The sequence below is a fragment of the Nothobranchius furzeri genome, chromosome 7, assembly GCF_043380555.1.
Source record: "Nothobranchius furzeri strain GRZ-AD chromosome 7, NfurGRZ-RIMD1, whole genome shotgun sequence".
Taxonomy (NCBI): Eukaryota; Metazoa; Chordata; class Actinopteri; order Cyprinodontiformes; family Nothobranchiidae; genus Nothobranchius; species Nothobranchius furzeri.
In genome coordinates this window covers 78,771,623-78,843,112 of record NC_091747.1, presented here as the reverse complement: position 1 = coordinate 78,843,112, position 71,490 = coordinate 78,771,623, and the positions used below count along the sequence as shown (strand labels likewise).

The 71,490-nt window shown below is 44.1% G+C and overlaps 3 protein-coding genes across 8 annotated transcripts in view; 1 reads left to right on the top strand and 2 right to left on the bottom strand.

Annotated features, from left to right (window-relative positions):
- Positions 1–10,303, bottom strand: part of tbc1d1 (TBC1 (tre-2/USP6, BUB2, cdc16) domain family, member 1) — an 89,383-nt gene extending 79,080 nt beyond the window's left edge. For 2 of the 4 annotated variants that reach the window (XM_070553807.1, XM_070553810.1), the window contains exons 1-2: positions 10,190–10,303; positions 6,586–7,197 (exon numbers count right to left, since the gene is read on the bottom strand). In XM_070553807.1, the coding sequence (XP_070409908.1) occupies positions 6,586–7,158 (573 nt within the window). In that variant the 5' untranslated portion in view covers positions 7,159–7,197; positions 10,190–10,303. Of the gene's footprint in view, positions 1–6,585; positions 7,198–9,977; positions 10,008–10,189 lie in introns of those variants that run through there. The other 2 variants (XM_070553809.1, XM_070553808.1) reach the window with 2 other exon arrangements.
- A 1,395-nt stretch (positions 10,304–11,698) lies between these two features.
- On the bottom strand, positions 11,699–43,355 carry pgm2 (phosphoglucomutase 2). Its single transcript, XM_015954157.3, has 13 exons — positions 43,127–43,355; positions 42,422–42,589; positions 39,255–39,446; positions 38,736–38,819; positions 34,833–35,026; positions 34,545–34,734; positions 34,361–34,458; positions 33,977–34,157; positions 29,349–29,442; positions 22,719–22,848; positions 22,450–22,642; positions 13,026–13,159; positions 11,699–12,266 (listed from the first exon to the last, which is right to left on the bottom strand). The coding sequence occupies exons 1-13, from the start codon at positions 43,199–43,201 to the stop codon at positions 12,164–12,166; spliced, it is 1,836 nt and encodes a 611-aa protein (XP_015809643.1). The 5' UTR covers positions 43,202–43,355; the 3' UTR covers positions 11,699–12,163.
- An 11,564-nt stretch (positions 43,356–54,919) lies between these two features.
- Positions 54,920–63,054, top strand: LOC139070816 (DNA polymerase theta-like). Of its 3 annotated transcripts, none has more exons than XM_070553813.1 (17): positions 54,920–55,107; positions 55,220–55,322; positions 55,398–55,619; positions 55,701–55,873; positions 55,966–56,201; positions 56,902–57,078; positions 57,169–57,299; positions 57,370–57,526; positions 57,802–57,913; positions 57,999–58,200; positions 60,486–60,627; positions 60,942–61,088; positions 61,178–61,390; positions 61,968–62,110; positions 62,195–62,384; positions 62,504–62,646; positions 62,731–63,054. In XM_070553813.1, exons 1-17 carry the CDS (start codon positions 55,043–55,045, stop codon positions 62,926–62,928), a joined length of 2,754 nt encoding a protein of 917 aa, XP_070409914.1. In that variant the 5' UTR covers positions 54,920–55,042; the 3' UTR covers positions 62,929–63,054. The 3 variants fall into 3 exon arrangements, with proteins under 3 accessions (XP_070409914.1, XP_070409913.1, XP_070409912.1); XM_070553812.1 differs by having other exon boundaries at positions 55,398–55,873; positions 55,966–56,018; positions 56,088–56,201; XM_070553811.1 differs by having other exon boundaries at positions 55,398–55,873.
- Positions 63,055–71,490: the final 8,436 nt, after the last annotated feature.

The following is a 71,490-nucleotide window of genomic DNA, read 5'->3' as shown; positions in this document are numbered from 1 at the left end:
CTTTAGACATTTTTTTTTCCTTTTTTGATTATTTTTGTTTGAGTTAAGTTTTTATTTATCGCGAGTAATATCATCGCAATATTAATCACTGTTATCGCATATCGCAGGTTTTCCTAACATTGTGCAGCCCTAGACCCATGTAATTAACATGCTATCCTGTTTTTTAAATGTAAAAATAGCCTTAAACAACTGGTAAGATGATACATGTGTAAATGAAAATACTTTATTGATGTGACTATAAAATGTAACAACTTGTACTCTAGTTACACGTGGCAAACAATATTTTAACTCATTCGCTGCCAGTGTTTCTCAGTTTTTACTGTTTTTTTAAGTCACAGAACGTTGTGCGCTAGGATGATGTCAACGCCAAAACAACCAAAACTAAGCGAAGACTCACCTCTTACATCAGGAAGAATCTGCGCGTTTCGAGCGTTATCCGTTCTTTCATAATCCGTTGTTGAATTGTGATCGGCAGAAGCTTTTCCGGTTCGTGCCTCACTTTTTTACAGCAGCGGCCCAAAACGATCTCTAACACATGGATTTTCTGCTTCCTGATCACGTGACGTATGCAGATGAAGATCTGCTTTAGAGCTGAGATGTTTGTTCTCAGGGTGCGAGGGCTCGTTCCAACACCCACACAGTAAAAACATGCAAATGACGACTTTAGTCGTCAGTGGCAGTGAATGAGTTAAAAGACATACGCGACACGTTTTCCTTGGTGTGTAACATGAGTGCTAAATGTGTATTTGTGACAAATAGTTTACAGCGTTACTTTAGGGTCACCTTCACAGAAAGTTATGTCAACACACCAATTTCTGAACCTATTGGGATTCCCCTGTATGACTGAAAACTCTCACACTCTAGTTGAACAGCTTGTTATACGCATGTAAAAACCATGCTTCTTCCCATTTTCTCCTTCCAATTGACTGAAGTTTTCTGTGCTCAACATGCAGCTTCTCTTGTGACCCCTCTTTATTGTTGTCCTAAATACTGATCGCTCCTCTTCAGTGAGTTTAGGATTCATCACCTGTTTGTTTAGTTATCTGGGTGTGGCCTGAATTTACTGTAGTCTCAAATGGTGTGTGTGTGTGTGTGTGTGTGTGTGTGCGTGTGTGTGTCACAACAGGTGGTCATGCCTGACATAATGACATTTTCAACAGGGCCGAAGCTACAGCTGTAATAACAAACGCATGCATAACAACTCCACAACAAAACACATTGCAACAGGAAGTGGTCTCCATGGTAACATGGTTTCATATCCTGCCTGGATGATATGAACCTCACTAATGTTCTCTCAGCCAAGAAACCCCACAGACATACTGAAGTACAGATTATTTGCATGTGTTCATGTCTGCATCGGTACGTGCTCAGTTATATTTACAGTACACTCCACAGCACATGGAGGCCGAGAGTATTTTTAAAACGTGCAGGTATTTTGTTATCCGAATCCATCACCACGTCATGTGAGAAACAAGAAAAGCAATGAGGTTAAGGTCAAAACGACACTTGGATCTGGAACCAAACAAAATCAGAAGGCTAATACTCGTCATTGTCTTTGGGATGTAGGGATGATCTTGCATGTCTCTGACCCAGCTCAGACACCAGCAGCACCTCTGCTGCTCACAGGAGGACTCTTGGAAATGTCAGGTGGAGGATTAAATGTCAGCAGGGTGTTTTAATATAAACACTTTGAACTGTGTCAAATGCTAGAATAAAATCATGGATGGGATGCAGTGGTGCCAGAACCGGTTTGTCTCAGGATGTTGTGTTAAATTCTGATACCGTCTTATTGCTCAGCCAGCTTTAGGTCATCTATATAAATATAGAGAAGATTCTGCTGTACTGAACCCTGTCCTGTATTCTCATCTTCATCTGACCCGTAAAACCTCTTTCACACCATCTCATCATTTATAGCCTGAGGTTGTGTAGACGTGTTTATGACTCACACACAGTCATTACAATGAACTTAATTTTAATATCTGTTCTGCCCAAGGGGGGAAGAGTTTTCTAGAGCTCATGATCAGCAAGTCATTCATGTCAATTTTCAGACATTTAAAGACCTGGGGTCTCATTTACCAAACATTGCATATAGATTCCTTACTAAAACCTTACTCAAGCTCGGCAAAAAAAATGTACTTACGCCAAGTAGGTTTGTGATCTATCAAACATGGAGTACGCACAGCTGCACGCAATCTCCGCTTCATGAATCAGAAACTATCTAGAAAGGTTCTCAGCTGCATTTTAGTCACATCCCGCCCTCACCACGCCCACTTACTGCCATAAATAATCAATGCAAAGTGCCTTGTGGATCTCATGCGTATACATAAGCCAGCTGTTGCAGCGCTCCGCCAATGACATGGCGACCGTAGATCAAGGATGTGCAATTTCACAAGCAGAAGTTGAGGTACCTGTGGGTGAGGTGCAGAAATGAAAGGAAATGAAAGGAAGTGCTTTTACAAAACAAATGAGAGAATCCATGGACTGGCACAGTGTTGCTGAAGCCATGCGTTTACATGCAGCCAGTAACCCTTTTAAAACCCGAATATTCACAATAATCCGGTTCCGCAGGTCCATGTAAACACAGCAAAAAACCCGGATATGCTCAAAAACCCGGTTACTACACCTGGGGTAACCCTTTTCTAACCCGAATGTTTGGTCGTGTAAACGCATATCGGGATATCCCCATCAAAGCGTGTGTTCTGCGCATGCTCTGTTCGCAAGGAATCTTGGTCTTTTGAGTAGCGAGACGTCTTGTATGCGCCAGAACACCGGAAGTAAACAACAAGTTGGGAGCAACATGGCGAGTCGCGGCACAGCACCACACTTTTGGAGTGACGAGGAAATGGGCCATTCCCATCTGTACCTGGTCGGCCCCAGCCTGGCCCGGTTGATTCCACACATTAGGTATGCAAGGAATGCAGTCAGAGACATTTTCAGCTTCTAGGTAATCAGCATGATAATGAATTGAGCATGTGGGCTGATTCTACCCACCAGTAGAGGCTTGCTCTAACGGAAGGTGTGAATTTGCTGTCAGCAGTGGGTGTGTTGGCCCTGGTCAGCTTGACGCAGACCACCTCAAAAAGACGGCTGAAAAACAGTCTTGTTGCACCCTGAAAAAAAGGCAGGCCACCAAAGCCCCATTCCCACCTGTACCGGGTCGGCCCGGGCCGGGTAGCGTAGGTTGTTTACATATCTGGGTGGCCTGGAATTTTCCCGGGCCAACCAAGGCTCATTCTCGGCCCTCTTCCCAAGGGGTACTGCTTCAGGCCGACCAGGGCCAATACGCCCACTGCTGACAGCAAATTCACACCTTCCATTAGAGCAAGCCTCTGATTGGTGGGTAGAATCAGCCCATTCACACCTTCCATTAGAGCAAGCCTCTGATTGGTGGGTAGAATCAGCCCACATGGGCTTAAGGCAAGGATGTGTGGAATCAACCGGGCCAGGCTGGGGCCGACTGGGGCTACCCGGCCCGGGCCGACCCGGTACAGATGGGAATGGCCCACAAGATATGTAAGCAAGCTATGCTATCCGGGCCGGGCTGACCAGGTACAGATGGGAATGGCCCATAAAGCGCAAACAAACACGGTCACTCTCTTCCGAACTGGGAAACATGTTGTTGTTTTCACAGATACCGGAACAAGAAGAACCGGAAATGACACATATTGCGTCAGGACGTAGTCCATACGTCTTGACGCTACCCCAACGTCCGCATTTACATCGGGTTAAGCAAGTTAGAGGTAACTCTTTCTATTTATGCTTGTTAATGGTGTAGCGTTATTAAGATCCTATTGTCTGCCCTTAACAGCTGCCCCTTCACACAGTAACAATGTGCATGAATCGCCAAGGTCGGATGCTGGTTTCAGTATGTTTACATTCCAGGAGAAGAGACAGAAGAAGAGAAGAAGAACGCTTTCCATTAATTAATCAAAGTACTTTATTCGTGATAAAGCTAATCAAAGCATATGTTGATCATTAATAATCAGGCGAATGATCTGTGAAATAAAGATGTCATGAGTTATGTGTTTAATGAATAAACAGGACTGCACCAGACAGACTGATCTACATTGACATGGAAACGCATGACACATTGTTCTCAACCAGTCAGAACTTTCGTCTGTCGTAGAGAGAATCTGGGTTGTTTAATGAAGTTGTCCAATCCGGTTTACTAAGATTTATAAAAAACTAGGGGATATAAAACAAGGCAATGCCATTTTAAACTCCGTTCCATTTTAACCTCAGTTCTGTTCAGTTGGAGGTCCTAAGGAGTTCCATTGTCATCATTAAGAAAGGTGCAGCCTGGCCAGATGCACTTTCCTACTTTAAGCTGAGAACTGTCAAGCTGGAGATTTCCGTCGTTTGAACAACAAGACGACGTCCCTTCAAAATAAGAGCTGAACTCGCTGACGCCTGCCGCTACTACTGGGAGTCGACCCTCAGACGGGCTTTGTAGTGCTGCGACCACTGTTTCACCAGCTCCAGCACATCTGAAGGTCCGAGGACCTGGCATTTCCTGATCTAACACGGGAGGCTCCATACGGTACGTGGTTACGGCAAAATGGCTGCTCATGTCATCAGTTTCTGAAGCCTCGTGGTAGCCTAGTCATAACAACCAGATTCGCTACGCCAGCCTAGAGATCCTGAACACACACACACACACACCAACACGATAACATTCAGATCCATATGCATACATCACAGAGTTAGTCCTGGTAGATTGTAAGAATTTATAATTATAGAAATTAAAGATTCTTAAACGATCCCAACTCTCTTTTCATGTCTCTCAGTCAATACAGAGTGTTTAAGTAAACTCCTGATGATAAAAACAACCACTTCTGATTATAATATTTAGATCTAATTACAGTGTATAAATATACAAACTACAGATCACTACAACGGGTTATTCTGATCAACTCAGAAACCCGAATACCGACCTTAACCTGATCATAACCCAAATATTGGCTGCATGTAAATGTAGATCTGTGGCTGATATATAAAAAAAAAGGTCCAATCGGGATTCGATCTGTGGACTCCAAGGTGAAAGTCACGCGCGCTAACCTGTCAGACAAACGAAGATCTCCCTTGTCCAAGTAGCCAGGGCACATGATTAATCAGGTCACAGTGACAGGACACACACACACACACACACACACACACACACACACACACACACACACACACACACACGTATGATATTCTGTCTCAATCTGTCCCCCTGCCCGTATTCTGCGTGTGTGTGTGCGCATGTGGGGGGTCTTGTTCTGTGTGAAAACGAACAGTGGCGTGGCCAGATCTTTTAAAATGGGGCGGCCCAGGTAGTGCACTTCGTTGTGCGTGGGTGGCACCAATGGTTATGCTTTTTCTTTTTTACCCCAAGCTTTTCGTGGATAAGTCTATTTAAAGGAAATTCAGTAGGGTGGCCAATCAGATTCCAATGTTGGCATGTGCTACCCCAGGCCACCCCCTGGACACACCCCTGAAAATGAAGCAGTACAAGTCATAATGCTGCAGGATTTCATAACTGTATCTTCTCAGCAGCAGCACTGCAGGTGCTCTCCATGTCCAACATGTGTGTAAGCCAGGTCCTTAGTCAACTTAAAGTTGTGCACATTTTTCTGCCAAGTTTTCTTTGATAAATCCCAAAGTTTGCGTGGAAAGTTGCTTACGCAGTTTTCCGACCCCGTTTTGTGTGTAAGCAAGCTTGATAAATGAGGCCCCTCAGATTATTATACAAGATGTAGGTCAATGGTGTTAAAAGTTGAAAGAGGCTAAGAACACCTCTCATCTCCCAGGTAGTTTTCATAAAGATCCTTCTTAGTTTGGTACAGTAGCCGCTTTTCATCCCGAGGTCTACCATTAGTGGTTATGATTCACATACTGGTACTTTCTCTCTTTGCCAACACGAAGAGAGTTTAACAACCATCTACCCACACATGGCCTGATAAGGGAGCTCAAGGAGCCCTGAGCAGATCTTAAAAGAATAATAATCATAGATTTACAAAACAAGAGCAGGGTCTAAGAAGGAGACCCAAACTGTTTCCCCAAGCTGTGGAGGAAAGAAAATACACACGTCTGGTTGTTTTGTGTTATTTTAAGTTTTACTCTCTCCTCTCACACCCAGTCTCCATTAGCCGTGTTGGTTTCTTCAGTATGTCATCATCATTTCCTCAGTACCTGTTCCTCATCTACTCTGTTATTTATAGATTTACCATTGTTTATTCTTAACCCCTGAAGCTCAATGAAGTGGTTTATTTTCCACCTGCTGCTTCTCGCTCATTGAGCCTTACGTTTGGGTCCATTTAAACCACAAAGAATAACGGAGGAAAGTTCTACACTTCTTGTTCAGTCTCAAATAAAGATTCATTCTGAAACTGAACCATTGTTGATGTGCTGATTTTAAAAATAACAAATACATTAAATGTTTGGCATAATTTTCCTGGATTTTCACTAAAATACTCTATTCCAAAGAGAAATGAATACTTCAAATAATAAAAGAAAAGTGTCATTACCATGCTGCAAGCACATAAACAAGATGTTGAAGGTAATTTAGTGGATTTAATTCTAGGTTTTTGCATTTATGCCTACCTTGGTGCTGTCCAGGCACTGGAAGACATAACAGGCAGACCCGAGTGGGTCTCTCACCAGGCAGGCAAAGATGCTGGGCTCCTGGCTGTTGTGGATCAGCTTGGTAACTTGGTGAGGACGACATTCAAACAGTACGTTGTGTGTCAGAGGGTCCCAGAGACTTTGCTCTCCCATAGTGGACACGCACCGCACCGACGACATGGATACATAGAGAAGAACTGTCTTGTTACATGAAAGAGGATCCATCTGCACCCCTCCAGGACTCTGGTCCTTCTTCACACACCTGCAGATTTCGGCCACCACCCAGGGGAGCATTGACATGGTTGTCAGGTGGCTAACTGGTTGAAAACCAATCATCATCAGTCTATATCTGATCTCCCCCTCATCTTTCTGTCCCCTCCAGGTCGAGCTTCTCTCCCGAGCACCAGCACATTTCTCGACAGTCTGAGGGGAAGAGGTGAGATGGGAAAGGGATGGACAGGAGTGGTGGTTTGGGGTTAGATTACGCCTGGTTTTGTCAGCTCTCTGGACTTCACCTCTCTTTGGCTTCATTTCAAAAACCAGTCCCTCCATGGTTTCTGAGACCAGAAGAGATGTATGCCCCCAACCTACCTGTAACACACAAAATCAGCTCAAGGTCAATCAGGCAAAAACTAACTTTAATTATTAAAACTTAGAGTTAAAAAAAGATAAATCAATTTCTAGACCAAAATGTATTATAAACTTTTGACTCAAAGTAGCCACCTTTGGCAGATATAACAGCTGAACACACTCATAGTATTCTTTCTACAATAGAAATCAAATATTCTTCAGAAAGTTCTTCCCACATCTGTTGCAGAAGTTCCCATAAATGTGTGGCACTTGTAGGTTGCTTTGCTTTCACTCTTCTGTCCAGTTCTTCCCAAACCAGCTTGACGGGGTTTAAGTCTAGAGACTGTGCTGGCCACTCCATGTTTACAAACTTACTATCTTGTGCTTTTTTCCTGAGGTAGTTCTGGCGTAGCTTGGACGTATGTTTTGGGTCATTATCTTGCTGTAGGATGAACCCCTGACCAACTAGGCGCATACCAGAGGGTACTGCAAGGCGCTGGAGAATGCTGTGGTAGCCATTTTGGTTCGGGGTGCCTCGGACTCTGTAGAAGTCACCAACCCTGGATCCAGCAAAACAGCCCCAGACCATCACACTTCCTTCTCCATGTTTGACAGTTGATGCCACACACTGTGGAATCATCCTTTCACCTACTTGACGGCGTACAAAGATCCTGCGTGATGAACCGAAGATTTTAAATCTGGATTAATCAGTCCGTACCTTCTTCCAGTCTTCAGTAGTCCAATGGCTGTGTTTCATGGCCCAGGCAAGCCTCTTATTCTGACGTCTTAGCAGTGGCTTTCTTGCTGCAACTCGTCCTGTCACACCTGCAGCTCGAAGTCTTCTCTTCACAGTTGCAACTGAGACTTGCTCACTACGACCACTATGAAGCTGTGCTTGAAGCGGTTGTCCTGTGAGCCGCCTATCACGCAAGCTGTTAACGCTCAGAAACTTGTCTTCTGATGCAGTTGTAGCTTTGGGTCTGCCAGACCTCTTTCTGTCAGAGTATGCCCCAGTTTCTGAGTGCCTCTGATGGTGAAGGAAACTGGACTCACTGACACTTTGCCTTTCTTTGCAATTTCTCTGTAGAAAAGACCTGCATTTTTAAGTGTTACGATAGTCTGTCTCTCTTCCATTGTAATTGCTTTTTTTCCTCGCCATTTTTGTAGCAACACATCATCAGCAGTACAATACCATTCAGCTGATGCTCATAAGTGTACGGTATATTCCAACACTGCTTTTATGCAGACAGAGGGGGTTGGAAGTAATCCAGAGAAGTTGGAACACCTGTGGGAATTAGCAGCACCGGCTTTCAAGGCTTGATCAACCTCCATTGCTGCAGAACAGCTGTGTTCCCTGAAAAAAAGGCTTTTTGTATAATTCTGAAATGTACATTGCTTTTCAGTTTTGAGTAACCTTACCTATTTTTTAACCTCTGGCAGTTCACCACTTAACTTTGCAACATTTCTTGCTATTAATTGGACTTGAATGACTCAAACTGCAATAACTGAAAAAATGGGGCGTTCTAAAACTTTTAACCGGTAGTGTATACACACACACACACACACACACACACACACACACACACACACACACACACACACACACACACACACACACACACACACACACACACACACACACACACACCAAAATATATGGGGATATACATTGTAGGCCATTACTACTTACAATGTGTAACCATTTCCCAGCACACTAAATCAGCTGAGTGCCTTTTACAGCGTCAAGGACAAATACACATGACTGATATATTATAAGTAATATAAATACGCCTGCTGAGAAAAGAGCTCAGCTAACACCCATTCATTTAGATAAGGTTTGAACGGAACTGATAGGGCCTATGGTTAAAATCTGATGTTAGCCTAAATCTGGACAAGTGGGGGAGTACAGGGAGGTGGAGTGTACAGTCGGTAAAGACGGCTCTCCCTCTCCAACATGCCTCCATCTAAATAGGATAGATTATCTAGTTATCTCTGTAGTTATGCTGCTATAGGCTTAGACTGCTGGAGGACACACTGACCACTTTCCACACTCTACTGCTTTCTTCTACAGTCTGCTCTTTAACTGTATTATTTTCTGCTATTTCAGCTGTTAACTTTATTTTCTCTCTAAGTGTTTTTCTCCCCAGAAGAAGCTACAACGATGTTCTGCTGAGCTGTGGTGGCCTCATGGAGGGGGCCATCGTCTAGCACACTGCTGCTAACCACTTAAACATTCTCCTTCTCCTGATAATAACTTTTTGCTTTCCTTGACGTTGGATGTGCTACTATAGTTTACCCGTTTATTGTTAAAGTTTATCTCTCACCAAATAGAATATTTACTAAGACATCACAATAGAACTATAGACACATTATTGTGTGTGTGTGTGTGTTTGTGTGTGTGTGCGTGTGTGCTCTGTTTTCTCGATCCCCAGTGAGTCGTGGAGGATGGCTGCTTATACTGAGCCAGGATTCTCTGGTGGTTTCTTCCTGTTAAAATGGAGTTTTCCTCTCCACTGTCACTGCATGCTTGCTTAGTATGAGGATTGCTGTATACTTGATGCAATTTGCTGGGTTCCTTATATAGGAAACATTATTTCTGATTGGCTTAATGAACTGACCTGAATTGGAATGTTTATTATGTGATGTGCCTTGAGACGACTCTTGTCGCTATTTGGCGCTATATAAATAAACTTGAATTGAACTGACGTCATCAATATTGACGCGATATGACGTCTCCAGAGATAACCTGGATATAACATCTACTGATGACAGACACGAGAACAAAGCGGCTCCGTACTCACCTCCCGGTCGCTGACCTTGCATATTTAAAATGTCCAATTCAGTCTGCGGGGACACGCGGGTCAAACGGAAGTATTAAAGGAGCTAATGTCCTGTTGTTTAAGGTTGGAGCAGCAAAAGACAGCCCACAACACAAGCCGAACGCTTACGGTTTACTAAAGGAAAAGTGCGCAACGCAGAAGTTGCGCAGTGATTTCATCTCCGCCTGTCTTACCTGTTAGTCCCCTCCTGTCCAGGCTACACAAGACCTTTGCAGCTCTCCGTCTTTAACTCGGGTTAAATATAGCAGACAGGGCCAGTCAGACCTCCCTCTTCTGCATGGCATGCGCATGATGCCCGCGTGCGCTGCCGGAAGATGAAAGGGGGCCCATCTACACACCTGGTGACAATTAGTAACTACACTCACTTAGTTGTCAATTTTTACTTTATCACTCAAAGTTGTGGCAATTTTGAAGGAAAATCGTATTTTATTTGAAAATAAAAAGCTTATAAGCACAGTATTTCACTCCTCAGACACAGAGTGGTGTTAATGGCAGAATAAGCAGGTTTCGACTCAATTGAACCAAAAGAGAACAGTGGTTGTATGAAAGGCATTGCAGAATGTCTCCACCTCGTGGCGTTCTAAGACTTGAGGTTGACATTTCTCCGTAAATCTTGTTTCCCTTCCCATGGCACATATGTAAAGTGTGTAATGTGTACACTGCTGTTCTAAAGTGAGGTCATGAACAGGTCTGAATAGGGAATGTACCAAATGAATAGTATATGCACACACTGAGTCAGTAATATAATGGAAATGATGAATGTTTTCTTAGATTTTATACTTTTGCAGCAAATCCAGCCTGGCAGACATCAGGCATTCTGGCTGACAAGTGTTCATAGTAATCTGATGAGATATTACCCCGGAACATCTCAGAAGACTGGTCATTACGTTCAGGATTCTGCCAACTAGGGCTAATTAAGCCCCGCAACAGGATAACAACCCAAAAGACTCTACCAAAATGTTTTAGAAATATTTAAATACACCGTATTCTGTCTGTGCCAGAGTGGCCAGCTTAGTCTGCAGACGAGGTAAAATCCATAACTGTCAACCAGAATGACCGAGGTCTACCAGGCGTTTCTTACATTTTCTAATAAGACACATTTTATGCCTTATCCTATGAACATTTGCAGTTGATCCCAAACTCATATTTGGTTGTGTATACAGTATAATTGTTTATCTGCAAAAATAAATAAATAAATAAAACAATATTGTAAAATGTTGAAAGGTGTAGCACCCTCCAGCTAATGGATCAAAGTTTTAGCCCTCCGTCCTTCTCAGGATGAGTAATGTTTATGGTATTAGACACTGTTTAAAGCCCAATACTCTGTACTTATGGTGATAAAACCCATCCTAGGTTTCAATGCAGGTTTTGATTAGGAATGTTATTCATGATGCTTAATTTGATCTAATTAAACATTCTCTACACGTCTAACAAGTATATTTGGGGGCATATGTATTTGTTTGGTACTTAAAACTTGTATATTGTCAATAGCATATAGTATAGGTTTCTTGTATGTTTTTAAAGCATTTATATAAATTATGAAGATTAGTGGGTATGGCTGAAGCCTTTTTGGATGGAAATAGAAGATAAGATCAGTATTTTATATAACATTTGTCTGATCTCGAGAAGGACTGAAGGTCAAAACTGTGATCAAGTCCAGTGCAACACTTTAGAAAGATGCCTTAAAGGTTTAGGAGCAGTTTTACTACGCCAAGTACCATCTGATACAGTGTTTGTTACTCTACACCACACGCACAGTGTTAAACTGGAATGCATTTGGTTATACAGATGTCATATAAAGCAGTGAGTTTACCTCATGACTATCTGGAAACAGGAATGACTGTGGCAAAATAATTTACAGCTGTGGTCAAATTTTGAGAACAAAGTGCATCAAATTTAAATATTCTGCTAAATACAATCAAATAAATTTTTCATTACAAGCCTCAAAACAGACGAATAGCAACACAAATTCAAAGCTGAAGACACATGTTGCCACACAGGGTCATTTGTTGTATTAACTGGTCTAAATACCCCCTAAAAAGGAATTTAAAACTGGCAAAAGTGTCACTGAAATTAAAAGTCTAGATCATCTCTGAAGTAATTAAGACACATTAAGTGCAGGTCATAGACACTGGTCCTCATTTGCCCTACTCTTGTTTGGGCTGAAGCTTGTTCTTTATAGGCTCAAAGAAGTCGTCAATGATGGCGTCAACCAGGTCATCCAGCTCCTTCTTCAGATGTGTCACATCACTGGTTAACACCAAAGTAAAGATATAAAAGTCAGGACATAATTACTGTATATTAGTGTTAGAATTCATTCTTGTCCATCTTCTTTCGGACCATGGGTCCCAGGAAGAACGAAAAAATGAATGCAAGTCAATGGGGCTAAAAAGGCTATTTTCTAATCATGTTCCATGGATTTCAAAAATTATGTCCATGAATTTTAAAGACACATTCAGATGCTAAGAATGTGCACATTTTCGAATGGGAGCTAAAGTTATTTTAGATTTTGTGTGAAAAAACGTCCAGGACTACAATTGCGCCCCACCAAATTGATGTCATCAAACCAGCCACAGAGAAGAACCGAGGACAAACAGCTGTAAGTTCAGCAAGCTTCCAGTCGCTCCCTCAGGAGGAAACAAGCACCATAAATCTCGCCATGTGATAAGTAGCAGCTACGCTAGGGGAGACGAGATTCTGTGATGATGATACACAACGTGCTGAAGACTGATTAGTAATCATTGGAATTACAAATTTTTCCAAGCTGATAAATCTTAAAGTACGTGATCGACATGGTCAAAAAACACTCTTTTCATTTCAAGTGAAGTACAACATCTATGCGACCCAGAGCGTAGGGCAAAGCAGATTAGAAAATGGCTCTTTTAGCATCTTTGACTTGCATTCATTTTTTCGTTCTTCCAAGGACCCATGAGCCAACCGAAAAGGGAGGAGACTTGGGCTCCCTATAGGTGCTGTATGAACCACTCTCTTGCCTCTACAGTAACCCACCTGTTTCCAGGAGCTGCACAGAGCTCTGTGTAGTATTTGATTTTTGGTTCAGTGCCACTGGTCCTCATTGTGGCTACACCCCCATTGGAGAAGCTGAAGGTGATCATCTGACTGGAATTGGAGGTGGGAAGAACCTGTATGAGTAAAAGGAGGAAAATTGACAAAAAGATAGAAGTTTTATAAAACTGTGAAGCAGGGGCCTCATTTATCAGGCTTGCTTACGCACAAAACGGGGTCGGAAAACTGCGTAAGCAACTTTCCACGCAAACTTTGGGATTTATGAAAGAAAATTTAGCGGAAAAATGTGCGCAACTTTAAATTGACTAAGGACCTGGCTTACACACATTTTGGACATGGAGAGCACCTGCAGTGCTGCTGCTGAGAAGGATAATATTATGAAATCCTGCAGCATTATCAGTTGTACCGCTTCGTTTTCACACAGAACAAGACCCCCCACGCGCACACACATGCATGCACTCTCACACACATGCGTGCACACACACACACACACACACACACACAGCCTGAAGCGCAGAATACGGAATGCAGAATATCAGCAGGGGGATAGATTGAGACAGAATGTCATGCGTCTGTGACAGTGTGTGTGTCCTGTCACTGTGACCCGATTGATCATGCGCCCTGGCGAGTTGAACAGGAGAGATCTCCGTTTGGCTGACTGGTTAGCGCACGTGACTTTCAGCTGGGAATCTGGGAATCGAATCCCGATTGGACCATTTTTTTTGTAGCCGCCACAGATCTCTGAAGAATTCACAACATTGACGGCTTCAGCAACGCTGGGCCACTCCGTGGATTTTCTCTTATTTGTTTTGCAAAAGCACTTCCTTTCATTTCTCCCTCACCCACAGGTATCTCAACTTCTGCTTGTGAAATTGCGCTTCCTTGATCTTCCGTGATCTACGGTCGCCATGTCATTGGCGGAGCGCTGCAACAGCCAGCTTATGTATATGCATGAGATCCACAAGGCACTTTGCATTGACTATTTATGGCAGTAAGTGGGCGTGGTGAGGGCGGGATGTGACTAAAAAGCAGTTGAGAACCTTTCTAGATAGTTTCTGATTTATGAAGCGGAGATTGCGTGCAGCTGTGCGTACTCCATGTTTGATAGATCACAAACCTACTTGGCGTAAGCACTTTTTTTTTTTGCTGAGTTTAAGTACGGTTTTATGTTTTTGTATTTAGCAGACACTTTTGTCCAAAGCGACTTACAAGTGATAATCGGCATGTTGCCCTTAAGGCTAACAACAACAATTACAACAACAATTTGACATCAGTCATGGAGAGTAGGGAACAAGGAGTGGACAGTAGAGAGGGGGGGACGGGTGCAGGGAGGGAGCTAGTTAAGAAGATGCTCTCTGAAGAGCAGGGTCTTCAGGAGTTTCTTGAAAATTGAAAAGAAAGCCCCTGTTCTGGTAGTGCTTGGAAGGTCATTCCACATTTGTGGAATGATGCATGAGAAGAGTCTGGATTGTCCTGAGCGTGGTGTAGGCACTGCTAGCCGACGACCCTGTGATGACCGGAGCGGCCGGGCTGAGACGTAAGCCTTTGCAAGAGGATTCAGGTAGATGGGAGCGTACCATCTCGGACTTTGTATGCTAGTGTTAGCAATTTGAATTTGATGCGTAGCCAGTGGAGCTCAATGAACAGAGGGGTGACGTGTGCTCTTTTTGGCTGATTGAAGACCAGACGTGCCGCTACGTTCTGGACCATTTGAAGAGGTCTCACAGTACAGGCTGGAAGACCAGTTAGAAGGGCATTGCAGTAATCGAGGCGGGAGATGACAGTAGGTTGCACCAGGAGCTGGGTGGCATGTTGTGTTAGGTATGGTCTGATCTTTCGTATGTTATACAGCGCAAAGCGGCATGAACGAGCAACAGAGGCAACATGATCTTTAAAGGTCAGGTGTTCATCAATCACAACACCCAGATTTCGAACAGCCTTTGAAGGAGCCAGAGATAGGAAGTCATTTTGGATTGAGATATTGTGCTGTATGGATGGTTTTGCTGGGATGACAAGTAGTTCAGTTTTAGAGAGGTTGAATTGGAGATGGTGGGATTTCATCCATTTTGATATGTCAGAGAGACAGTCTGATATTCGTGCAGACAGTGTGGTCGTCCGGTGGAAATGACAGATAGAGCTGGGTGTCGTCTGCATAGCATTGGTAGGAGAAGCCATGTGATCGAATGATCTCACCCAGTGAGGTGGTGTATATGGCAAAGAGAAGAGGTCCTAGTACAGAGCCCTGGGGGACTCCTGTGGCAAGATGGTGCACGGTAGAGGATTGTCCAAGACAGGGGTCGGCAACCTTTCCCAATCAAAGAGCCATTATTACCCATTTCCCACAGTAAAGAAAACACTGGGAGCCGCAGCAGCCGCAGCGTTGTGGGCAGGGCCTACCCTCTGACAGCAGAGAGCTGCTTTAACCGATCACAACAGGTGACGGCAACCATTACCAGTCACTCATGTACCTCAAAGTTATCTTTCAACAGAAGATAATTAATAAAACAGTTTGTATAAAATTGATCCAAAAGTTGTAGCCCGTCTGTGCTACAATATTTCGATTTTTTTCACCCTGCTAGTGGTTTTAATAGTTGAGCAGGTGACGCTTTTTGAGGCATCACACATAACTGTTCAGAATACAAATACAGGCTCTGTCTCGTTCGACTGTTGTAATTCAACTTTGTACTGAACTAAACTTTGCATTAAACATTGTTGAAAAGGTAATTAGTTTTTGTTTCGTTTACATTGACGGAGATAACGGCGCAGTGTGGTGGCCTGGGTGTTCATCAGGTTTAATGTTTCTGTTTGCAACAATCTTCACTAGAAGGTAAAACGGTTAAATGACAGGGTTCGCACTGTCCCGATGTTTCCCGTATTTATTTTGATGGAGAAATCTCAAGCCTGCAGATTGTCAGGTTCGTTGACAAATCTGAAGCGTGACTGAGAGGATCTGTTGCCCAGACGCGGAGTGGTGGAAATAACCTGCGTGGTTATCTCCTGTAGGTTTGGATTGAAGGTTAGAGGGCTGGTAAGCCTGGAGACTTGATACAAAGTCTGGTGAGAACGATGACTGAGTAATGAATGAAACGCCGGCACTTCCTTAAGTAGTGTCGGCGTGATGACGTCAGCCAGGGACGGCTCCCGAAGTCCCAGGACGGCGGGCCCAGAAGTCAGTCAGCAGGGTAGGGTCGACAAACGAGCTCGTGGGCTCCCAAGAGCGTTCCTCAGGCTCGTACCCCTCCCAGTCCACGAGGTACTGCCAACCTCGTCCCCAGCGGCGAGCGTCCAGAATCCTGCGGACCGTGTAAGTGCGATCCGCCTCAACGCCGCGGGGCGGAGGCACCCGGGCCGGTGGAGGGTGGAGAGGAGAGGAGATCACCGGCTTCAGCTGGGAGACGTGAAAGACCGGGTGGATCCGGAGAGTAGCCGGGAGGCGCAGACGGTAGGTGACTGGATTGATGACCCTGAGGACAGGGAACGGACCCAAGAAGCGAGGAGTGAGTTTCCGGGAGCCAGCCGGCATCCTCAGGTTAGCGGCGGAGAGCCACACCAGGTCGCCAGACCGGAAGACGGGGCCAGGCCGGTGGCGGCGGCGATGCTGACGGGCATACTCTGTGTTGGCCCGGGTGATGGCCGCACGGGCCCGGATCCAGACGAGCCGACAGCGGCGGACCAGCGTCTGGGCAGCAGGGACCTCCACCTCGGGCACCTGATGGTCAAACAGAGGAGGCTGGTACCCGTAACAGGTCTCGAAGGGAGACGGACTCGTGGCAGAGGAGGTCTGGAGGTTGTGTGACAGCTCCGCCCACAGGAGGAAGCGGGGCCAGGTGGTCGGCTGGGACGAAGCGAAGCAGCGCAGGTAGCATCCAAGCTGCTGGTTAGCTCTCTCCGTCTGACCGTTTGTCTGCGGATGGTACCCAGAGGACAGGCTGGTGGAAGCACCGACCAGGCGACAGGACGCTTTCCAGAAGCGTGAGACGAACTGGGGTCCTCGATCGGAAACCACGTCCTGAGGGAAACCATGGAGCCGCACCACCTGTTCTAGGAGCAGTTCGGCCGTCCTCTTGGCAGTGGGGAGGCCGGCCAGAGCCACTAAGTGCACGGCCTTGGAGAAACGGTCTGTGATGGTCAATATGGTGTCCAGGTGGTCGACAGCCGGCAGTCCCGTGACAAAGTCCAGCCCGATGTGTGACCACGGCCGCTTGGGCACAGGGAGAGGCCGTAACTCTCCAGCGCCAGGTTGGTTGGAGGACTTGGAGCGAGCACACACATCACATGCCGCGGTGAACTCGCGGACGTCCTTCCTCATGGACGGCCACCAGAGAGCCCGAAGGAGGAACTGGAGGGTACGGGCTTGTCCTTGATGTCCCGCGAGCTGTGAACAATGCCCCCATGTGAGTGCCTCTTGTCGGCAGGAGGCGGGAACGTAGAGACGGTTCGGTGGAGTCTCCGGCGGCGCCGGATCGCCAGGAAGTGTTGCCCGTATGGACTGCTCCAACGGCCATTGGAGGGAGGCCAGGAAGCGTTGAGTCAGTTGAACGGTCCGAGGCTCGGGGGGCCGGCATCTGGTGCGAAATGCCGAGAGAGAGCGTCCGCCTTGAGGTTCTTGGAGCCGGGACGGTAGGCGATATGGAAGTGGTACGGCTCGAAAAAGAGGGCCCACAGAGCCTGACGAGGGTTGAGTTGGCGGGCAGTCTGTAGATGAATGAGATTCTTGTGGTCGGTCCAGATCAGAAAGGGATCGGTGGTCCCCAGGAGCCACTGCCTCCATTCCTCCAGAGCCCATTTTATAGCCAGCAGCTCTCTGTCACCGTCCCCGTAGTTCTGCTGTGTGGGGGAAAACTTCCGGGAGAAGTAGGCGCATGGGTGGAGCTTAGAGTCTGGACCCCGTTGCGAGAGAACGGCCCCCGCTCCCACATCAGAGGCGTCCACCTCCACGACGAAGGGCCGGGTCTGGTCCGGGTGGAGGAGGATGGGTTCTTTAGTGAAACGTCCAACCAGCTCATGGAAAGCACGGACAGCCTCTGGAGTAAGGCGAAAAGGGCGAGGCTGATTGGTGGTTTTGGTGAGTTAGGTCAGACGCGCTGCGAGGGAACTGAAGTTGCGTATAAACCTCCGATAAAAGTTTGAGAAACCCAGGAAGCTTTGCAGCTGCTTCAGGGTCGTGGGTAGAGGCCACTGAGCTACTGCCTGAACCTTCTGAGGGCCCATCTTCAGGCCCCGGGAGGAGATGGTAAAACCCAGGAAGGAGGTGGACTCCTGGTGAAACGCATACTTCTCCAGTTTGCAGTAAAGTCCATGGTCCAGGAGGCGGGACAGAACAGCTCGAACATGCCGGATGTGCTCTTCGGCCGTGCGGGAGTAGATGAGGATGTCATCTAGATAAACAAAGACCCAGCGGCCCAACATGTCTCTCAGCACATCTGTAATGAACCGCTGGAAGACGTCGGGGCTGTTGCAGAGGCCAAAAGGCATCACCAGATATTCATAGTGGCCAGTGGGCGTGATAAAAGCGGTCTTCCACTCCTCACCCTCCTTAATACGGATGAGGTTGTAAGCGCTGCACAGGTCCAGTTTAGTAAATACAGCGGCTTGTGTGATGGCGTCCAGGGCGGTGCCCATGAGAGGGAGAGGGTGACGGTCCCGCATCGTTATTTTATTTAACCCTCGATAGTCAATACAGGGCCGGAGATCCCCCTCCTTCTTCTTTACAAAGAAAAACCCCACGGCCCCGGGTAATGTTGAGGGACGGATGAATCCCTTCTGGAGGGCATCAGTTATATAACTGTCCATAGCCCAGGTCTCCACCGGAGAGAGGGAGAACAGGCGACCCCGGGGGGGGGGTGCCGGGCTGGAGCCTGATCTCCAGGTCGTAGGGTCGATGAGGAGGTAACCTGGTAGTGGGTTCTTTAGCAAAGACCTGAGTGAGGTCGTGGTATTGAGGAGGGATGAGCGTCAGGTCTACGTCTGTGGGAGGGGCTGCTCCAGTCCGAGGTGCAGGGGAGCCCTGATGGTTATGGCAACCCATGCCCCAGGCCAGGACCTTACTGGTGGACCAGGAGATGTGAGGCTCATGACGGCAGAACCAGGAATGACCCAGGATGAGTGGCGTAGCCGGAGCCTGGATGAACAGGAAGTGGAGGGTCTCCAGGTGTTGGTCAATAGTCATGTGGAGACCCTGGGTTCGGTGGGTGAGAGGGTACGGCATGATGGGCCGGCCGTCCACAGAGGTCACAGGAATGGGTCGGTTGAGGGCGGTGAGGGGTATCTTGAGCTGAGTAACCAGTCCGTGATCGATAAAACACTCCGCAGCCCCGGTGTCTAAAAGTGCCTCTAGTCTGGTCGGGCCTTGGTCCAGGTGGAGGGAGACCGGGAGAGTGGTTCGGTGTGGAGCCGGAAAAGTGGAGACTCCGGGCGGGACAGCCCCTACTCCGACCCAGAGGGACCGTTTCCCGGTCGTTTTGGGCACGTGCCACGATGGTGACCCAAATCCCCACAGTAAGCGCATCTTCCCTCCTGATAGCGCCGTGCCCGTTCCTCAGGGGGAAGATGTCCGAGCTGCATCGGCTTTTCCGTCGGTTGGTGAGCCGGACGGCGGGGTCACGTCCTGGTGTGTACGGGGGCTGACATGGTGCTTGGCCGGTTCAGGATGCAGCGGTCCAGTTGGAGAGCCAGATCCACTGCCAGGTCCAGGGAGGTTGGGGCCTCGTGCCCGATCATGCCCTCCTGGATTCTCGGTGACAATCCCTCCAGGTAAACGGCCTTTAGGGCGGCGTCATCCCACCTCAACCGAGCGGCTGTCGTCCGGAAGCGAGAGGTGTACTGAGCCGCCGTCTGGGAGCCCTGACGGAGCTGAAGCAGCAGAGTCTCGTCCGAGACCTCGCTGCTGGGGTGCACGAAAGTCTTTTTCATCTCCTTTACAAAAGTCTCATAGTCATTGCAGGCAGGAGATTTCTGATTGTAAAGAGCCGCCGCCCATTCACCTGCTCGACCTGTCAGCAGTGAGGTCAGCAGGGCGACACGAGAGCAGGATGTGGGGTAGCGAGCCAGCTGGCACTCGAAAGTCATGGCCAGGGTCGCTAGCATGCCCTCCGGGGATCCTCTGGTTCCGTCCCACTTCTCTGGAAGGCTGAGGCGTGGTTCCATCCTGTCGGTGACGGCTGTGGTCTGTCGTTGCAGAGCGGTGGACAGCTGGAGAACTAGCTCGGTGAGAGACTCAATCTTTGTGGCTTGGCGATCAGCTACGGCATGAAACTGGTTCATCTCGGCACGGAGCTGGCTTATCTCTGCCGTCTGCTGATCCATGGTTGCGCACTGTTGAGCCACTTCAACACGCAGACGCGTGAACTCTGCTGGGTCAACTTGGAACTCAGTCATCCTGTCAGGTTCGTTGGCAGATCTGAAGCGTGACTGAGAGGATCTGTTGCCCAGACGCGGAGTGGTGCAAATAACCTGCATAGTTATCTCCTGTAGGTTTGGATTGAAGGTTAGAGGGCTGGTAAGCCTGGAGACTCGATACAAAGTCTGGTGAGAACGATGACTGAGTAATGAATGAAACGGCGGCACTTCCTTAAGTAGTGTCGGCATGATGACGTCAGCCGCCACGTTGGTGGCAGGAATGATGGCAAATGTTGGCGAGAATGCTGGAAAATGAAGTCAGCGGGATGAGTTCGTGACACAGATGCGCTGGCATTTTAACGCACATCGTGGAGGTAGCTACATCTATCAGGAAAAGATTCCCATCAGAACATCTGAGATGGACATTGAGCTCAGCGCAGCTCACTGTCAGCGTATGCATAACGTGGACAGCGAGCTGAAGATAGATCAGGAGCTTGGAGCGCGTCACAGAACCAGAACCATGCAGGAAGATTCTGTCTGTGTGTTCTAAACCCGGTCTCTCAGAGACTTGTCACTTAAAAAATGTTCCCTGATTATGAATCTTTGGCTGAATAGCGCCTGTTCCTGTCTCCAACACTGCGATGCATCCATGAGCCTGTCTGAGGAACAGTCCAGAATCTCATATCCAGCTCAGAAAGCTCCTATAGACATTTGATTACGCACAAGCAGGTGACCTGTTCACGTTTACGCAGACAATCTTTAAATTTAGAATTGGCTACAGATGAAAATATAAATAAAATACATTGTAATTAAATATTCTTTAATTAGTTTACAAGCAGAGAGCCGCATCAGATGGATGAAAGAGACACATGCGGCTCCAGAGCCGCGGGTTGCCGACCCCTGGTCCAAGCCAAGATACACTGAATGATCGTCCTGTGAGGTACGATTCAAACCAGGCGTGTGCTTTCTCTGTGATGCCCATGCTAGAGAGTGTGGACAAAAGGAAGCCATGGTTGACAGTGTCAAATGCAGCCGATAAGTCGAACAGGAAAAGCACTGAGGATTTGCCGTCGCTCTAGCTTCTTATAATGATTCAGTCACTGCTAACAGAGCAGTTTCAGTGGAGTGGCCCTTTGTGAACCCAGATTGGTAAGGGTCAAGCAGACAGTTCTGTGAGAGGTATTCTGTGATCTGCTTGAAAGCCACCCTTTCAATGATTTTGGACAGAAAAGGGAGGAGAGAGATAGGTCGGTAGTTCTCCACATGATTCGGAGGAAGAGATGGGTTTTTTTTTAGCAGCGGTTTAACCTGAGCATGCTTGAGAGAGGTGGGAAATGTACCGGATGTCAGTGAAGCGTTGATCACATGTGTGACCGCTGCGGCTACTGTAGGAGCAATAGCTTGGAGCAGCTTAGTCGGAACTGGGTCAAGTGGACATGTAGTAGGGCGGCTGCACGTGAGAAGCGTGGACACACAGTTCTCAGAGAGAGGGGAAAAGAGTAAAATGAAGCAGTAGGGCCTGAGATGGTTGGGCTAGAAGGAGTTTGTGGTAGTGAATGTTCAGGAGTGGCCAGTTGAGTAAACTGTTTGCTTATAGCTGCCACTTTGTCAGTGAAGAATGAGGCAAAGGTGTCAGCTGATAGATTGTTGGTAGGAGGTGGAGATGGAGGGTTGAGCAGAGTTTTGAATGTTGAAAACAGTTTCTGAGAGTCAGTAGAGCTGAGAATTTTGTCAGTGTAGAAAGCTTTCTTTGCATCAGTGATGCTGGCAGAGAATGAGGACAGTAATTCCTGAAATTTCAGTTGATCACCAGGATCTTTTGTTTTGCGTTTTAGTAAGGATTCTACGCAATGTTTGATAAATGAGACCCCAGGTCATTTTCTTTCATTTTATCTATCAAATGTGTGTGTGTGTGTGTGTGTGTGTGTGTGTGTGTGTGTGTGTGTGTGTGTGTGTGTGTGTGTGTGTGTGTGTGTGTGTGTGTGTGTGTGTGTGTGTGTGTGTGTGTGTGTGTGTGTGTGTGTGTGTGTGTGTGTGTGTGTGTGTGTGTGTGTGTGTCCGTCCTCACAGCCTTCTTGTCTGGCTGGCTGCTGTCGTATCCAGTGGTCAGGTCTCGAACAGCAGAGATGGAAAAGCGACCACATTTGGTGGGATACGATTCCGTCTTGCCGCCAAAGTTGCGCAGACGCTCAAACAGGCTGCAGATCACGTCCTGGTCATGGCAGATGAAGTAGGAATTCTTGCTGATGTGGTAGCCATACCTGACAGAGAAAAGTGAGGCTAATATAAGTAGAAAACCTTCCCCTTAAAGGAAACCTACACATAGGAGCATCTTACTCTTCAAAGATGGCGGTGAGCTGCTGAGAGAGACTTTTGGTTTTGGTAGCCAGATAAGCAACCATCTCTCCTGCGATGGCTGCAGCACTCACTCCATCCTTGTCCAGTACGGAATTACAACACATGTACCCTGCAGAACACACATGCACGCACACACACATTCAGATCATTCCCTGTTGCTGCTGGCAGCTGTTGCTTCTGTTAATAACCACGTCCACGAGTTGCATGTGATTCTGCTTACAGCATCATACAGGACTCTGTCTGTCTGTTATCGTAACCCCAAAAGAGCCAACTTTACCTCTAATGTCAGACCATGAGCTTGGCTAAAACTTCAAAAGAACCAAAAGTTTGATTCATGATTTCCAGTTAAAAAAAATAAAAAGTTAATTCTCCGACTTTGTCCCAGTTTACACAATCCTACAGGAACAGGTGTGTCTATGTTTAAGTTTGCTGAACAGAACACAACAAAAGCTTCTAAAATATGTTTAAATATCTTGTTTAAGTAGAAGAAAAACAATAAGTGGGCTCCTCATTTTAAAATAAACTCAACTGGCTGGTTCTAGTTGGAGAAGGAAAATATAATAGGGATGTCCCGATACGATACCCATATTGCAGCCTTCAGTATTGACCGATACCGATATCAATCTGATACGATATCTGCACAAATCATACTTTTACCTATTTTCTAGTGTGGAATGTATGAAAGGCTTGATCAAGTGATATTACTCAGTCGGAGAACAAGAACCAATAACAGCAAGTATGTAAAAAATGGCAAATTGTTTTAACCATTGGTTGCGAAAATGTGATGCAGTCCGACATTATACGATACGGTGTTTTTCGGCTGATATTGAATTACTTCTGATATTGATATTGGAACAGGACATCCCTAAAATATAATCAGAGTATCAGCTAAGTAGGTCTGGACCTGACGCTATAAATAACAGGCTGTAAAGTTAGTTAAAGTTAGGTGCAGATGAGATGATAACAGTAAAACAAAACGCTTGTCTGGATTTTTATTTTAAGTTTACATCCTACAAACCAAAAACTGAGAAGTGCTCCCATCTTCAGGCAACTCATTACAATAACGAGTAAAATAATCTACAGTCGAGTGAGAAAGTAACTCATCAGGAGCCTGTGTTTTGTTCTTCACACACACACACACACACACGCACGCACACTCACACACTCACACACACACACACACACACACACACACACAGAGACAACTTTTTAAAAATGCTGACAATATTTCAGTTCTGCTGGTGAACTTTGATCACAAGTAGAGCAGATTAATAATCTGGCTAACTCAAAATAAACTCATCCTTAATCTAAAACATATTCAATGCTGTTTAGAAGATATTGGAATCTGCAACTACATTTTTTGGACCACTCAGAAGTACATTCCACTGAGAAATTAAAATACTTAAGAGTATGGATTTATCATTCAAAAATCATATCCAGCCAGTTTCTCATAAGGTGACCAGTTTTTTACAAACACTACCGTTCTATTAACTGTTTTGACCCTGCAGCACGGAAACGTATTGCAACTCAGCTTCTGCTTCCTATTTTCGATTATGCAGATTTAATCTATCCGAACTCTGCCTCCACATGTCTTCATTCCCTGCATGTTATCTACAACAGTGTTTGTCGTTTTGTTTTACGTTGTCCGTTCAGAACCCATCATTGCCTTTCGTGGTACTCACTGAAAGCTAGATGTCAACTTCATTGGTTGCTTTTTATTTTTAAATGTACTCACTCTGATTTTCCTTCTTATTTAAAAGCCTTGCTAGTTCCTGTAGTCCCTGACAGGTGCATTGCAAACTTTTCAAAAGTGTGGGGGATGTTGTCTGTGCCTAAAATAATTTCATGTTATTCATCTTGTTAGTTTAATTTCCATAATAGCGGAGCAGGTGTGAACTTTAGACGCGTCACACATGTCTCAGTTTTAAACATGTTTAAACTGTTCAGAATACAAATCCAGGCTCTGTCTCGTTAGATCGGTGTAATTAAAGTTTGTACTGAATGAAACTTTATATTAAACCATGTTGAAAAGAAAAGGATCCGATTAAATCGTTTCCCCTCATTTACAGTCAGTACAGCGCAGTGCGCATGGCTCTGGGGTTAATCAAGTTTAGTTGTTTCTCTTTGCAACAAACTTCACAAGAAGGCAAAACAGTTCAATGGCAGGTTACAGATATTTACATTTGACTGTTTATTTTGACGGATAAACTCAAGGATGTTGGTTGTTTTGAAAGAATTACCCCGACGCACACTGATGCACATGGATGAGCTGACATTTTAATCCTTACACACATCGCAGAGGTAACTAAAATCAATCAAGAAATGATTCCCATCAGAACATCAGAGCTTTATACTGGACACTGTGTTCAGCGCGGCTCGGAGCGCCCACGGTGGACAGTGGGCTGAAGATCGGTAGCGGGGTTCGCAGCGCAGTTCAGAACCACGGCGATGCGGTAAGATTTCCTCCCACTGAAACAGTCTGGAAACCCGTGTCTCTGAGGGATGCGTCACTTGGAAAAATGTTCTCTGATTATAAAACTTTGGCTGAACAGCGCTTGTTCCCGTCTCTAATATGGACACGCATGACGCATCCAGTCTGAGGCAGAATAGCCTCTTCAGCTCAGAAAGCACCTGTAGAGACATTTGATCACGCACAAAGTTTATGTGGAGCAGAAGCGGTCGGGCCACGGCAGGTGAAATGTTCCTAGCCTACATGAAGTGAAACATTAATATGTTACTGGACACGCTGGTCTGGTTGGTTAGACCAGTGTTTGATGTGGAAAACACACACACACACACCAATTAAAATAATGCTGATAGCGTGGACTAGAAGCCAGGTGATGGTTTATGTATTTAAATGATGATCAGGCTGCTGTACAATGTAATCTCCATCCACATCCAGACAGAATTATCTATTCTTTCTCTAGTTGCTCTGCTCTTGTCTGGGCTGACGTAGCTGACGGTGCGTGCGACGTGCCTAACTAGCGGCTGATGCACATTTTACGCATTTGGAGAGATGGGCTGGATGCTTTGCTTTTACTGGAAGATGGTCCACTTAACGCACGGGTGTAGACTACATATTGACAAATGAATGAAAATTAAATTGTTTTTATTTCATATTTTAGAAATAAAAAAGACGGGGTAAAACATTTATGACGTCTTTTTAAACTAAATTTTCTAGCGCGACCTGCCTGCTTCACTTAAGTCACTGCTTATTAAGGTTCGTCTAGAATTACCGTGGCCCACCCAAAAATGAAAACCTGGTGCCGCGCCTGTTATAAACCTCTGCAAATGGTTGTTCTTCACTTTATCAAACTCAGACTTTGTACAGCTAATGTCAAGATGTAAAATTATGAATTCAGTTGAGCTCTTCAGTCCCTCCCTCTCCTGCTCTCCTGGAAACCCGACATCGGCTGTCAGAAGAGGGAGGTGAAGAAGGAGATGAGGCAAACAGAGTGAGTGCGACGTAAAGAAACCAGACTGGTGTGGAGGTGAGCAAAACAGCTGGAAAAGTGTGGGTGTTGCATCCCCCCCATCCCCCACGGGTACGACACCCATGATCCCTGAGCATCAAACTCGATCTAATGATCATCTGTCATTTGTTAAGTGGGGGGGACATGCCTTTTGTGTTAAAGCTCCCTCTGACTGGAATAAGTTACCTTCAATCTTGAGGTCCATTTCTTCAATTTGTTTATTTAGAAATTGTCTGTACGAGTATTTATTGCCTATCTGTGATTGTTTTGCTGTCACCACCTAATTTGCACATGTCTGCATGTGTATACTGGGTCTGCTTCTATTATTATGCATTTTAAAGATGACCTTAGCTATTATTTTCGGTGAGCCATAGCTTAGCAGGATTTTGTGTGTGTGTGTGTGTGTGTGTGTGTGTTTTGTCTGATTTAGTGATGGTGCTATGATTATGTAAATGACTGCTGTCTTATCTGCTATTTTGTTGTATAATCTGAGGACCCGCTCAAAAATGAGATGACACATCTCAAGTGGTTTCTACCCTCATAAAATAGAAGTTAAATAAATGAGTTAATAATCTGACCTACATGGTTTGTAAGGGTTCAGCTCAGCAGGACAAGATCAGTGCTAGTTTAGTTTTTTGTGCTTTTTAAATAGACAATAATTCTCCCATTAGTGGAGTCAAAACTGAAATTTGACTCCTACTGAATAATTTAACTAACTACAAAGACGGCAGAAACTGCTGTCAAAGATCAGTTTGATGCCATCCCATCATTGTCTCTGAATCTATTCCGACGAGTCCAAGCTTGGTCTGAGCTCGGTGCACTGAGTAGTTCTGGTCAATAAAATCTAAACGGTTTAGTTTTTCATTCATTTTAAAACAAACGCATGGCCCAAAATGGTACTTAAGTTTCGTCTTCGTCTTCCTCCGCTTATCCGGGTCCGGGTCGCGGGGGCAGCATCCCAATTAGGGAGCTCCAGGCCGTCCTCTCCCCGGCCTTGTCCACCAGCTCCTCCGGCAGGACCCCAAGGCGTTCCCGGACCAGATTGGAGATGTAACCTCTCCAACGTGTCCTGGGTCGACCCGGGGGCCTTCTGCCGGCAGGACATGCCCGAAACACCTCCCCGGGGAGGCGTCCAGGAGGCATCCTGACCAGATGCCCAAACCACCTCAACTGGCTCCTTTCGATCCGGAGGAGCAGCGGTTCTACTCCGAGTCCCTCCCGAATGTCCGAGCTCCTCACCCTATCTCTAAGGCTGAGCCCGGCCACCCTACGGAGGAAACTCATTTCGGCCGCTTGTATCCGCGATCTCGTTCTTTCGGTCATTACCCAAAGCTCATGACCATAGGTGAGGATTGGGACGTAGATCGACCGGTAAATCGAGAGCCTGGCTTTCTGGCTCAGCTCCCTCTTCCCCACGACAGATCGGCTCAGCGTCCGCATCACTGCAGACGCCGAACCAATCCGCCTGTCGATCTCCCGATCCCTCCTACCCTCACTCGTGAACAAGACCCCGAGATACTTAAACTCCTCCACTTGAGGTAGGACCTCTCCCCCGACCCGGAGGTGGCAAGCCACCCTTTTCCGGTCGAGAACCATGGTCTCAGATTTGGAGGTGCTGATCCTCATCCCAGCCGCTTCACATTCGGCCGCGAACCTACCCAGCTAGAGCTGAAGGTCAGAGCTGGATGAAGCTAGGAGGACCACATCATCCGCAAAAAGCAGAGACGAGATTCTCCTGCCACCAAACTCGACACACTCCACACCACGGCTGCGTCTAGAAATTCTGTCCATAAAAGTGATGAACAGAACCGGTGACAAAGGGCAGCCCTGGCGGAGTCCAACCCTCACCGGGAACAGGTCCGACTTACTACCGGCTATGCGGACCAAACTCACGCTCCTCTGGTAAAGGCACTGAATGGCCCTTAACAGAAAGCCACCCACCCCATACTCCTGGAGCGTCCCCCACAGGGTGCCCCTGGGGACACGGTCATAAGCCTTCTCCAAATCCACAAAGCACATGTGGATTGGTTGGGCAAACTCCCATGCCCCCTCCATCACCCTTGCAAGGGTATAGAGCTGGTCCACAGTTCCACGGCCAGGACGAAAACCACATTGCTCCTCCTCTATCTGAGATTCAACTATCGATCGGACCCTCCTCTCCAGTACCTTGGCGTAGACCTTTCCAGGGAGGCTGAGGAGTGTGATCCCCCTATAGTTGGAACACACCCTCAGGTCACCCTTCTTAAAGATGGGGACCACCACCCCGGTCTGCCACTCCCTAGGAACTGCCCCCGATGACCACGCAATGTTGTAGAGACGTGTCAACCATGACAGCCCTACAACATCCATAGCCTTGAGATACCCAGGACGAACCTCATCCGCCCCCGGGGCTCCGCCGCTGTGTAGTTGTTTGACTACCTCAGCAACTTCTGCCCCCGAGATCGGACAGTCCATCCCCAGGCCTCCCAGCTCTGGTTCCTCCTCGGAATGCGCATTGGTGGGATTGAGGAGCTCCTCAAAGTATTCCTTCCACCGTCCGACTATAGCCTCAGTTGACGTCAGCAGCTCCCCATCCCCACTGTAAACAGTGTGAGCGAGTTGCTGCCTTCCTCTCCTGAGGCGCCGGACAGTTTGCCAGAACCTCTTTGGAGCCGATCGATAGTCTTTCTCCATGGCCTCACCAAACTCCTCCCACGCCCGAGATTTTGCCTCGGCAATTGCCACTGCTGCACCCCGCTTGGCTATCCGGTACCTGTCTGCTGCCTCCGGAGACCCACAGACCAGCCACGCCCTGTAGGCCTCCTTCTTCAGCCTGACGGCTCCCCGAACCTCTGGTGTCCACCAGCGGGTACGGGGGTTGCCACCACGACTGGCACCGGCCACCTTACAACCACAGCTAGCAACAGCCGCCTCGACAATCGCAGAGTGGAACAAGGCCCACTCGGACTCAATGTCCCCCACTGCTCTCGGCCTTAAGTTGTGGATTAAAACCATTTCAGATCAGATCTGTGTTTAAATACTGAATAGTTAGTTTTAAACAGACACCTTAATGAGCACTTAGCTCCCAGATGATAGTTTTATCCTTTGTTAATCTCGTCATCTCCCTTGTGTCCACCATTAGTTTGTTGGTGCGTACCTATGGCCTCTTCAAAAGCAAACAGAACCGTCTTGCCCTGGTCCAAGAGGTCTTTGGCTCTGTTCCCCATCCACTTGAATCCTGTTAAAGTTTCCTGCTCAAACATCATGAGAAACTTTGTTTAGTCCAACAATTTTGATTTTACATTCATCACATTAAACTATCTTTAAAAGGACCAGATCATGATATTTTAAACCTCTGAGAGCAAAGGTAGAAACAGTCGATGACAAAATCTTACCCATGGTTATTTTCGTCAGCTTGTCTTTGTACCTGGAAATCAAACACTTCAAATCACGGAAACCCCACCTCCACCGGCCTGAGCTCCACCCATTCATTACAAAACCCACAAAGCATTACGGGCCGCAACGAAGCATCAAATTAAAAGAAAGTTTCCTTGGAAACCGCGCCGGCTCTCTGTCCATGCCAACAATATGTGCGTACAACAGCTGCGTCTTGATGGTCTATGCAGGGTTACTCAGCTGAAATGTTCTGAGGGCCATTTTAAAAAACAACCTTGAAGTTCAAGGTCCAGTCCGGGGGGTGGTCTCATGTGGACCCATACACATCAGCACCATTTGTACCCCGCCGGCGCAAATGCAAAGGCCGGTGGTGGGGGTGAGGGATGGGGGGTGCTGGCGGTTTAGGGGCCACATAGAAGGGCCCCACGGGCCTAGTCCCACCTATTGAGTACCGCTGGTCTAGTGGTTAAAGCATCTGCCTTTCATCTTGTTTTGCCATGTCCTGAAGCCGGTTCGATTCCTCATGTCTGCAGTAATTTATTTAGACAGCTGAAGCAGGTATGTTGTTTTTTTTTAAGTATTTTTGTTTAATTGATTATCTTCTGCAAAACATTTGTGTCTCTAAAGATCTTTGAATTTGGTCATTTCCAAGCAGAATTTTAGTTGCAATGCTCTGGATGGGACACAGAAGTCCTAATGATCTACTCTGCTCATCTCACATGGACTCACTTGGTCTTCAGCTGGCTAAAAAAAAACTAAGAAAGTAAAAAAAAATTTTTTTTTAAAGATGAGTCCTTATACTTTAGACAATTTACCAATAAACCCCCTCGACATCTTACCCTCATCTTTGTTTAAAAGTGCTTTTCAGTCCATCGGTCCCAGCGTGCTCTCTATAATTAATGCTTCTCTGGTTTCTGGTCAGGTCCCTGCTTACTTTAAGAATGCTGTAATCCACCCGCTTCTTAAAAAACCAAGTCTCAACCCCTCTCTCCATAGCAGCTTCAGACCCATCTCTAAACTTCCGTTCATCTCCAAGATCTTGGAAAAGGTTGTGGCTAAACAACTCACAGCTGCTCTTGATGAACATAACATCTATGATAGCTTCCAGTCAGGTTTTCGTAGAGCTCATTCTACTGAAACAGCTCTTCTTAGGGTCTCTAATGACCGTCTGACTCACAGTGATGCAGGGGACTGTTCTGTTCTGGTCCTGCTGGACCTGACTGCAGCCTTTGACACTGTTGACCATCACCTGCTACTGGAGAGGCTGAGAGACTGGGTAGGCCTATCAGGATCTGCTCTGGAGTGGTTCTCCTCTTATCTCTCTGAGCGCTCCTTTTCTGTGGCCGTCTTCAAGTTTAGGTCCTCCACCACCTCTCTTACCCATGGTGTCCCACAAGGTTCTGTGCTGGGGCCTCTGCTCTTCCTCCTCTATCTGCTTCCTCTTCAGCACATCCTGAGCTCCTTCAAAGGAATCTCCTACCATCTTTATGCAGATGACATCCAACTGTACATCTCCTTTAAGCCCCATGAGATGTCTAAGCTGCAGCTGTTACACACCTGCTTAGACTCTATCAAAACCTGGATGGCTGGGAGCTTTCTTCAGCTGAATGAAGATAAGACTGAGATCCTCATCTGTGCCCCAGACAAGCTGGTTCCCAAAGTCAGAGACTCTCTTGGTCAGCTTGCTTCTCACACCAAACCTTCTGTCAGGAATCTTGGTGTGACCTTTGACCCAGCGCTCACCCTGGATCCTCATGTCACTTCTCTTGTTCGCTCTTCCTTCTTCCATCTCAGGAACGTTGCTAAGCTGAGTCCCATTCTGTCCCGCTCTGAACTTGAGACAGTTCTCCACACCTTCATCTCCTCACGCTTAGACTACTGTAACTCTCTTTGGTTACAGAATGATGGTTCAGAACGCCTGTGCTCGGCTTCTGACCAAGTCATCCAAACACACCCACATCACCCCGCTTCTCCTCCAGCTTCACTGGCTGCCAGTCAACTTCAGGGTTCATTTCAAGATCCTGGTTCTGGTCTATAGGGCCTTACATGGACAAGCACCATCTTACATTGGTGATCTTCTTAGTCCCTACACCCCCAGCAGGTCCCTGAGGTCCAGTGATCAAAACCTACTGGTTGTGCAGCACCAGGCTAAAGGTCAAAGGTGACAGATCATCTGCTGCTGTGGCCCCCAGACTCTGGACCTCTCTCCCCCTGAGCCTGAGATCAGTGGACTCAGTGGTCTCCTTTAAAAAGCAGCTGAAGACTCACTTGTTCAAGCTGGTTTTTGAATGACCTTCTTCACCACTCTCTCTTTATTCTGCTCTCCCCACCTATTCCACCTTCCTCAGGATCCACTGATTTCCCTCTTTCCTGTTCACTCTCTCTTTCTTAACATTTTTTTAATCACAATTGTCTATTTTTGCTCATTTTAAATATATTTTTAAACATTTTCTAAATGCTTTTTTATATTTTTATATTTTTTGTTTTTGTGAAGCGCCGTGTGATTTTTATCTTGAGAGGCGCTATAGAAATGATATTTTCTTCTTCTTCTTCTAAAGGGTTGAAAACACAATACAGGTAAGTGTAGCTAAAAAAAGAAGAAAGAATATTACAGCTGAGACCGGGAATCAAACCGGTGTAAGGTCATAGCGAAAAAGCAAGCGAGGCAGGCGCTCTAACCACTGGACTACCAATGGCACTTGTACATGAGCATTGGTTTTACTCCATTGGGCCATTCCCATCTGTACCGGGTCGGCCCGGGCCGGGTAGCCCCAGTCGGCCCCAGCCTGGCCCGGTTGATTCCACACATCCTTGCCTTAAGCCCATGTGGGCTGATTCTACCCACCAATCAGAGGCTTGCTCTAATGGAAGGTGTGAATCTGCTGTCAGCAGTGGGTGTGTTGGCCCTGGTCGGCCTGAAGAAGACCCCCTCGAGAAGAGGGCTGAGAATGAGCCTTGGTTGGCCCGGAAAAATACCAGGCCACCCAGATATGTAAACAACCTACGCTACCCGGCCCGACACGGTACAGATGGGAATGTCCCACATCTGGACCGGGTTGGGAGTGTTCAGCATGCAACCGGATGTCTTTTCAGGCCTCTTCCCGAGGCACTCTGCCTGGAGCAGAACCGTTCTAACACACCCACTGCTGACTGATTGGCTGGCTCAAAATCACTCGACCATTAGGGGAAGCCTCCTATTGGCAGATAGAATCAGCTGGCGGGGGTTTCCTGCATGCGCGATTCATTATCATTCTGGATGCTGTGGAGTTAACGAGACACTGACTTAAGCAGTTTTTCTTTGTCTCTCACGGCTGTGAGGAACATGCACGCACACACACACACACACACACACACACACACACACACACACACACACACACACACACACACACACACACACACACACACACACACAGAGCGCTGCCAGACACAGCAAAGCAGGATGCAATACTAGAGTCAGAGAGTCTCCAAAAGCAACACTGCTCAGGCCGCTTTTGTTTAATAACAGGGATACCGTGGACTTCCCCGTGCTCTTTTTCCCTGCCCACATGCTCAGAGATGCGCTCATGACATCACAGACCACAGACCGCCCATGTGCTCAATCACGTCCGCATTCCTAAGGCAATGTGGAACGAAATCAGCCGGGCTGGGGCGGGCAGAACGGAGTGGAGCCAATGCTAGTATGAAAGTAGCACGAGTCTGTTACAAAATGTTAGTCGTCTAAGAAACATGCTCTGCAGCAAAATGTGCTGCCCATTACACGTGCCTTTGTGGACAGGACGCATGGTTTTTACAGCGGCGTTTTGTCTCCAATGCAAAGAGAATTTGTCAGAATATCCAGTCTGAAACTGGTGGAGGTCTTTAAAGAAGTCATCTGCGACATGAAGGTCAGATTAAAACATTCTCAACTGCAGCGATGAAATCCACTGTTCTATGCTCGCAAGTCGCCACCAAGAGTAAGTGGGCATTAGTGACCTACTTCCAGTGGAGGTGAGTTTCATAACAAAGACTAGCTTCAGAGGGAGGAGAAAGGCCTGATGATGCACTTAGTTTCATCAAGGCTTTTCAAGTCTTTCAAAATACAACCGAAAATTTTGCAGCGGAGACAGGAAAATGCACGAATGCAGCCAAAAACAGGTTTGGGGGTATTGTTCGTGACAAAATAACATCCCATTGTGAAAAGCTCTAAAAGGTGGGTTTTCCATGATCTGGCCTCTTTAATTGAAAGCCTTTAGCCAATTTAGATGCTTTTATAGATATGTTTATTCTCAGTTTAATGTCAGCTTTAATTGTTTTCTTATCTACTCCCTGAGCCCTGACTTAAAGGAGGTTACACAGAATTACACATTCCTGCTGCTGATTATTTTACATAAAACTCAAGTTCCAAACCTCAAAGTGGAAGCCCTCCTTCAGAGCGATGGCCCGCAGTATTTTGGAAGACACCGTGCTTGAAAGCATGTAGATGTTTTTCACGACAGCAGCATCGGGGTTCTGTTCTTTCCAGCAGTGGAACATCCACCAGCCGAGCAGCGCCCCCAGTTCATTACCACTGAAGACTCGCCACTGTCCACTGAAGCACAGAGACAGATGGGGGGGTCATGGACAGGTAGGCAGGACAGTCTGTCATGATCACAGCGTTTCAGCTGTTACCATGGTGATGCACTTAGGGTTTTCATGACCTGACAGGGTTAAAATCTACAATAACATAAAGGTGATTTTAATCGGTTCAAAGTGAGAGGAAGAGAGATGGAAAGAGAATAACATTTTCCTGACCTGTCCTGCCTCTCAGCTATAGCCAGTCGATCAGCATCAGGGTCATTGGCCAACACCACAGAGGCTCCCTCCGTCACTGCAAGAGCGAATGACAGAGTCTGAAAAACAAACAATCACACAAACATACAAATACATAAATAAAACACTTCATCTTCTAGGTGTGAGCCGTGTAGGTTAGCCTCACCAAGACTCCCTTCCCCTCCTCAGGATTGGGGTACTTAACGGTGGGAAATTCCGGATCTGGATCTTTTTGCTGGTCTACAGCGTATGGAGGAGGGAGATCAAAGGCCTTGAATGCTGACTGGACAAAAGCATGACCAACTCCATGCACAGACGTGTGAACTATTTTCACCTCTGAGCTTTTGTTGATGTCCCTGTGAAAGAAGAAGTCAAAAAATGTGGTTTGTCTTCTGATGTCCGTGGATTCTCATTGTGTTTGTGCTTCTAAAGGGGAAGTTCTTGTATGGATCACCTGTGATGACAGTGTTTCTGGATGGCTTTGAAGTACTGTGTGAAAGTGTCCTGGTAGGGGTCCTTCAGCAAGGGGCTCTTCAGGGCCTCCTCAGAGTTCCAGGCCTCTGGCCATGGCTCCAGGTTCTCCTTGATGGCTTTAGAGATCCCTACATCATGGGGGGGCACAATCTGGGCACCACTCTCCCAGTACACCTAGCACAGAAACAGAGCATCGACATTTTGTTATGCAGAAACATACTACTGCATAATACTGGATACTGACATATTATGCCTCTATAAGTCAACAACATTCATTTGGCCGAACGTGGGAAAACAGGAGAATATGGCCTACATAACAGAAGATTATAAATAAGTTACAATCTGATCAGATGTGACCCAGTTTAAGGATAATAACAGTTAGGGGTGGGCAATATAAACGATATAAGGTAGAAACGATATAAAATTGGGTAATGATAGAGTTTTTGGCTATATCGCAATACTGCGATAACACATGACGTCACTAAGATGTGCACCCTGCTGGGGCAACAGAATCGCAGTGACTGCAAGCATGGAGTGAGCGGAGGAGGAGGCCACTTGAGGATATTTAAAAGCACGTCATTTTGACATTTATAAACAGAGAAAAAATATATCGCAATATATATCGTTACAGCACATGCTTCAGAGTAGGGCTGCACAATATATCGAAAAATTATCGTCATCGCGATAACAGGACGTGCGATAGGCCCATCGCAAAGCACGTCAAAAACGGCGATAAATGTTTGGTTCAACATTTCCATCCGTGTCATACATCAACTTTTTGTAAACCAGCTCTGTTTTTTACGCGGAAGTATTATTTGACCAATCAAATGTAGTCCTTCTGATATGCGGCCAATCAGATGATTCCGTTCATGTAATACGCCCGCCCCCTACGTAGACCCTTGTCGAGCCCATTAGGATGGAAAGCAACACCCGAACTGAGTTAGCGGCGCCGTTCCCTTGTTCGTCATGCTGGCTCAGAGCAACGAACGCACTTTGTGCTGATGTTTCTGGAATCAGCGCTGCTTTCAAACGTGAACGTGAGTTCGTTCGGTGTCGTTAACCAGCTGATAGTAACCGGGCTGACTCCGACACGTGCCGGTGAACCAACCCACCTTCATGTCGCTAGTGTTCCACCGGGTGATGATGTTAGCCCCAGGTTCCGGTTAGCTTCCAGCTAAAAGGCTACAGCACTCTCCTCCCAGTCCCACCCTGCTAAAGAGGGCATGGAAAATTTCCCCCACACATGAAAGTGATTTTTCATTTATGAGCTTTTATAACCTTGTTAATCAGGATAGTTGATTTGCTGCTGCACATAAACTGTCAGTCAGAAGCTCTGCTAGCCGGTGTAACGGAATCAAAGTGATGTGGAATCAAAGTGATGTAACTATCTAAAGTTGTATTTTAACACACTGTTGGTAGTTCACTTTTTATAAACAGAAGAATAGGCTGTTTTTATCATCAGGGAGTTTAATTAAACACTCTGTATTGACTTTGAGACAAGAAAAGAGAGAGATGGGATCGTTTGAGAATCTTTAATTTCTGAATTATAAATTCTAAACAATCTACCAGGACTACTCTGTGATGGATGAGAATGGATTCGGATGTTGTGTTGGTGCGTGTGTGTGTGTGTGTGTGGTTCAGATTCTCTAGGCTGACGTAATCGAATCTGGTCGTCTTTGTTATGACTAGATATCACGAGGCTTATAAAATGATGACATGAGCCGCTATTTTGCCGTGTACGTACCCAGTGGGGGTCTCCCAGGTAGATCAGGAAATGCCAGGTCTGGAGACCTCGGATGTACGATGGAGCTGTCGGTGCAGCGATCACAACGTTTCAAAGCCCGTCTGGAGGGTCGACCCCGGTACCGTTCAGCGGCGTCAGCAGGTGCTCTTATTTTGAAAGGACGTCGTCTGGTTGTTAAACGACGAAAATCTCCCGTTTCACAGTTCTTAGTTTAGAGAAGAAAACACATCTGGACAGGCTGTGCTTTTCTTTAGGATGATGTTGAATAGAACTGAAGTCAAAATGGAACTGACTTAAAATGGCGTTGCCTTGTTTTATATCTCTGAATTGTTGATAAGTTGGAGTAAAGTGGATTGGACATTTGAAGTCAACACCAGATTCTCCCGCGGCAGCCGAAAGCTCTGATTGGTTGGAACAATGTGTCATGCGTTTCTATGGAGATGAGGATCAGTATGTCTGTGCCGTAGTCCTGGTTTCATTAAACATAATTCATGACATATTTATTTCACAGATCATTCACTTGATTATTGTTGATCAACATCTGTTTTGCTTAATAATTTTAATCACAAATAAAGTACTTTGATTAAGTAAAGTTTCTTCTTCTCCTTCGGACTCTTCTCCTGGAATGTAAACAGTCTGAGGAACACCCGACCTTGGTTTTTCTACACGGTGTTATTGTGCCCAGGGGCCAGCTGTATGGAGTTGAAAACCATGAACTTCATAACCTTACACCGGTTATCTTAGAGGAGCTAGTTCAATTTGTTAGCTTGTTATCAGAATCATAGTTGCAGTTTCATCATCTGAGCTGCTTTTTAAGATCTAGGTAAACTTGTTCAATTTGGGGTTAAAAACAAATGTTTTCACGTATTTTCCATGTAGTTTTTTGCCAGTTCCTCTTCTGAAAGGTAGACAATTGTTTCCCTCAGAAAATCTTAATGTTCTCCTAGTTTGGCCCAGCACAGTTCACTTCCCAGTTACAGCAACAGCCTTATATCATAACCACACAAGTGGAGAAAATGTTCAGTAGCAATGAGAGAATTTGCTGTTGCGTTTAAGTGATGTTAACTATTATTTAACATTTAAACTTATTTTCTGATGTTTTTATTTATTCAGAAAACCCTGGTAAGGGATGTTTTTCTGTATTTGGAGCATCAGAAAAAGTTTTATGGTGGAGGTGATGTTTTAAAGTCACTGAGAAACTGCATGCATGCAGTTTGTTGTTTTGCTGCTAATACAGTAGCAGGTGCAGCTGCTAATACAGTAGCAGGTGCAGCTGCTAATGCAGTAGCAGGTGCAGCTGCTAATACAGTAGCAGGTGCAGCTGCTAATACAGTAGCAGGTGCAGCTGCTAATGCAGTAGCAGGTGCAGCTGCTAATACAGTAGCGGGTGCAGCTGCTAATACAGTAGCAGGTGCAGCTGCTAATACAGTAGCGGGTGCAGCTGCTAATACAGTAGCAGGTGCAGCTGCTAATACAGTAGCAGGTGCAGCTGCTAATACAGTAGCAGGTGCAGCTGCTAATACAGTAGCGGGTGCAGCTGCTAATACAGTAGCAGGTGCAGCTGCTAATACAGTAGCGGGTGCAGCTGCTAATACAGTAGCAGGTGCAGCTGCATATTTTTGCAATAAAAATGTTATGTTGTAATGGAATTCATGCATTAGTTTTTGTTTGCTTTGAACCCAGAGCAGACGTCACACACCAGACGACATCAACACTGCATACTTTAGTATTTGTTCATTTATCGCGAGTAATATCGATATCGCAATATTAAGCACTGTTATCGAATATTGCAGGTTTTCCTAATATCGTGCAGCCCTACTTCAGATTATATCGCAATATAGATTTGAGGCCATATCGCCCAGCCCTAATAACAGTAGTGAGCATCTACTCATAGAACGTTAAGCAGCGTGAGGCAGGGACAAGTGGGTGCCCTACTAGCACTCAGGGAGAATCGGATCAGCCAGTACTACTGGGATCATGAAGTTGAGCAGTGATTAAGCTGTATAAATGTTTGCTCTGTTTGTGCTTACCGTCAGTAAGTAACCTCAACCTGTTGTGTTTAAATTTAACATAAAACAAGTTACTAAACTAAAATAGGTTTAAATATGAAGGTAAACTAAACATCTATCTAAGGATTACCTTGTATCCGTTGTCCTGTTTGGGGTTGTGTGAAGCTGTTACCATGACACCAGCACACAGGCCAAGATGGGAAACCGTGAACGGCTGTTAAAAGAATAAGATGAGAAAAAAAAGGGTTGGTAAAAAAAAATACATATTTCCACATTGTCAAATATATATAAAACAAAAGAAACAATTTCACTATTTCAATGTCAATTAAACGTTGCTGTATTTGCTTTAAAGATGCAGGTGTGCAGATCATCAGGCTCACATACAAGTTACAACAAACATGAAATCAGAAACGTCACGTCCCCTTTGTGCTTGTAAACACAACCTTTTGAAGTGTGTGTGTGTGTGTGTTGTGCAGCATGTTGTGAAGTAGAGGTGAGCTCTTTTTTTTTTAAAGAATTTGCCCTGCGGCTTTCATCCCTCTAAACAAGCAGGTCTGACCCATAAATGTGCTAAAATTTGTTTTAACAGTTTCTGTGTCCAAATGTTCCACTGAGTCAGAAAAGCCAAGCGTGAGACTGGAGTGCCTACCACAAAGGGCGTCGGGGTGATGTCAGAGAAGAGGTGGACCGGCACTCCTCGACTGATGAACACGGCTGCAGCCAGGCTGGCGAATCGCTTACTGCTGCCCCCGCTGGGAGGGTGGGCCCGAGCGTCGTACCCAATCACCACACCTCGCTCTTTAAGGTCCTTAAAACTCTGCTCCAGGTAGCAACAGAAGCCCTGGCAAGGAGGAAACATTTAAAAAGTAAAAGTTTGGACTTTATTCAAATGTTTACAGCATTGCTTTAAATTAAGTGTTAAAACAAATAAGAAAACACCAATAAAACTTTTCATAGACAGGGTTAACACATCTGGGTACTTCCAACCCCCAAACAACCCCCACCTTCTTTTAATGTTTTTAAATAAACAAACATTTTGACTGACATCTACATTTATTCCTGGGGTGTCTGTTGGTATAACATTGTTAAATAAGACTACAACTTTGCCCTAAAGCCTCTCAATGACCAATTAAATCAGTCTGTTGGGTAAATAATTACTTAACACCACTGCCAATTAATGAACACGTTCAACACACTATAATATGGATGCAGTTCATAAATATTGCCAAACATCGCCACCCAGTGGACAGATGTGTCATAACCAGACCCTTTATTCTACCTTTGCTATAATGATCTATTAGCCTGGCAAGCCAGACTAAATAAATGTATTATTTAGTCTGGCCACGCTCCATTGACGGCTCTCCGTTGTGGGGCGGATTCTACCGTTGTCTTTCAAATGATCTCCGCATTCCACTGGACAATGAATGTGACAGAGGCCTTGTTCGAGATGAGCCAGTTCTGCGCAGATTAGATCACTGGTGATCGGCGAACAGTGCATGCCGGTTAGATTTGTGTCCGATGTGACGCCGACTTGCTCTGACGTCATGCATACGTAGGCAACGATAACCTCGTGAGATCAAGGCGGCCGCAGATTTTGGAGCAAGGCGCTGCAGTTGCTCTCCACCGGCATCAAAACCTAGGGGATGACGGGAAACGCCTGGCTCTCACCCGATCTAAGATCTGATTGGTTCATATTTTGATCCAAACATCCAATGGTAGAACATGAGATGTTAGTTGGTCACATGTATTCTGTAAATCATGTTATGTTGATGATGACAACTATATAGGCCACAAAGAGAAATGTGTTTTGTGTTCTTTTGTCATGTTTCCTATGAGCACACTAAACCTACAGCTGATAACCTTTACTTATTATTACAGTCATGTCTCCATATACAATATATGATATCCACAAGCACATGAGGATGTGTTTCTGCTGCTAACAGGCACCAGAATTAAAATAAATAATTAAACAAGTATGAACTCTAACGCGATATCTTCAGCCATCGTCACCCCCGAGCTACACATGTAGGGAAATCTGTCCGACTTAAACGCCGACTTTCAGCCCCTCCCCCTGCTGCTTCCGTCTGCTCTCGTCAGTTTTCCAGGCGAGGCGCAACTCATCTCGAACACGACCATACTCTTGTTTCACTCTGTTGCATCATCCCACCCACCAGGCATATAGAGAGCCCTGATTGGCCCACAAAACGGATAAAGCTCTGTGATTTGTTCACTAAGCAGGTAGAGCACTATGATTGGTAGGGCTGTCGCGGTTGAGGAATTCCCCCTGTGGTGATTCAGGGTGGCTTAATATTGCGGTATGCGATATTATTGCAGTACTATCTAAACATAATGTTTACACATTTAAAAAAGGTTAAAAATTGCCGTGCCTTCTTTTATAATGCTTTACTGAATGCAGATCAAAGGGCAGTAACAACACAGATCGCAGTAACGTTTGTTTGTCCGACAGTCGGAGTCCGACTGAACTTAAAAACAACAAAATTCAGGAGAAGGTTAAACTTTTAAATGCAAATTTGGCTGCAGCATCTAACAAATAAGAAACAAGTCCCCATTTTGTTTAGTTGTTTAAAATCAAGCATAAAAAATTGCATGTACCGGGCGCGCGCGCGCCGGGGGGCGGGCGCACTATCATTTCACTTTCACACACACGAATGACGGTGATTTATAGCTCGGTCACGTCCTTGTTACATACAAGGAAAACCAGCATGTTAACCATATATGGTTTGAGAGAGGATCTGAGAGGGGTGGCAACATTTCCAGCAACACTGAAAACCCTCTCGGATGGTGCGCTCGTTGCACTTACCCCAAATTCCACTACCTCCGCTCCCCTCCGCTCCGGTCCGGTGACAGAACACCGGCCCTGCTCGCTTCCGAACTCAACTTGCGTGCGACTCTGGCGAGCAAAGGGAATCTCTCCCGGTTGTTGCTCCACCATGTCAGGGGGGTTCTTTAGGGTGGATGCATTCCTCCTGCAGGTAGCGAGTGAGCTCCAGCTCGGCTCAAACTCTCTTCGGGACGGTTGCAGAAGCAGTGCTTGTCCGGGACTTCAGGAGGTCTCCGAGCGTTTATTATTTATTTATTTTTTGCCGCTGGTGGCAGCTCCGTCTCGGCCAAGGACTCTGGCTGCGCAGCAGCTGACGTACTGAAAACCAAAGCGCTCCCAAAGGAGCGAAGTAACGTTTCGTTTTGATACCAGTGCAGCCATCCTTCTCAACATGCATCATTGAGTTGAACCAAGTTCAGTAATCGCGGTGGCCCATGATGCAGCGCGGTGGGCTTCTTCATATTGCGATATTTCATTTTTGCGGTTACCGCGACAGCCCTAATGATTGGCCCCCCATTATGGGCCATTCACAGCTCTTTATGTGTTTGAAACCCCTCTAGAGAGCTGTGATTGGCCAGCCAGAATGCTGTTGGGGCTGCAGAGGTTCCAGTGGAGCATTCCTAGACCAAACTTTGCAAAGCAAGAATTTGGTCTAGTTCACTAGGCTTATTGCTGCTGCCCTCTTATACTAATCTGGATTGAGTTTACATTTCCACTCCATAATCTAAAGAAAATGACAATAAAAAAGACCTGATTTTAAGATGTTGAACACCAGCATGACTCAGTCGCCAATTCATTACAATACAGATATTGTCCAAATTGACCAGGAAGTTGTAGCTCCACCTCTCAAGATAAACAGATAATAGAAGTCTGGTGAGCGAGCTGTACAGCAATCTGTAACATGATGGTTTCAAAACCAAATGTTCATGTGACCTGATGCTTAATGTGAGGCAGTAGCTCCTCTATTTACTGACCTGTGTGGTTTGGATGACTGTGAGGTCATTCATACAGGAAATGCCAGGGCCCATGGCTGCTCTGAGTCCCGCTGTACCAAATTCCATTCTGGAGGAGAAACACTCCCTCAGAGCCTCCACAGCTCCCTTCTTCACCAGATCCTGCACCATTGATATCGTTTTGGGGTTCTGAGAAATAAAAACATTTAGATTTAGGCAAAGGCAAAAACTAACTGACTGTTATAATTTATAATTGTTTAGTCAATGCTTGTCCCAAACCAAAACTGCTTTCTGTGTTTAATGTTAAGACTATAACTAGAGGTTTCTATAGTTAAATAAGCCAAATATTAAAATTTGGCTATGTAGCCTTGCCAGCTTTCTAACTAATAACTTTAATAACTATATTAACACCTTGTTTCCCCTGACAAAAATATTTTCCTAATCTGATAGTTTTAGTTTCTGTTTTGGAAATGCAGTTTTAATTAAAAAAAGTTATTACCTTCTACTCTATTTATTATTGCATCATCACATTACCAACAAGAATCAGTCTCTGTTCGGTTGTCACACATTGGAGACTGTGTTCTCTCTTGTTTCGCCATTTTTGTTTATATTTGTTTGTATTTGTTTACTTGTTTTAAAGTCTTAAAGGTTCATCAGAAAGATGATCAAAACGCGAGTCAGACATCAGCAAACGGTTAGCTTAAAAGTGTTTAGCTGTCAGCTTACCCGGTCATACTGCAGCCACTGTCGGACCGCCTGGTCCAATATGGTGTCGCCGGTTGGGGTCAAAACGTCCTCCATTTTCCCCCTACTTGATCTTTCCCGCTCCTTCAGACGAGACAAAAAGGATATGCTCAACTTTCAACGCTCGCCGAACCACGGCGGTAAAGCCAGCCTCCACTGGTCGACGAACGGTAGAGTAGCACGTTCAACAGTCACTGAGTAGCACCCACTCACTCGATTTTACAAGGCACGTGCACCCCAGGCTTTACGGTAATAGAGAGCCTCAAGCTCCTCCCCATCCGGTCGGTTCATGGGTCCACAGACCAAAGAAAAAATAAAGGCAAGTGAATGGAGCCAGTTGTATAACCAGAGGTGGAAAGTAATTAATTACATTTACTCACGTTACTGTAATTGAGTAGCTTTTTTGTATATTTATACTTTTTAAGTCGTTTTTAAAATCTGTACTTTTACTTTTACTTGAGTACATTTTAAAAAAAGAATTGTAATTCACTACATTTTAAATCATATCCGTTACTGAGTAAAATAAATTGTAGGCTTAATAAATTAAAAATATTACGTGTAGCAGCATCGGAACAGAGAGAGACACCTGCATGAGCACCGCATCTAAACCGTTGCTTCTTGATGCCACAGATATGTGATGATTTAGCTTGTTTCTTTATTTTACTCCAGAATAAGAGATTAACTTATTACACAAGCAGTTCAGTGTAGTTGAATTAGTCATGACGTGTGTGTGTGTGTGTGTGTGTGTGTGTGTGTGTGTGTGTGTGTGTGTGTGTGTGTGTACATGGCAGACTTTCATTTAGCTTGTTATGACAGGTTAGAGCACAGTCTCATGTTAGAGTTTTGTCATGAGAACATTGATATACCTCACATGCTGATGGCATCTAAAAATTAACATTTTTTTTTTTCAAAATAAAGAATAATTTTAATCACAATTGAAACGTACAATCCTGCGTCAGTGAAGAGACACGCAACTCCATTATCCGTCCTTGTGTAGGGCCCCAGCAGGCACGCAAGTACGCACAGAGTCGAGCCCACTTTTTTAAACATTCGTTTAACGAGACGGACAACGCAAGCTTGTGATTATTCCCTCCTGGACTACACGGAGGTCGACGAGCCTCCCTCAGCGGGTTCCTCTGCTCCAGTGCCTTCTCGCTCCTCCCTGCCAGCAGTTAGAGCACTGCTCCAGGAGCTACCTGCCATCATCTCCGCGGCTGTGGTCCGCAGGGGGCTAGCCGTGCCAGAACCGGCTCCGCCTGAAACAGATGATTTGGCGGGAATTTTTGGGGCTACACAAACACGCTGTCCAGACCCCATCTGGCCGTGCTTCCCCGCTGCCATGAGCTGCTGGTCCGCCGCCTTCTCCAAGCCTGCTAAGCTCAAAGCGCCAATTTCCATATATGCGCCCATTACCAAAGTCGAGGGCTTCTCGACCAGGGCTGGCCAACCGTTCCTCCACTGGAGCCGGACTTGGCCTCGCTGTTTGGCGCCAAGAACCACCTCGATGGCCAGCGAGCAGTTCCCGCTTCTGAGCATGACCATCTGCTTGTGCGGCTCACCGATTGTGCACACCAGTGCACCTTCCAGATCGGCGCTGCAGGAAATAACATCGCCCTTCTTACCTTTGGCGTCTCCAAAATGGTGGAAGAGCTTGGCGCTCCTGACGAGTCGAATACCATTATTACCAAAACTGCTGATGCCATTCTCAATCTGTGCACTGCTGGACTCACTAGGGGTTGTATGAACTAGTCGACTAGTCGACTTCACGGCTCTGTAGTGACTTTTTATGCCTGTCATCGACTAGTCGCTGTCACGTGATAATGACTGACAAGATGCAGTCCTCGGAAAAGACAGCAGGTGATGAGTCCCTGCGCGTCGGGAGGCGGAGGCAATGCGCTGTGCCAGGGCGTCGGTACTGACACCGGCGGTAAAATGGACATTTAACCAAACTGTGACCTTTTCCCTCTTGTAATTTAACCTTCCCCTCACCCCCATCCTAATCTTAACCAGTTTGCGCATGCAAAGCTCTGATCGTTGACGCGCTCCTGACATCTGCGTCCTGAGCACCACCAAATCAGGTGTCACCACCTCAAAAACAAAATAAACAAGCGATTGTTCATGTCGGCTCATTTCCTTTAATGTTTTCTGTTGGTTATTTGTGCCTGATGCGTTTCGCTGCTGCGGAGCGAGGCTCATCACCTGTTTTGACGGACCGCCAAAATTCCACTATCTCCGCTCCGCTCTGGCACGAACTCCGCAGCAAAAACGGTCCCATTGTAGTCGGACGGTGAGCAGCGGCACTCCGCTGTTTTTGCGGTCGGTAGATCTTTTAGAACTGCAGTTCAAAGGTAACTCATAAGGTGAATATATATGAACCCAGGTAGCAGTTTTTCTTTAGGATTGAGAGGAGATGCAGGAAGATAATAAAGAGGCTGGACAGAAAAATAGTCAAATAAAAACAAGTTAGTTTTTGTACCTGGTGGTTGCAACAAACAGACACCAGTGAAGGTAATCAGAAGTGAGGAACAGAAAATGAAATAATTATTTTAATGTTTAGAGCAGCAGGAACTCTGAGAGGCTGCAGGCGCATCAGTGAGTTTGCGGCCGCTGCGCATGGGGAGGGGGGAGAGGGCTGAAGCAGAAACTACCGTTGTTAAAAGAAATGTGTTTAACTTTGAAAATGTGGGCGCAATTTTAATTGTCAAAAACTCCAGCGAACCATTAGGTCATTTTGCTCAAATAGAAATAGAGGCCTGCCTCTAATTCTGGTCCTCCTTCCAATAAAGGCCTGGAGCTTGATGAGCTTGAGTCAAATACAGGCCCGGGCCTGTATTAGAGAATTTACGGTAAATTCTTTTCCAGACTTGACTTGAACTTGTTGCCAGTCATGGGTTGTTTTTGTTTGAAGTTTCTAAAAATAGTCACTTAATGACTATTATCCTCCATGTTTTTTTATGCTACACCTTTATTAAAACAATGACAATAAAACTATTGATTCAATGTGGTTGTGGAGTGCAACGAATGACTTGCTCCTTCTGCCAATATAGTTGAACTCGAGGTGCTTTCTGTGCCGGTCTGAATATCATCCATGTGAACTGGAGATGCTTGGATTGTAATGTTAAGAAAAAATGTTGCAATAAATTTGGACGGTTTTAGGAGCATCTTTTGTTGCTCCTCAAGGCCTTGAAACACAGCTGTGTTTTAGTTTTACTTTTAAGCTAAAAACAAACATTGTTAATAATTCAGACCTGGTTCTGGTCCTCGACATTCCCTTTCCACCATGTTTTAGTTGTTTCCATGCTCCTAAACATGAGTTGCATCTTTGCAAGAACTGTTTTCAAAAGTTATTCAGTAGAAAATGTTGAGAAATGTGTCAACGTGTGACACAAACACATCAAAATATTATTTTTAATAATGGGTTTTATGTTGCAGATGTTTTTTTAATCACTCTTGCCAGTCAGACAAGATTTAGCCAGCCAGTTGTAATACCACCAAATAGCCACAAGAGGGAGTACGGTATACTCATGCCTTCTCCAACTTACCTGTGAAATGCGGAAGCACAGACCGACAGCCGTGCTTGCTAAGCCTGTTCCTGTAAACAAGTGCGAAACGTAACACGCTGCGGTAGGAATATTCGACAAGCAAGCAGGGATAGACGGATCACCGAACATAAATTAAAAGCCATCGAACATAAATTAAAAGCCATAAAAATTTGGAAGTTATTTGAAAAATTTAACTAATTGGTAATAATTTCTTTCCCTTCCCCATTTATTCTGTGATTGTGCTCTGTATTCTTAAATTTTGAACAATGTTTTAGTACTTTGGCCCCTTTCTTTGTTTTGTACTTTTGTGCTTTATTTCTATGCTATGTACGATACCCAGTTTAAATAAAAAAAAAAAAAAAAACACCGGACGTAAATTAAGGTCTGCCAGCGTCCGCGGCAGTTTACGTTTACGTCCGTCTACGACGTCGACGTCTGTGCAGTAGTTGTGATCATTACGTCATCAAAGGCATCGTGACGTCACAAAGGAGTTACGACCTCTCGAGGGAACAACTCATATCACTTTATGAAAGACAGGCGAAGGTTCAGCACAAGAAATAAATTGTATTCTTTGGAGACTAGTTGTGAAGACAGAAGATTCAAAATGAATACAAGTAACAGCAGACAGGACGTCACAAAAATGTTTGTAAGTGAACTTTTGATAGACACAATTGAATATGTAGCAAAGCTGTTGCCTCAGGATTGGTCAGAAAAATCCAAGGAGAAAATCTATGATTGTCATTTTGACTTAATCTGGGATGCAGTAGAGACTAAACTACATGAGTTCTTTATTACCCGAGACAATTTTGAAAAAACCTTCGAAAGGACTTTCCGTGACATTCGCTACACCGTGCTCTGCAGTGAAGGACACTTATTGAACGCTTTGTTGGAGGAATGCCCAGTAATGGATAATGAATTTATTCAAATGTTTTTACAACAGCTGGAGAAACACTGTGTAAAATCTGGTATCAGAAAGTTCTTTTCAATTATAGGGACAGCCGTATCCAACGCTTTTAAGAGAAAATCAACGAAAATGTATCGCTCAGAATTTGTGGAGCTAGACCAGGATCCAGTCTCCTCTATGCAGATGGAAAATCAGGAAACCCAGGAGGAGGAGGAGGAGGCGATGGAAAACCAAAAAGAAGTTAGAAACTATGTAAAATATTTGTTTGTGAAGGGTGGACAGAGCAGTGATGAGATGAACGATTATCCTAAAACTGCTGTCGCTAACTATATACGCAAAATACTTCATTGGCCTGGTAAATTAACTAGATTGTCACCTGAGGATGAAGAAGGCTTATGCAAGTATCATTTTGACAAAGTCTGGGCTGCGGTGGAAGAAGAATGGAAGACAAATCCTATGGACGAAAAACGTTTGAAAAAATTTGTCCTAAAACGTATGAGGAGGGTTGCATTTACGTCTGTTAAAAGATTATTCACAGAAAGATCTGATTTCATAGAGGAATTAGAAAAAATAACATGCGGCATCTCTATGCCTGAAGAACGCACAGATGAAAAAACTATTTCTAACATCATGCAATTTCTTGAAAATTCACTCATTTCTCATGATGTGAATTTAGTTTCAAACCATGAGTTTTCAGGGGTTCCACTACCAGAGGATGGCATCTTGTCTGAAACCATTAAAGTACCGAGCTGCAGATCTCAGCTACCGTCATCAGAGACAGTAGAAGATGAAAATCTGTCACCTTTAGCCCACATAAGAGACTGTAAAGAGCAGCTTTTAGAGACGGGGGATCTACCGTCACAAATTATACAAGAGTCACTTTTTCTGCGCCAAGAAAAAGGGGATCTTTCTGTGAGTGGTCATTCAGAGCTGCCATCGTGTGTAGAGAGCTTTAAGCAGTTTGGAGATGGAAATGAATGTTTCCAAAAACTTGTTAGTCAACTTGTCTGGAAAGTGACTACGAAGGCTGCTGCAGAAGCACCGTCAGGCTGCACGTTTGAGGTCCATCAAGACACATACGAGTATTTTTTCAACAAGATCTGGGCTGAAGTTAAAGATGAAGGTCAAAACGATTTTATTCACCCAGAAAACGCATCCAAAATCTATAAGAAGATTTATAAGAAAGTTTCTAGAGACCTGCTTTGTAACAAAAGACTCTTGTTAAAGGTGTTTGATAGAAACCCGGTAACTGATTCTATAATTGTCTTGTATTTTACGAAACAGCTGGAGAAAATTAACAAACAAACTTCCCATAGCTTCAGAAAATTGTCTGTAATTTAGATCAAAGCAAATGACTGCAGTCTGAGGACTTTAAGAGGTTAAGAAATGTATCCAATAGAAAGGCTAGCCAGAAATTGCTGGCAAGTAAGGTGGTTAAAACTGGTAGAAGGAACTGCAAAAAGCATTGATAAGTAAAACTGGAATACTAAAAGAGTTTCAATGCTTTAAGTAGATATGAGGAGCAACGAAGAATGAACTACAGAATTAGGATTCCAACCCCTCGTCCTGAAACCGGGCTTGGGACCAGCAGGAGTGACCAAAGGAGGACACTCTGGCAGAGTTAGCTGGGTTTTCTGTTTTTATTTACCTATTTTCATTCCATTTAATTCAAGTCACTTTATTCACATATTACCAATTCACTTTATTAATGATGTCAAGGCACTTTACAAAGTGCTTAGCTAGCAAAGGCACTAGCTAGCTAGCTAGCTAGTTGATGATGATGATAGATAGATAGATAGATAGATAGATAGATAGATAGATAGATAGATAGATAGATAGATAGATAGATAGATAGATAGATAGATAGATAGATAGATAGATAGATAGATAGATAGATAGATAGATAGATAGATAGATAGATGATAGATAGATAGATAGATAGATAGATAGATAGATAGATGATAGATAGATAGATAGATAGATAGATAGATAGATAGATAGATAGATAGATAGATAGATAGATAGATAGATAGATAAAGAACCAGTTAAATACTGAGTAAAATCTAACATGACTAAGAACTAGTATAAGTAATGACTAGTATATATGAAACCATAAACACTAGTATAAATTTAACTAATATGAGTAAAGACAAGTATACATGAAAGATAGATAGATCGATCAATAGAAAGATAGATATAGATAGATCGATCAATAGAAAGATCGATAGTGTAAGAACCAGTTAGAGACTGAGTAAAATCTAACATGACTAAGAACTAGTATAAGTAATGACTAGTATAAATGAAACCTTTAAACTAGTATAAGAAATATAGAAATCACTGTAAGAAGTAATAAATTTAAAAAAGACCCCCACACACACACACTCACACACACACACACACACACAAATAACTGAGACCGTGTGAATCTAATTTTGTTCGGCTGTAATAATCATGTGAAAATAGGAAAATACTATGACAAATATTATAATATTTAGTGGTTAGTTTTAATAAAGGCCTGTAATCTAATTAATGATGAATAAGAAAAAAGGACGATGCCGCCCTTTGCTGCCTGCACATTAACGCCACGAACAGCTGGCGGCTCTGACGAAGGCGAAAGTTCCAGCTGAAACATGTCAGCCGAAGGTAAAGAAACATCTAATTACTTCATTGTGTTAAATAAATAATAATAATTATCAATCAACACACAGAACGAAGATACAGAAGAGTTCTATATCTATTTCTCTGTGATTTATAGATAGTTCAGTTCATTTATTTATAAAGCACTTTAAAACACCCAGCACAGGAACAAAGTGCTGTACAGAAAATACATTAAAACAATAGAATAAACAGAAAGCAGGAATAAACAGAAAGCAGCAAAGAGAAATAAATAAAACACAGGAGACATAAAATTAAAACAGTCCAATAATAAGAATAAAAACTAGGTAAAAACAGCATTGAAACACCCAAAAACAGCTAAAATAAGTCAAAACTAAAAATAGCAACCGACATCTCACAAGGTGACAAAAGCAAGGGTAAAGAGGTGTGTTTTCAAGAGTGACTTAAAAACAGGTAAGGAACTGGCCTGTCTTACCTCTAAAGGAAGCTCATTCCACAGTTTAGGAGCTGCTACAGCAAAAGCGCGATCTCCTTATAAGTTTACGCCCAGTCCTGGGTACATTCAGGAGCAGCTGATCAGCTGACCTGAGAGAGCGGGAGGGAGTGTAAGGCTGTAACAGGACAGAGAGATTAGAAGGTGCAAGGCCATAGAGACATTTAAAAGCAAAAAAAAAGAATTTTAAAATGAATCCTAAAAGAAATGGGCAGCCAGTAAAGTGAAGCTAAAACAGGGGAAATGTGCTCAAACTTTGGAGTGCCAGTTAAAAGACGGGCTGTGGCATTTTGCACCCTCTGTAGATGACTAATATAAGATGCACTGACCCCAATATAGAGTGCGTTACAGTAATCCAGCCGAGTGGTAACAAAGACATGGATCACTGTCTCGAAGTGCTGCTGTGAAAGAATTGGCTTTATTTTCGCCAGCTGCCTGAGGTGAAAGAAGCTAGATTTTACCACCGCCCTAATCTGATATTCAAACGTCAGATCACAGTCCACATGACCCCCAGGTTTGTGACAGTTGGCTTAACAAACTGGGCCAAGGAATCAACATACACATTGGGGGTCTCAGTAGGACTACCAAAAATCAACATCTCAGTCTTTTTATCATTGAATTTTAAAAAGTTAATAGACATCCAAGCCTTTATGTCATCAAGACACTGAAGTAATGGCTGTATGCGGTATACGCCTTTGTTCTGAAGAGGGACATAGATCTGACAGTCGTCAGCATACAAGTGGAAAGCAATGCCATGCTTACTCAGTATAGACCAGAAAGGAAGAAGATACAAAGAGAAGAGGAGAGGCCAAGAACCGAGCCCTGCGGGACACCACACAAGAGAGGAGCAGAGGACGACACATAGTCACAGAGACTGACACAAAATGTTCGCCCTGCCAAGGACCTGAACCACTCGAGAGCTGTGCCGCTAATGCCCACCCAGTGCTCCAAACGAGAGAATAAAATGGCATGATCCACAATATCAAAAGCAGCTGTCAAATCTAAAAGCACAAGAACAACACAGTCCCCAGCATCAGTAGCTTAGAATATGTCATTAAAAACTTTTAAAAGGGCTGATTCGGTGCTATGAAAGGGTTTAAAACCAGATTGGAAAACCTCTAATACATTTAGATTTTCCAAGAAGGCCAATATTTGGCTATAGACTATCTTTTGAAGAATTTTAGAAAGAAAAGGTAGTATGGAGATAGGCCTGTAATTCGCAAGATCCTGTGGATCAAGAGCAGGTTTTTTAATCAGAGGTTTGACTACTGCATGTTTAAAATCTTTAGGGACAACGCCTGACATCAGACTATGGTTTACCAGCTCAAGAACCAGAGGACCAACTGTAGGTAACACCTCTTTTAAAAGCCGAGGAGGAACAGCATCATTTGGAGACCCTGCAGGCTTAAGACGACCAACAGTCTCCGTTATAATGGACAGGGTCACTGGCTCAAACCTGCCAAAGACAGCAGAGCAGGAAACAAAGACTGAGGGGTCATGAGCACAAGGACAGATTTGAGCCCTTGTTGAGGAAACCTTCTCAATAAAAAAGTGTAAAAAAATTTCACAAATAGCACGATTAACTGGAGTCAGGTATTAATGTCAATGGTGTGTGTGTAAGTGTGTGTACATGCCAGACTTTCATTTAGCTTGTTATTTGCCAGGTTAGAGCACAGTCTCATGTTAGAGTTTTGTCTTGAGAACATTGAGATACCTCACATGCTGATGGCATCTAAAAATTAACTTTTTTTTTCCAAAATAAAGAATAATTTTAATCACAATTGAAACGTACAATCCAAGAAAAACCTCGTCCAATCAATGTGCACGTCCTGTTCTCACTGACTGGATAGAAATCCTTCCATCAAACTGTGTGTCCGTGTGTGTGCGTGCACACACGAGCGTGTTGTGAACTGGTGTTGTGGTTTAGCACTGATGTAGCCATCTTTACGCTGACAAAAATGTAACTAAGTAACTTTTACTTTGAGTACATTTTATTTACGGTACTTTTTACTTTTACTTGAGTAAAAATTTAGGCAAGTACTTTTACTTGTACTTGAGTAAAAAATTATCAAAGTACTGGTACTCGTACTTAAGTAGGATATTTTAGTACTCTTTCCACCTCTGCGTATAACTGGTAATCTTTACGTTTTGTATAAAATAAAAAAGAATGGAGCCACAGACACCGTGCACAAGCTTCCAGCTGCCGTAGCGATCGGCCGCCATTTTGGATAGGTCTCCATTTGCCCCCAGTGCATTTATTTCCACTGAGAAATGTGCTTACCCAACTAAAAAACAAATTTGCTTTTGCTTTTTCAGAAAATTTGTCTTATGGCATGACACGATAATTAAAATATAAATATAATAAAATAAAATGAATTAAAATATAAAATCCCAACAGGTAGGGTTGAAAAGTCTATAGTAATCCCACGTGATTGGTTTTCAATAGCACACTGGTTGTTTAAACCGTAAGCTAGACAAAAATGGGCATTGTTTCTTACTCTATGTTGACTCCAGTTGTGTTTGGAGAGTGAGGAACCCATCTAATACGGCAGTGGCAACGCTGTTACGCTTTCCAGCACCCAATGGGGCGTCGACGTATTCTATGAATCACACAATTCGTACATATGTTGTACTTCATTTTAAATGACAATGAACATAAATAATATATCTATATATAAACAAAACATTTTTTTACAAATGTACATGGTATTGGAGTAGGCTGGTGCCAATAATTCATGTCTATCCCACATTAAGCATTAACATGTTCACTTCTGCAAACGTTAGAGAATCGTAAAAATTGTTAAAAAATAAATTAAATTAAACCATTTAAATTGAATATCTGGGCTACATTTTCACATAATGACAGTCTTTTTATCTTTTGTTTTAAATTTTTTCCAAGTATTGCTTACATGTTCAAACAAATTAAAATGTCCTACTTAGAATGAATGTTGTGGACATCATTCTGAAAAGTCAGACTGTAATCTCAAAATTCGGAGGTTTAACGTAATCTTACTTAGATTATTATGCGTTGCTCTTTTATTTTCTAAAATTTAACAACAACGCTAACAACAACAAACAAAGTCAGAATTCAGTGGCCCAAACATCTAAAGCCCCATTCCCACCTGTACCGGGTCGGCCCGGGCCGGGTAGCCCCAGTCGGCCCCAGCCTGGCCCGGTTGATTCCACACATCCTTGTCTTAAACCCATGTGGGCTGATTCTACCCACCAATCAGAGGCTTGCTCTAATGGAAGGTGTGAATGGGCTGATTCTACCCACCAATCAGAGGCTTGCTCTAATGGAAGGTGTGAATTTGCTGTCAGCAGTGGGCGTGTTGGCCCTGGTCGGCCTGAAGCAGTACCCCTCGGGAAGAGGGCCGAGAATGAGCCTTGGTTGGCCCGGGAAAATTCCAGGCCACCCAGATATGTACAACCTATGCTACCCGGCCCGGGCCGACCCGGTACAGGTGGGAATGGGGCTTTATATGCTACAACAGCCTGCCATACCCTGGATGACAGACAGCCCCCATTCGATTTGGTAAGGCACATGTATATGTATAAATATGTATATGTATACATATACATGTGTAAGTGTACAAAAGTTGAAAATAGAAATGTACAATTGTTCATTTATTCAAGCGAAAAAAGTGCCAAAGAGAAATCTAAATGTTGGTCTAATTTTGGACAAAATACATACTGAGAAGCTGGCAAATATCATTAAATTGTTGAAATTGATCTTGTCTGTTCCCTTGGCCGCTTGCCTTCTTCATACAGTTTTATTTAAAATTATTCACATCTTTAATATTAAGTGATTTTAAAAGCCTGTTCTTTAATTTATTGTTGTCAATCTTTATAATAATTTGTGATGACTATTTCTAAAAATGTATTTTATTTTAAATGAACTTTACTATGAAAAAGACCCAAACTTTACTTTATTACACTTAAAAATTATTATCGTTTGATGAAGAAAGTTTCATTAAGCATTGGTAGAAGTATACATTTGTGCTACTAATAAAACCAAAACGATCGTACGCTGCATGGTGATGTTAGGTTTGGTTTAGTTGCGCTCGTGGTAAGTAGGAACTTTGGTAAGCGCAGTGTATTTCCACCGGACAGCTTAGATGAAACACAGGGGGAGCACTTTGGTGTTACACCGGCGGTTCTTTTTGATTTGTTTTCGCTTACTGTTTGAACTTAGAACGTAAAACAAATCCAGGTATAATGGCGTTTTTTATTGTTTAAAAATTGTGAGTTTAAGTCTCGTGAAAAGAGTTACATCACGTACATGCGTGTCATGTTAAACGCACGTTTATTAAAACTTGTGTCAAAACAAGTTCGACTTAAGGATGACCTCGGGTCCTCAAAAGAAGAAAATTTACTTGGGGCAGCATCAGATCAAAAAGAAGACAAGGTACGGTTAGGCAGACGTGTTCATATATCTCTCCTTTGAAGTATAATTGCTTTTGTTTCCCCCTGAGAGGGATCTGTTAAAAGTTGTGTCTGTTTTGTGCTTCATGGCAAAGCATCTTAGGCAACAATGAGGCATCAGATGGAGAGAAGTTGCAGAAAACGTGCTATCTGCCAGACAAAACAAATAAATCACACATCAGCAGAAATTCCTTCACGGTCAGTGTGAATATGTAAATAAACATTTACTGTTTCGTCCATCTAGATAAAAAGTCGTATTATTAACGTGTTTAGGGTGGAAGGCCTGCGGTGGAGTTTGGGGAATCCACTTTGGCTATTGATAAAGAGCTGATGCAGGTTCTGGATGCTGTCGATCATTCAACCGCTGTTAAAAACAAGGCTTGTTCAGTAAATAGACACGATGTGGAAGAACCGGCAGCAACATCAGCTGTTTGTGATCTTCCACAACCCCAAGCACCGACTGCACACAGCGAAAAGGAGAGAAACTCAGTACAGGTGAGAGGCAGGCCATGTCCCCAGCATTCAGACGGTGGACCAAACAGAGAGCCTGGTTCTCAGCAGTGGGTCTGTCAGCAGTCACCAGGATGGAGAGCTGACTGCAAAGACCTTGCTCAGAAGCTTCTCTTCAGTGAGGACTCTGAGGAAGTGGATCATGCTCAGAGGGACCCAGACAACTGCCGTTCCAACCCTTCTACTGTTAGAATTCTTCCTTCTCAAGAAAACAACCAGGAAGCAGGCAACTCCGACAAGCAAGTGTTAACTTGAATGTATCTTCAAATTTTTCATCTTTTTGTTGTTTTTTTTCTGCACCACCCCAATCACTGTCTGTGTTTCCTTACAGGCATAAGGTCACAAGAAAACATTTTCCTCCCAACAGTGACAGATGCAGATCAAGTACGAATGCTGATCCAGCTCTGGATTTATCTACAAACTATATCTTATTTAGCCCCTCTCGAATCACAGCAGCCACAAAGAGGGCCAAACTCCTGCAGTCATTACAGAACCAGTCTACTTCAGTGCTCACCGCCCCCAGCGGCTTGGAGCTCAGCTTTCTCAGTGACACATTACCTGAACCAGGTGAAACCCAGCTTTAAAATCTGTTTTTGTGTCCTTGTCCTCATAATGTCCCCATAATCTTTTAGGATAGGTTAGTTAAACACTAACATTATAAACTTGTGGGGCAACAGTAGTTCAGGAAGTAGAGCAGGTTCCCCGGTGATCGGAGGATTTCATGTCTGTGCTTTGGTGCTTCTTTGCAAAAAGCAAAATAAATACACAAAAGAAAGTGTGTGTGTGAGTGTGAATGGCTGTTCATACTGAGCCAGGTTCTGTTGGAGGTTTCTTCCTGGTAAACAGGAGTTTTTCTCCGCTCTAAATCGGAGGATTGCTGTAAGTCTCTGACACAAGTCAGTCGATGCAATCTGCTGGTTTCCTTACATTGGAAAACTAATTGGCATAAAAAACTTAACTCGACTGGAATGTTTACTTTGTGAAGAAAGAAAGCACTCATAAAAACAACAGCAGGGTAGGGGAAGTCGCTGTACGTAAAAACATTAGAAGTACCCATAACTGAAGATAGAAGTAAAAGAAACTTAAAAACGGTTCATCCTAGAAGCCAGGCAGTGCAAATTCTCACATTTAAATTAAATAAAAAGTACAAAACTGTCAAATGTGAATTTAGAGGATTTGGTGCAGCGGGTCTTTTGCAGGCTGACTTCTTGAGATTTTTGTAAACAGTTAGATTTATCACCTTGAGGTACTTTGTTTTCTTTTGCAGGCGTTGCCTTGTGTGCTCCTGGTCAGCAGGCTGAAAAGCTGCTCCTGTCCAGCTGGGGTTTACCGAAACCAGTTCTAGAGCGCTACCAGAAACATGGAGTCACTCAGATGTTTGAGTGGCAGGCTCAGTGCCTCACTGTGGGGCGGGTCCTGCAGGGGGGCAACCTGGTGTACTCTGGTGAGAAACTCTTTTCTACTAAGTTAAAAGCAGAGGAGGCTTTTTAAAAAAAATTTTTTTTATTGATTATTAATTTGTTATTAAATTCAGCACCGACTAGTGCTGGCAAAACTCTGGTGTCAGAGCTGCTCATTCTGAAGCGGGTGTTGGAAACCAGAAGGAAAGCACTTTTCATCCTGCCGTTTGTTTCTGTGGCTAAAGAGAAGATGCACTACCTGCAGGTGAGAAAGAGGTGGACACTTTGAACACTGTTGTTTACAGATCTCACGCTGTTTGTGTTTTTCTCTGCAGAGCATATTTGAAGAGGCTGGCATCAGAGTGGAGGGCTACATGGGAAGCACATCAGCTGCTGGAGGTTTCTCAAAGCTGGATGTGGCTGTCTGCACTATAGAAAAAGCAAACTCTTTAATAAATAAGCTCATTGAAGAAGACAACATGGGTCTCCTAGGTAACACTTCTGTTTTTATGTGCTTTGGCATAAAAGGAAAGTTTTATTGGTAAATTAGCAGAACAACAATAAAATACCTGCTGGTTTAGAGTTTCATTTAAAAAATAATTTATTAATCCCAGAGGGAAGTTTTATTCAAAAGCAATAATAATGACTATATTGTTATTAATAATATTTTTTTTTTTCATTTTTTTTTTTTCTCATTTTAACGGCATAAGGATACATAAAAAAGGTTAGCATTATTGCACTGAAGTGTGGTATTTTTGCTATGTCAGGTATGGTGGTGGTGGATGAGTTGCACATGGTTGGAGATTCTGGACGAGGATACTTGCTGGAATTGCTCTTAACCAAAATCCGCTATATCGGACAGAAGCAGAGCACCACAGGGTCAGTTTCCCTGAACTTTGTTTTTCTAACCTTAACTGATTCATGAACATCACTCATCCCTTGTGTTAATTCTTCTTCTATACAGATCTCTTGCCGAGGGTGTGCAGATAATAGGTATGAGTGCCACGTTGCCTAACCTGTCTCTCCTGGCCAGCTGGTTAGGCGCAGAGCTTTACCAGACAGAATACAGACCTGTACCTCTGCAGGAACACCTCAAAGTGGGCAGCGACATCATTGACAAGAGCTTGTCTGTGGTGCAGCAGTTCAAGCCGACTCTCAGTGTTAAGGTAGCTGACGTAGTTAACAATTCTCAATGGGGATTTGAATGTTAGAGTGCATGTAATGACAATGAAGTTGCTTGTAAATAATTGAATTTAAATCGACAGCTTCACCTTTCGGCTCTGCGCTTTCTTCACCACAAAAGACCGACACAACGCCTGCATCAGTGCAGATGCAGCACCAATCCGCCTATCGATCTCACGCTCCGTCTTTCCCTCACTCATGCACAAGACCCAGAGATACTTAAACTCCTCCACTTGAAGCAGGGCCTCGTCCCTGACCTAGAGATCCTCTCAACACCTTGGCTGCGCCTAGAAATCCTGTCCATAAAGGTTATGAACACATCTGTGACAAAGGGCAGCCTTGGTGGAGTCCAACTCTCACTGGAAACTAGCCAAACTTGCTGCCGGCAATACGGACCAAGCTCTGACGTCGGTCATACAGGGACCTAACAGCCCTTATCAGAGAGCTGGGTACTCCAAAGTACCCCCCACAGGGCCCCCCCGAGGGATGCGGTCAAACGCCTTCTCCAAAACCACAAAACACATGTTGACTGGTTGGACGAACTCCCACGCACCGTTCACGACCCCCCTAAGGGTATAGAGCTGGTCCAGTGTTCCACGGCCAGGACGAAAACCACATTGCTCCTCCTGAATCCGAGGTTTCACTATCTAACAGACCCTCCTCTCTAGGACCCCTGATTAGACTTTACCAGGGATGCACGGCAATGTGATCCCCCTGAAGTTGGACCGCTTGGACTGTTGTTATTAATAAACTGCCTCTGGAGTCCCACAGGCCAAACTTAACTGATAGGACTCTTGATTCAGCTTGACAGAATCTCTAACTGCCGGTGTCCACTAGAAGGTTTGGGGGTTGTTGCCACAACAGGCACCGATGACCCTGCGACTGCAGCTTTTGTTGGCTGTCTCAACAATAAAGGTCTGAAATATGGCCGACTCGGACTCGATGTCCCCCATCTCCCCGACAAGTCTTTCAAAGTTCTGTCGGAGATGGGAATCGAAGCTCCTTCTGACAGGAGACTCTGCCAGATGTTCTCAGCAGACCCTCGCGATACGTTTGGGCCTGCCTGGTCTGACCGACATTCTCCCCCACAATCAAAGCCAACTCACCATCAGGTAGTGGTCAGTTGACAGCTCCGCCCCTCTCTTCACCTGAGTGTCCAAGACATGCGGCCGCAGATCAGATGAGATGACAACAAAGTCGATCATTGAGCTGGGACCTAAGGTATCCTGGTGTCAAGAGCACAAATGGACACCTTTATGTCTGAATGTGGTGTTCATTATGGACAATCCATGACGAGCACAAAAGTCCAATAACAAAACATTGCTCGGTTTCATGCTGGGGGAGTGTGGCGTTCCCCCCAACCACACCACTCCAGATCTCACTGTCATTGCCCACGTGAGAGTTAAAGTCCCCCAGCAGAACGAGGAAGTCACCGAAAGGCTACCCTCTCATTCACCAGGGTAAACCCCAACGTACATGCACCAAGACGGAGGGCATCAAGTACGCCCACCCCTGCTCTCCTCAGGAGGGGCAACTCCAGAGTGGTAGAGCGTCAAACCCCTCTCAAGGAAACTGGTTCCAGAGCCATTGCATCAAGGTGAGTCAGACTGTATCTAGTCGGAACCTCTAAACCTCCCACACCACCTCAGGCTCCTTCCCTACCAGAGAGGTAACGCTCCACATACCAAGAGCTTGCCTCTGCATCTGAAGATTATTCCGCCAATGTCCCCACCTTCAGCTACCACCCATCTCACACTGCACCCGACCCCTTTGGGCCGTCCCACAAGTGGTGAACCTATGGAAATGGGGACATAGGTTTCCTCTTGGAGCTGTGCCCGGCTGGGCTTCATGGGTGAAAACTATGCCACCAGACACTCGCCAAACGTGCCTCACCTCCAGGCCCGGCTCCAGAGAGGGGGCCCTGGTGACCTGCGTCCGTGCAAGGGAACACTGTTTCCATTTATGTTAATCATCATAAGGGGTCTGTGGGCTACACTTTGTCTGATTCCTCACCTAGGACCTGTTTTCCATGGGTGACCCTACCAGAGGCATAAAGCCTCCGACAACTTAGCTCCTAGGATCACCGGGACCCTCAAACCCCTCCACCACGGTAATGTGGCAGCCCAGGGAGCGCTAAATCTATAAACATTTATTTATTTCGGGTTTGCGTGTTGTTCTTAAAAGGCGTAAATAATCTAAATCTTTGCATGTTTTTTTAATACATTTTCCCTCTAACAGTAACACGATTGTTTTTGTTTTCTGTTTAAAGGGTGACGATGATCACATTGTGAGTTTGTGTTATGAGACAGTGAGAGAAGGCCACTCTGTGCTGCTGTTCTGCCCCTCAAAGAACTGGTGTGAAAAACTGTCCGACATCATCGCCAGAGAGTTCTTCAAACTCAGACAACAGGGTACGAGTGCAAATGAAATGTAAACAAGGACGCGTCAGACCGCCCCAGGGCGGCTGTGGCTACAAAGTAGCTTACCATCACTAGCGGTGTGTGAATGAGAGTGCATGAAAGCGTCTTTGAGTGTCCTAAAAAGCTCTATATAAGTTTGATGTATTATTATTATTATCATTATTATTATTATTACATATAATGTAGTTCAGAATGCACTCAGATCAACTAATTCGTTTGAGGGACCGTTTCTGCACACTGCACATCTATTTTCAACGCGATGCTTTTTTTTACACTAAAAATTCAGATTATGATTTATGTTCCAGGTCTCCAGGGTGAAGCTGATCCCCAGCCGGTGTGTCTGGACCAGGAGGGCCTGGTGGATGTTATAGCTCAGTTGAGGAGAACTCCAGCATGTTTAGACCCCATCCTGCAGCGCACCGTGCCCTGGGGGGTGGCCTTCCACCATGCTGGTACACACATTCACTCAACCTTTAACAATTAAAACCCTGGAAAACTGCCTGTTTTGAGTATGTAAACGAAATATAGTGTCCCTCTGCAGGTTTGACGTTTGACGAGCGAGACGTGTTGGAGGGAGCTTTCCGTCGGGGTTTGGTACGGGTCTTGGCTGCCACATCCACCCTCTCCTCAGGGGTTAATCTTCCAGCTCGCAGGGTCATCATACGAACTCCGACGTTTAACGGACACCTGCTGGACCCACTCACTTACAAACAGATGGCTGGACGAGCAGGAAGAAAAGGAGTGGACACCGTAGGTAAGGAGGGATGATAGTGGATTAACTATTATTAATCATTAGGGATGTAAGAAAATATCGATATGGCAATATATCGTGATATTTTCCCAGCAATATTATATCGATATTCAAAAGCAGTGTATCGGAAATATCGATATGGCAATATATCGTGATATTTTTTCCTGCAATTATTACATCGATATTCAAAAGCCGTGTATCTAATTCCTGAAACAATTTACATGCAAACATTTGTGTATTTTCTTTTCGTTTTGTGCAATTCAATCGCCACCCGCTAGTTGGCAGCAGTGTGCAACGGGTTTTGTTTCCACCACTGAAATATAAATCCCTCCATTATGGTTCAGATACCTCATGTTAAACATGTTACGCATCAGTTTGGACTGTTTATTGAACATTCTTACAATAAATTCAGTAAAAAAATTGCTTGTTACGTCTGACTGAATGTATCGCAATATATCGTGATATATCGTATCGTCTCCCCTGTATCGTGATATGTATCGTATCGCCAGAATTTCAAAAATACACATCCCTATTAATCATTACTTTTAGTGTTTGAAGTTTTTTTCTTCTTCTACCATAGGTGAGAGTTTTCTGGTGTGTAAGCCGACAGAGCGTCAGAAAGGTATTAGCCTTCTTAATGGGTCTCTGCAGCCAATCAGCAGCTGCCTAGTGAAAAGCGAAGGTGAAGGTGTAACCACCAGCATGCTGAGAGCTCTCCTGGAGGTGTGTTTGATGTCAAAGTTACATTAACAACAGTGGGAGCTCTGGCAGCATAAATGATTTTCTTTGTGTGTTTTTCACATCCAGATCATTGTTGGCGGCGTGGCTAGCACTCCTCAGGATGTGAGGCTTTACGCATCATATTCACTTCTAGCTGCCAGTGTGAAATGTGACAGCGGGACAGGATCGGATGAAAAAACCAGCAGAGGAGTTATTGAGGCCTGTGTTGAATGGCTGATAGAAAATGAATTCATTAGTTTTCAGAGGGATGGACAAGGTGATGCCACTGCTGGCTGCTTTTTTATTGATCTTAGATCAGTTGAAACTATTCATGAGTACACCGCTACACAACACATGTTACCCTGTCAAACATCCTCTCTGATGCTTCATTTTCAGATGAGCGGTATCGTCCAACCCAGCTTGGTTCTGCCACCCTTTCATCCTCACTTTCCCCTCCAGAGGCTCTGGGAATATTTGCAGATCTCCAGCGGGCCATGAAGGGCTTTGTACTTGAAAATGATCTGCACATTCTGTATCTGGTACACAACGTAATTTTTACCTAACTTAAATAAGTCGTGCCATAAAATGAGCTAGAATGAGAAATCCTGACCCGTGCGTTTCAGATCACCCCACTGTATGCGGAGTGGACCACCATAGACTGGTACCAGTTCTTCTGTTTGTGGGAGCAGCTGCCGTCTTCGATGAAGAGAGTGGCCGAGCTGGTTGGAGTCCAGGAGGGTTTTCTGGCTCGATCTGTCAGTGGAAAACTCGTTGCCAAGACGGAGAAGCAGCACAGACAGATGGCTGTTCATAAACGGTAAAGGAGATAGGTGTAGGAGACTATTTTCCATCAGAAGCTGATGCAGGAGATAGGTGTAGGAGACTATTATCTATCAGAAGCTGATGCAGGAGATAGGTGTAGGAGACTATTATCTATCAGAAGCTGATGCAGGAGATAGGTGTAGGAGACTATTTTCTATCAGAAACTACTGCAAGAGATAGGTGTAGGAGACTATTTTCTATCAGAAACTACTGCAGGAGATAGGTGTAGGAGACTATTTTCTATCAGAAGCTGATGCAGGAGATAGGTGTAGGAGACTATTTTCTATCAGAAACTACTGCAAGAGATAGGTGTAGGAGACTATTTTCTATCAGAAACTACTGCAGGAGATAGGTGTAGGAGACTATTTTCTATCAGAAACTACTGCAAGAGATAGGTGTAGGAGACTATTTTCTATCAGAAACTACTGCAGGAGATAGGTGTAGGAGTCTATTTTCTATTAGAAGCTGATGTAGGAGATAGGTGTAGGAGACTATTTTCTATTAGAAGCTGATGCAGGAGATAGGTGTAGGAGAGTATTATCTATCAGAAGCTGATGCAGGAGATAGGTGTAGGAGACTACTTTCTATCAGAAACTACTGCAGGAGATAGGTGTAGGAGACTATTATCTATCAGAAGCTGATGCAGGAGATAGGTGTAGGAGACTATTATCTATCAGAAGCTGATGCAGGAGATAGGTGTAGGAGACTATTATCTATCAGAAGCTGATGCAGGAGATAGGTGTAGGAGACTATTATCTATCAGAAGCTGATACAGGAGATAGGTGTAGGAGACTATTTTCTATTAGAAGCTGATGTAGGAGATAGGTGTAGGAGACTATTTTCTATTAGAAGCTTATGCAGGAGATAGGTGTAGGAGACTATTTTCTATCAGAAGCTGATGCAGGAGATAGGTGTAGGAGACTATTTTCTATCAGAAGCTGATGCAGGAGATAGGTGTAGGAGACTATATTTTATCAGAAACTACTGCAGGAGATAGGTGTAGGAGACTATTTTCTATCAGAAGCTGATGCAGGAGATAGGTGTAGGAGACTATTTTCTATCAGAAGCTGATGCAGGAGATAGGTGTAGGAGACTATTTTCTATCAGAAACTACTGCAGGAGATAGGTGTAGGAGACTATTTTCTATCAGAAGCTGATGCAGGAGATAGGTGTAGGAGACTATTATCTATCAGAAGCTGATGCAGGAGATAGGTGTAGGAGACTATTATTTATCAGAAGCTGATGCAGGAGATAGGTGTAGGAGACTATTTTCTATTAGAAGCTGATGTAGGAGATAGGTGTAGGAGACTATTTTCTATTAGAAGCTGATGCAGGAGATAGGTGTAGGAGAGTATTATCTATCAGAAGCTGATGCAGGAGATAGGTGTAGGAGACTACTTTCTATCAGAAACTACTGCAGGAGATAGGTGTAGGAGACTATTATCTATCAGAAGCTGATGCAGGAGATAGGTGTAGGAGACTATTATCTATCAGAAGCTGATGCAGGAGATAGGTGTAGGAGACTATTATCTATCAGAAGCTGATACAGGAGATAGGTGTAGGAGACTATTTTCTATTAGAAGCTGATGTAGGAGATAGGTGTAGGAGACTATTTTCTATTAGAAGCTTATGCAGGAGATAGGTGTAGGAGACTATTTTCTATCAGAAGCTGATGCAGGAGATAGGTGTAGGAGACTATTTTCTATCAGAAGCTGATGCAGGAGATAGGTGTAGGAGACTATTTTCTATCAGAAGCTGATGCAGGAGATAGGTGTAGGAGACTATTTTCTATCAGAAGCTGATGCAGGAGATAGGTGTAGGAGACTATTTTCTATCAGAAACTACTGCAGGAGATAGGTGTAGGAGACTATTTTATATCAGAAGCTGATGCAGGAGATAGGTGTAGGAGACTATTATTTATCAGAAGCTGATGCAGGAGATAGGTGTAGGAGACTATTATCTATCAGAAGCTGATGCAGGAGATAGGTGTAGGAGACTATTATCTATTAGAAGCTGATGCAGGAGATAGGTGTAGGAGACTATTATCTATCAGAAGCTGATGCAGGAGATAGGTGTGGGAGACTATTTTCTATCAGAAACTACTGCAGGAGATAGGTGTAGGAGACTATTTTCTATCAGAAGCTGATGCAGGAGATAGGTGTAGGAGACTATTATTTATCAGAAGCTGATGCAGGAGATAGGTGTAGGAGACTATTATCTATCAGAAGCTGATGCAGGAGATAGGTGTAGGAGACTATTATCTATCAGAAGCTGATGCAGGAGATAGGTGTAGGAGACTATTATCTATCAGAAGCTGATGCAGGAGATAGGTGTAGGAGACTATTTTCTATCAGAAGCTGATGCAGGAGATAGGTGTAGGAGACTATTATCTATCAGAAGCTGATGCAGGAGATAGGTGTAGGAGACTATTATCTATCAGAAGCTGATGCAGGAGGTTGGTGTAGGAGACTATTATCTATCAGAAGCTGATGCAGGAGATAGGTGTAGGAGACTATTATCTATCAGAAGCTGATGCAGGAGATAGGTGTAGGAGACTATTATCTATCAGAAGCTGATGCAGGAGGTTGGTGTAGGAGACTGGGCCTGTATTAGAGGATTTACGGTAAATTCTTTTCCAGAGTTGACTTGAACTTGTTGCCAGTCATGGGTTGTTTTTGTTTGAAGTTTCTAAAAATAGTCACTTAATGACTATTATCCTCCATGTTCTTTTTTTTATGCTACACCTTTATTAAAACAATGACAATAAAACTATTGATTCAATGTGGTTGTGGAGTGCAATGAATGACTTGCTCCTTCTGCCAATATAGATGAACTCGAGGTGCTTTCTGTGCCGGTCTGAATATCATCCATGTGAACTGGAGATGCTTGGATTGTAATGTTAAGAAAAAATGTTGCAATAAATTTGGACGGTTTTAGGAGCATCTTTTGTTGCTCCTCAAGGCCTTGAAACACAGCTGTGTTTTAGTTTTACTTTTAAGCTAAAAACAAACATTGTAAATAATTCAGACCTGGTTCTGGTCCTCGACATTCCCTTTCCACCATGTTTTAGTTGTTTCCATGCTCCTAAACATGAGTTGCATCTTTGCAAGAACTGTTTTCAAAAGTTATTCAGTAGAAAATGTTGAGAAATGTGTCAACGTGTGACACAAACACATCAAAATATTATTTTTAATAATGGGTTTTATGTTGCAGATGTTTATTTAATCACTCTTGCCAGTCAGACAAGATTTAGCCAGCCAGTTGTAATACCACCAAATAGCCACAAGAGGGAGTACGGTATACTCATGCCTTCTCCAATTTACCCGTGAAATGCGGAAGCACAGACCGACAGCCGTGCTTGCTAAGCCTGTTCCTGTAAACAAGTGCGAAACGTAACACGCTGCGGTAGGAATATTCGACAAGCAAGCAGGGATAGACAGATCACCGAACATAAATTAAAAGCCATCGAACATAAATTAAAAGCCATAAAAATTTGGAAGTTATTTGAAAAATTTAACTTAGATAATTGGTAATAATTTCTTTCCCTTCCCCATTTATTCTGTGATTGTGATCTGTATTCTTAAATTTTGAACAATGTTTTAGTACTTTGGCCCCTTTCTTTGTTTTGTACTTTTGTGCTTTATTTCTATGCTATGTACGATACCCAGTTTAAATAAAATAAAAAAAACACCGGACGTAAATTAAGGTCTGCCAGCGTCCGCGGCAGTTTACGTTTACGTCCGTCTACGACGTCGACGTCTGTGCAGTAGTTGTGATCATTAAGTCATCAAAGGCATCGTGACGTCACAAAGGAGTTACGGCCTCTCGAGGGAACAACTCATATCACTTTATGAAAGACAGGCGAAGGTTCAGCACAAGAAATAAATTGTATTCTTTGGAGACTAGTTGTGAAGACAGAAGATTCAAAATGAATACAAGTAACAGCAGACAGGACGTCACAAAAATGTTTGTAAGTGAACTTTTGATAGACACAATTGAATATGTAGCAAAGCTGTTGCCTCAGGATTGGTCAGAAAAATCCAAGGAGAAAATCTATGATTGTCATTTTGACTTAATCTGGGATGCAGTAGAGACTAAACTACATGAGTTCTTTATTACCCGAGACAATTTTGAAAAAACCTTCGAAAGGACTTTCCGTGACATTCGCTACACCGTGCTCTGCAGTGAAGGACACTTATTGAACGCTTTGTTGGAGGAATGCCCAGTAATGGATAATGAATTAATTCAAATGTTTTTACAACAGCTGGAGAAACACTGTGTAAAATCTGGTATCAGAAAGTTCTTTTCAATTATAGGGACAGCCGTATCCAACGCTTTTAAGAGAAAATCGACGAAAATGTATCGCTCAGAATTTGTGGAGCTAGACCAGGATCCAGTCTCCTCTATGCAGATGGAAAATCAGGAAACCCAGGAGGAGGAGGAGGAGGCGATGGAAAACCAAAAAGAAGTTAGAAACTATGTAAAATATTTGTTTGTGAAGGGTGGACAGAGCAGCGATGAGATGAACGATTATCCTAAAACTGCTGTCGCTAACTATATACGCAAAATACTTCATTGGCCTGGTAAATTAACTAGATTGTCACCTGAGGATGAAGAAGGCTTATGCAAGTATCATTTTGACAAAGTCTGGGCTGCGGTGGAAGAAGAATGGAAGACAAATCCTATGGACGAAAAACGTTTGAAAAAATTTGTCCTAAAACGTATGAGGAGGGTTGCATTTACGTCTGTTAAAAGATTATTCACAGAAAGATCTGATTTCATAGAGGAATTAGAAAAAATAACATGCGGCATCTCTATGCCTGAAGAACGCACAGATGAAAAAACTATTTCTAACATCATGCAATTTCTTGAAAATTCACTCATTTCTCATGATGTGAATTTAGTTTCAAACCATGAGTTTTCAGGGGTTCCACTACCAGAGGATGGCATCTTGTCTGAAACCATTAAAGTACCGAGCTGCAGATCTCAGCTACCGTCATCAGAGACAGTAGAAGATGAAAATCTGTCACCTTTAGCCCACATAAGAGACTGTAAAGAGCAGCTTTTAGAGACGGGGGATCTACCGTCACAAATTATACAAGAGTCACTTTTTCTGCGCCAAGAAAAAGGGGATCTTTCTGTGAGTGGTCATTCAGAGCTGCCATCGTGTGTAGAGAGCTTTAAGCAGTTTGGAGATGCAAATGAATGTTTCCAAAAACTTGTTAGTCAACTTGTCTGGAAAGTGACTACGAAGGCTGCTGCAGAAGCACCGTCAGGCTGCACGTTTGAGGTCCATCAAGACACATACGAGTATTTTTTCAACAAGATCTGGGCTGAAGTTAAAGATGAAGGTCAAAACGATTTTATTCACCCAGAAAACGCATCCAAAATCTATAAGAAGATTTATAAGAAAGTTTCTAGAGACCTGCTTTGTAACAAAAGACTCTTGTTAAAGGTGTTTGATAGAAACCCAGTAACTGATTCTATAATTGTCTTGTATTTTACGAAACAGCTGGAGAAAATTAACAAACAAACTTCCCATAGCTTCAGAAAATTGTCTGTAATTTAGATCAAAGCAAATGAGTGCAGTCTGAGGACTTTAAGAGGTTAAGAAATGTATCCAATAGAAAGGCTAGCCAGAAATTGCTGGCAAGTAAGGTGGTTAAAACTGGTAGAAGGAACTGCAAAAAGCATTGATAAGTAAAACTGGAATACTAAAAGAGTTTCAATGCTTTAAGTAGATATGAGGATCAACGAAGAATGAACTACAGAATTAGGATTCCAACCCCTCGTCCTGAAACCGGGCTTGGGACCAGCAGGAGTGACCAAAGGAGGACACTCTGGCAGAGTTAGCTGGGTTTTCTGTTTTTATTTACCTATTTTCATTCCATTTAATTCAAGTCACTTTATTCACATATTACCAATTCACTTTATTAATGATGTTAAGGCACTTTACAAAGTGCTTAGCTAGCAAAGGCACTAGCTAGCTAGCTAGCTAGTTGATGATGATGATGATGATTATAGATAGATAGATAGATAGATAGATAGATAGATAGATAGATAGATAGATAGATAGATAGATAGATAGATAGATAGATAAAGAACCAGTTAAAGACTGAGTAAAATCTAACATGACTAAGAACTAGTATAAGTAATGACTAGTATATATGAAACCATAAACACTAGTATAAATTTAACTAATATGAGTAAAGACAAGTACACATGAAAGATAGATAGATCGATCAATAGAAAGATAGATATAGATAGATCGATCAATAGAAAGATCGATAGTGTAAGAACCAGTTAGAGACTGAGTAAAATCTAACATGACTAAGAACTAGTATAAGTAATGACTAGTATAAATGAAACCTTTAAACTAGTATAAGAAATATAGAAATCACTGTAACAAGTAATAAATTTAAAAAAGACCCCCACACACACACACTCACACACACACACACACACACACACACACAAATAACTGAGACCGTGTGAATCTAATTTTGTTCGGCTGTAATAATCATGTGAAAATAGGAAAATACTATGACAAATATTATAATATTTAGTGGTTAGTTTTAATAAAGGCCTGTAATCTAATTAATGATGAATAAGAAAAAAGGACGATGCCGCCCTTTGCTGCCTGCACATAAACGCCACGAACAGCTGGCGGCTCTGACGAAGGCGAAAGTTCCAGCTGAAACATGTCAGCCGAAGGTAAAGAAACATCTAATTACTTCATTGTGTTAAATAAATAATAATAATTATCAATCAACACACAGAACGAAAATACAGAAGAGTTCTATATCTATTTCTCTGTGATTTATAGATAGTTCAGTTCATTTATTTATAAAGCACTTTAAAACACCCAGCACAGGAACAAAGTGCTGTACAGAAAATACATTAAAACAATAGAATAAACAGAAAGCAGGAATAAACAGAAAGCAGCAAAGAGAAATAAATAAAACACAGGAGACATAAAATTAAAACAGTCCAATAATAAGAATAAAAACTAGGTAAAAACAGCATTGAAACACCCAAAAACAGCTAAAATAAGTCAAAACTAAAAATAGCAACCGACATCTCACAAGGTGACAAAAGCAAGGGTAAAGAGGTGTTTTCAAGAGTGACTTAAAAACAGGTAAGGAACTGGCCTGTCTTACCTCTAAAGGAAGCTCGTTCCACAGTTTAGGAGCTGCTACAGCAAAAGCGCGATCTCCTCTAAGTTTACGCCCAGTCCTGGGTACATTCAGGAGCAGCTGATCAGCTGACCTGAGAGAGCGGGAGGGAGTGTAAGGCTGTAACAGGACAGAGAGATTAGAAGGTGCAAGGCCATGGAGACATTTAAAAGCAAAAAAAAAAAGAATTTTAAAATGAATCCTAAAAGAAATGGGCAGCCAGTAAAGTGAAGCTAAAACAGGGGAAATGTGCTCAAACTTTGGAGTGCCAGTTAAAAGACGGGCCGTGGCATTTTGCACCCTCTGTAGATGACTAATATAAGATGCACTGACCCCAATATAGAGTGCGTTACAGTAATCCAGCCGAGTGGTAACAAAGACATGGATCACTGTCTCGAAGTGCTGCTGTGAAAGAATTGGCTTTATTTTCGCCAGCTGCCTGAGGTGAAAGAAGCTAGATTTTACCACCGCCCTAATCTGATATTCAAACGTCAGATCACAGTCCACATGACCCCCAGGTTTGTGACAGTTGGCTTAACAAACTGGGCCAAGGAATCAACATACACATTGGGGGTCTCAGTAGGACTACCAAAAATCAACATCTCAGTCTTTTTATCATTGAATTTTAAAAAGTTAATAGACATCCAAGCCTTTATGTCATCAAGACACTGAAGTAATGGCTGTATGCGGTATACGCCTTTGTTCTGAAGAGGGACATAGATCTGACAGTCGTCAGCATACAAGTGGAAAGCAATGCCATGCTTACTCAGTATAGACCCGAAAGGAAGAAGATACAAAGAGAAGAGGAGAGGGCCAAGAACCGAGCCCTGCGGGACACCACACAAGAGAGGAGCAGAGGACGACACATAGTCACAGAGACTGACACAAAATGTTCGCCCTGCCAAGGACCTGAACCACTCGAGAGCTGTGCCGCTAATGCCCACCCAGTGCTCCAAACGAGAGAATAAAATGGCATGATCCACAATATCAAAAGCAGCTGTCAAATCTAAAAGCACAAGAACAACACAGTCCCCAGCATCAGTAGCTTAGAATATGTCATTAAAAACTTTTAAAAGGGCTGATTCGGTGCTATGAAAGGGTTTAAAACCAGATTGGAAAACCTCTAATACATTTAGATTTTCCAAGAAGGCCAATATTTGGCTATAGACTATCTTTTGAAGAATTTTAGAAAGAAAAGGTAGTATGGAGATAGGCCTGTAATTCGCAAGATCCTGTGGATCAAGAGCAGGTTTTTTAATCAGAGGTTTGACTACTGCATGTTTAAAATCTTTAGGGACAACGCCTGACATCAGACTATGGTTTACCAGCTCAAGAACCAGAGGACCAACTGTAGGTAACACCTCTTTTAAAAGCCGAGGAGGAACA

Excerpts from the sequence above, each read along its gene's own strand:
- LOC139070816 (XM_070553811.1), top strand. The coding sequence starts at position 55,043 with ATGACCTCGGGTCCTCAAAAGAAGAAAATTTACTTGGGGCAGCATCAG. Across the intron at positions 60,628-60,941 it reads CTTCAAACTCAGACAACAGG|GTCTCCAGGGTGAAGCTGAT; the intron begins GTACGAGTGCAA and ends TTTATGTTCCAG. Across the intron at positions 61,089-61,177 it reads GGTGGCCTTCCACCATGCTG|GTTTGACGTTTGACGAGCGA; the intron begins GTACACACATTC and ends GTCCCTCTGCAG.
- pgm2 (XM_015954157.3), bottom strand. The coding sequence starts at position 43,201 with ATGGAGGACGTTTTGACCCCAACCGGCGACACCATATTGGACCAGGCG. Across the intron at positions 38,820-39,254 it reads TCACCCCGACGCCCTTTGTG|CCGTTCACGGTTTCCCATCT; the intron begins GTAGGCACTCCA and ends TTCTTTTAACAG. Across the intron at positions 22,643-22,718 it reads CTCACCGCCATCTTTGAAGA|GTATGGCTACCACATCAGCA; the intron begins GTAAGATGCTCC and ends TTTCTCTGTCAG.